The sequence below is a fragment of the Homo sapiens genome, chromosome 11 (genome assembly GCF_000001405.40).
Source record: "Homo sapiens chromosome 11, GRCh38.p14 Primary Assembly".
In the NCBI taxonomy this organism is placed as follows: Eukaryota; Metazoa; Chordata; class Mammalia; order Primates; family Hominidae; genus Homo; species Homo sapiens.
This window is the reverse complement of record NC_000011.10, coordinates 112,679,354-112,751,442: the sequence shown is the minus strand read 5'-3', so window position 1 is coordinate 112,751,442 and position 72,089 is coordinate 112,679,354. Positions and strand designations below refer to the sequence as shown.

General features: G+C 43.3%; 1 long non-coding RNA gene across 3 annotated transcripts, besides 2 other annotated features; it reads left to right on the top strand.

The window, feature by feature from the left end:
* The first annotated feature begins 13,901 nt into the window (after positions 1-13,901).
* LOC105369496 (uncharacterized) lies at positions 13,902-52,671 on the top strand. Of its 3 annotated transcripts, XR_948016.1 has the most exons (4): positions 30,281-30,411; positions 32,246-32,338; positions 40,989-41,091; positions 52,275-52,671. It is a non-coding gene; the product is annotated as an uncharacterized LOC105369496 (long non-coding RNA). The 3 variants fall into 3 exon arrangements; XR_948018.3 differs by lacking the exons at positions 30,281-30,411; positions 32,246-32,338 and adding an exon at positions 13,902-14,001; XR_948017.1 differs by lacking the exon at positions 32,246-32,338.
* Positions 16,930-17,130: a silencer, noted in NCBI's record as "peak1472 fragment used in MPRA reporter construct". NCBI's record gives its function as "represses an SCP1 promoter by STARR-seq MPRAs in K562 erythroleukemia cells {active_cell/tissue: K562}" and the evidence as "EXISTENCE:reporter gene assay evidence [ECO:0000049][PMID:32103011]".
* Positions 46,139-46,308: an enhancer, noted in NCBI's record as "experimental_18813 CRE fragment used in MPRA reporter constructs". NCBI's record gives its function as "activates a minimal promoter by MPRAs in K562 erythroleukemia cells, with activity observed for both the introgressed and non-introgressed 11:112575943 variant alleles {active_cell/tissue: K562}" and the evidence as "EXISTENCE:reporter gene assay evidence [ECO:0000049][PMID:34662402]".
* Positions 52,672-72,089: the final 19,418 nt, after the last annotated feature.

Genomic DNA, 72,089 nt, shown 5'->3' with positions numbered 1-72,089 from the left:
GTGGTGAGCTCAGAGGGGCAGCAGTAGCCAGGGCCAGGGGGTCGTGAGTGGGAGGAGTTGGCCTCTGTTCTTCCAGAATTGGGAGGGCTCTGCTAAAACAGCTGCTTCTCAGTAGAGGAGCCTCAGGCCAAGTGAGTCTGCTCAGAGCCCGCTCAGAGCCCGCTCAGTGCCCGCTCAGTGTTCAGATGGGTCAGGAGCCTAGCACAATGGGCTTTGAGCTTTGTGGGTCTCTTTCCGGTTATCCCTTGCTGCAGAAGAAATTATCCTAAAACATAGTGACTTAAAACAACAGTTTTATTTAGCTCACAATTGTATGGTTTAGGAATTTGGGAAGAAATTGGCTGGGCCATTCATCTCTGAATCTCACAGTGTCATGTGGGGCAGGATCCACTTACAAGATGGTTCCTCACACCTGCTTCCGGTGCCTCCTGGGTCCTCTGCTCCTCTCTGTCTCTGCACTTCTACAGGGACCTCTCCAGCGGCTTCAGCTTCTCACAGCATGGCCCTCAAGGCTGGTGCCCATGAGGAAATGTTCAAAAGCAAGCAGACGAAGAGGCACGTGGGGAAGCTGCGACTTCTGTGACCGAGCCTCCAAATCCCCAAAGTCACACAGCTGCATTCTGGACTTACCAAGCATGTTGGTAAGTCCAGCCATGTCTAAGGGGAGAGGAGGCGTCAATCTCATCTCTGGATGTGCACACAGGGAAGGAAGCATTGATGGATGCCACCTTGGAGGCACAGTACCACAGTCTCCCAGTTACTCAGGTAGGACTCAGGCTCTGAATCCCACTCACCAGTTCTCACTCATGATAACCAACACACCTCCACACTTGCAAAGATGCATGCCTACGCTCCCAAGTACACATCTTTCCGATAGGTCAATCGCATTGGCAGTGGGTGCATACTTTATAGGTTTAATGGGTGTCTACAGACTCAAATTATCTTCAGATATAGAAAAATATATTTTGGAATATACTTGAGTACTTTTGTATTAGCTCAATGGACCATGACTAATGCATTATCCTGGTTCTATGGCTCACATTCTGAAAACCAAGACTAGCCTATTCAGTTACGTGGCTTCAGTTCCTCAAAGGCAATGCCCCACCTTGAGTTCAGGAATCTTCAGGTCTCTGGCAAGTCCCAAGGCAATAGTTTCTGCTGCAAGTGACAGGATGGGAATGAGGAGGAAGTTTTGAGTCCTGAAGCAGAGGATTGCAGAGAGAACATCCAACCAGTTAATGACTCCGGTGGCAGCTTGCTTCCACCTCCACCTCCCTTTTCTAGTTGTCCTTTTCTTGTTCATGGAGAAATATCATAAAACAAACCAAAATGTGAACAAATCAGACACTAAGTTAACTAGCTGAAGGCTTTCATCAGGTCTACCCATGAGGGATAGCCCTCCTGCCAACGTAACTTTTCAATCTTTTTATGCTGAAAGAGTGCCTTTGTTTTGACCTTGACTTAGTTATTAAGCAACCTTATGTTAAGGTTGGCTTTGCAAGGCGTTATGCCCAATTACCCTTAATTCATTCATTTTCCCCCTTTTTCCTTAACTGCTGTGGTGGGGAAAGGCAAATCCAGCGCAGTGAAATATTTGTTTGAGTTATTATTTCTTTGATGTTTGATTCCACTGGTAAATCATAAGCTGCATGAAGGCAGAAGCTGTGTCTGTCTTGTTCATTGTTACAAAGCAGTGTGTATCAAGTGCAGAATCTGGCACATATAGACACCCGTCAAATTGTTCTCCAATGCATGGATGAATGAATTTATTCAACAATGTACATTAAGCAAGTACCATATGCCAGACACTGTGATGGGTTCCAGGGTTATAACAATGAATAAGTTGTGGTCTCTGTCCTCCTGGAGCTCAGACCACATCTGTGTGAGTCTACTTATATTTCTTAAGTATTTCTTCCTTAGCCCCTGGATCACTGCTCTGCTCATAAACTATCCAACCATATGGGGGCCATCCTTGCTGCACAACAGCCCAGATGGTGGCTTCACCAGGCAGGATTATTTAGGGGTGATCTTCTCCCAACCACCTCCCTTCCCAGCTCTCACTTAATTACCCAACATGCCTCATAAATAAGGGAAGGGGGTGGGATTGCCTTCGCCTCGTGAGCATCAATGTTTTCTAAATGATATTGTTCCTGCAGCTTCCGAGAGCCTCATAAACACGCCTGGCCCTGGATTTATTATGCGGTGATAATCCCTCCTAGCCAGCTGGAAAGATTCATAGCTCTGACCCCTTCCCTTGCTCCCTCCTCTCCCTGGCCTCATGCAGGGGAACTGGGGGCCAAGGGTGAAAGGTCACAGAGCCTAGGGGGCTGTGACATGGGCCAGGAGGCAGGCTGGCAGACGTCCAACCAACTTTGAGAAATGCTGCCTTTCCCCGAGACATCTGCTCCCAAAGTGTTTCTAGCCAGCCTGCCCCCTGCAACCACCCGAGGAGTTCCCTGGCAGAAAGCAGGTCTCAGCAGCAGTGAGGGGGCCATGCACAGCCCTGCCACTCTCCTCTGCCTGTTTGTCCCTGCACAGCCCACACTCGCCCATGCTGGGACTGCTCCAAAGATTGCTGCAGGCAGCAGCCGACAGCTCCAGAATGCAAGCCACCCTCTGCCCACCTGCCTGGTTACTCCTGGTTTGCAGCTTTTCTGGATTCAAGACCCTCCCACACTCACTTTGCCTGTGTAATTCAGATTCTCTCCCCCCAGCCCCTGAATTGACAGCCAGGGTTTGAAGCAGCTCCCCAACTTTGCCTCAGAAGCTCAGCTCATCATGATTTCTGTTCTCTGTGATTTAGCTTCTGACATTGAAACTGTGGACAAGAGATCCTGGAGGACAGACCCTGAAGCGCTCCCTTACCTGATGGCCTCCCGACAGAAGAGGAACCCTGGGCTTTAGAGACTGATTATTGTAACACTGAGACCAAATGGTGGTCAGTCTTCGAGGGCACACCCTATGCAGACTCATTTCTGTGTGGGCAAATGAGTGTCATCTAAATATATCTCAGCCATACTGCTTCAGCCCTAAGGCTTGGTTTCATACAGTGACACATTAAAAAGAAAAACAAATCTAACTCCAAACGCTTTGAAAAAGCAGCGTAATTTTTCCCCTAAAGGTTCTTGAAGAGATGGCAAAGGGGAACATATATCACATCACACAGAGAAAAGCATTCTAAAAGCCCTGTTTACTAGTCTGTTTCCACAAATTCCTACCACATCCAGCGGCAGAGGTGCAGTATACAGCTATGCAGGTTGTGCACTGCACAACCCAGGGGACGCCATTCACATCTGTAGCATAACAGATATATATTTATTGTAGGAATCTTCTGGCAGATGCTACTCAAGTGTCTTGAAGAAGGAATGGCTTCTTTTGATTTGCATAATGGTGTATGTGGGTAGTGGCAGAAGTATGTGACGCTTCTCTCATCCCAGTTTTCCAACTCTTTTCCCAAAAATCTCCAGACTGTTCTGGCTCTCCTAATTTATTTCCTCCATTTCTCTCACTCAACGCATTCTCTCAACTCCCCTCCCCTCTCCAACACACACACACACATACACCTCCCACACCCACACACCTCCATCTTTTCTTTGGAGGGGAGTTCATGCTCTCTGCAGGCTATGAGTTTAACCTCAGATCCTTCCATGTCTCTGTCTATCCTGTGTTGTCACCATTAGCCTGGAGCAGGTCTGCAGTAGCAAAGGGTCCTCCTTACAAAGTGACATTGTTATCTTTGTCTCACCCAGAGAGACTCTAGGAGCTGACACTGTTAAGAAGAAAATTTAAGAATCTAGAGGAGACGTAAGAAGCAACCTCACTACTGCAACAGAAGACCATTTGGTCCTGTCCTCTGCCATTGCTCCAACCCAGTCCTTGCAGCAAGGCATGTCTGGGCGTTCGGCAAGGGCTCTACCGATGTGTTCCCAGGGGCTCCCTCACATCTCTCTCTCTCAGAATCTTGCTTTATCTCTGTGAAGCAATTTTTTTTTTTTTTATTTTTTGAGATGGAGTCTCGCTCTGTCGCCCAGGCTGGAGTCCAGTGGCGCCATCTGGGCTCACTGCAAGCTCCGCCTCCCGGGTTCACGCCATTCTCCTGCCTCAGCCTCCCGAGTAGCTGGGACTACAGGCGCCCGCCACCATGCCCGGCTAATTTTTTGTATTTTTAGTAGAGATGGGGTTTCACCATGTTAGCCAGGATGGTCTCGATCTCGTGACCTCGTGATCTGCCCGCCTTGGCCTCCCAAAGTGCTGGGATTACAGGCGTGAGCCACTGTATTTTTCTTTGTTTTCTTTCTAAGTCGCTCCCTGAGGAGCTTAAGCCACAGTCTCTGGTTCAGATCCCCCATGGGGAAGGGACATGGCACTTGCTGTCCCCAACTCTTCTCTGAACAAGATTTCTACATCAGCCATCCTCTCTCCAAACAATATCTCCACAGTGTAGCCTGGGAGGGAAAGGAAAGACCCTAATAAAACTCTAACCTGGGGCTACTCAAAGTGAGCCCCCATGCTCACCTGCCCCTTACCTTTTCAGGGCTCCCTTTTTATTAGCACAGTTATGCTCCATCTCCCTCCTTCCCTTCCTCTCTGTCTTTCTGTTTCCACTCCCGATCTCAGCTGGAGCAGTTCCTGAAGTTCTTGCTGAGGGTAAGAGGAAGAAGCTCCATTGCGCCTTCCACCATTTAGCCAGCACTGCCGGAAGCACTCGATTCCCTCCTCACTCCCACTCCCTTCCGCTCTGCAGGTGTTGCCTGTACCAGGGGCTTGCTTTCCCGGCCCAGGCCTTTGGCCCTCTAGTCCAGCTTCTTGTTCAGCATAGTTGATTTCTCCTCATTTGAATCTGCAGCACCACCCTCTTAATTAAGTGCATTAACCCTTTCAGGACAGCAGTGTCCACAGACAGAGTTTCTTGCATCGGAGCCTCCCAGAATGATACCACCACTCGCGCGCTCCTTGTCTTCCAGGTCTCTTGGGGGCTGCTGATTGACCAAGGTCCCTGCCCTCTCTCCCGGTCATGGGCAAGTGAACCCCAATCTAGAACAACCAGAGCCCACGTCTACGTGGTGAAAAAGGGCTCTTCTCTTCTACTATTTTTTCTGCTTTCGCTTTCTGTTTTCCTCCATTCTCCTAGCTCCCCTGTCTTCTGCCTAAATAACACATCACAATCTAACCGAATCAATCACCCTCGCTCAACAGCCTCCCCAGGGGGCCTTTTTGGAGAACGTGGTACAATCTTCCTATCATTTTATCATCTGCTGAAGCCCAACAGCGGTGAGCAGTGGTTTCTGTTAGCACAGCATTATGAACAATCTCTTTAGGGAGGGGTGGAGGGGAAGGGAGACACTACAGCAAACACAAGCCCCGCCCTCAGGTTCTGCCTTCATGGGGGCAAGCCTGGCTTTCTAATCCCCCCTCTGCTGCCACACTGTTGCATAGATTCTGCAAGCCTTTCCCCAGAGAACTCCAGAACCAGAATTGAAAGCCTCATCCTCTGGGGCTGTCAAGTATTTCTACTCAACTGTCATCTCGTTTAGAGATGGAATTATAAAGTACCTATATTGGTGATAGAGGCTGGGGCAGGGCAAAAGGTTGGAGATACAGTCAGTGAAGCACCTGGAGGTGACATAATGCATGTGGGGATCTGCATTTTGAGTGGTGCATGTTGAGATGACCACATCCCTGAAACAGAACACAGCATCATGCAGTGCTTGGAGAATCGGCCAAGTGGTGGTCATGTTATTCCGTGGGCTGTCAGGATCCTCTGGCTGCTGTAGGTCGCCTAACATCCTGGTAGCTGCCAAGACTCTCTGCCCAGCCCTTAGATGGGATGCCCTGTCCCCAGGCCCGTGCCACTGCCCATTTCAAGTTTATCACCTCTATTCTCCCTGCCTCTTATCTCTTCTGCTTCCAGCCGTCCCAGAACCCTGCCACCATACAATCCTTCCTGAAGCCCAGTTCTAAACTTGTCACTCATATTTAGAAGCCTTCAAGAGCTCCCCGCTGCCCATCAGTAAATTCCTTATCATGACTTAGCCCAGCATTCAAGGCCCCCATGCCTCAGTTTCCTCTTTCATTCTAGCCTTATTTCCATTTTATGCTTCTAGAAACCATCTAAACTGAAGCACTGATTAGTTCACACTGTGTTATATTCAAAACTATTATGTCCAAACCCTCCCCACTGTTCCAGGCCCAGTTAGGAGGACACCTCCAGAGGGAGGTTTCTCTGATGGCTTTCTCCTCTGCACTCCCATTGCATTTTGGTTTTGCCTCTTGGATCACTTTCTATCTTGAATTACAGTTATTTATGTGCATATCTACCATGCCTACTTTGTACCTAAAGGGTCAGGACCCACATCTGGCTCCTCAAGCTGAGCTCAGAGACTTGGACACTCAGTAAATATAATAGAATCTGTTCCTAGCCAAGGACTCCCTTCTGTCATGGGTTAGTGGATATCAGTGGTCATCTTTGCTACTGTCCTCAGGAAAAAATGAAATGAAGCAGGAAAAAAGACAAACACAGGCTTGCAAAGGAGCCTCTGAGAGAAAGAAGAAAACACAGGGCTGGGTGTTTATTTCTGGCTTGCCATGTTGTTTATTATCAGCTTTTCTCAGGTACAGCACACCCTTCACATCCTCACCGACAATTACCGAGGAAGCATTCAACTAATTTCCTCAACTCCAACTGCCTTTAGTAGAATCTAATTTTAACATTGCTCTCAGTTGCTCTTTAAGGATGCAGATAAGTAGAAATGACAGACACCTATGTACCCGTATGCCTGCCTCTCCATCTGTCCGTCTGTCTCTCTTTCACTGGGTGGGCCAAGGGATGTGCAGAATTTAGGAGCAGCCACCCTGCCTCCACTGTCCAAACACTGGCCAGACAGAGCCTAGGTGGCTTATCTGGACGAAACAGAGAAAGCAACCCAAAAATGACATAAATTTGGAAAACCATCAAGCATTTATAAGTGGCTCCAGAGAGCCAAGAGCTTGGGTGTCCGCCCTGCATCAAACATTAAATAGTTTATACTGATTGTCATGGAGCAAGTGGGTGCAACGTGTTAGAATGACAGACACAATGGAAGAGAAAATTCAGAACCAGGAAACTGGCTCCAGCCCCTAGCAGAGAAATAGCCAAACCTCTCATGCAAGAAGCCTGAGGGTAGATGAACACTAAGGAGTCCGCTGAGCAGTTCAATTCCTGGCACCATGACAGGACCCCTGGCCCCTAGGAGTAAAGCCAGCAGGCCTCTCTGCCACCTGCCCCAGGCTTTATAATATCCCTGCCAAGAATTTGTTTGCTGTCTAACCTCAATCCTCCTTGCTCTTGCTTTAGCCCACCTGTGCTTGTTCTACCTCAATGTTGCTCTTCCTATAAAAATAAAATCTATTTGAACAGTTACACATCAACATATTCTACTATCTTTGAATAACATATACATTTTAAAAATAAAATGCACACACTAAGATTCACATTTTTGAACAAAATTATATCACTGTATATATATTGTGCCTCCAAATGTACTAAGTATTTCTTCCACCTACATTGTTTCATTTACTCTTCACATCAATTCCATAATTCAAATACCTTAGCATTCTCTTTTTTCTGTATTGAAAGGAAAGAACTTTTGTGAGGTTAAGTAACTCCTCAGTGCTGCACTGCTTGTAAGCTAGGCTGGGGCTAGACCTTAGGGCCCCAAAGCCTTTATTTCCACTACTGTGGGCTGTCACTCACTAAGTGTCTTCTAAAGGTGGTTTTGAAATGGGCAGTGTTGGCCTCTCATTATTTAATGCCTCCTCCAATCTTTGGAAACATTCATGCATTCAATGAACAAATACCGACTGAGCACTAGTATGTCCCAGGCACCAGATGGACATTAAATATTGTGGTACACTGATTAGTCAAATATAGTTCTAATAAAAGCTCCCTTCCTCCCACTAGTTGCTCTAGGGCTTACCTAGCCTCCCTCTGCATACATCAAACTCTACCCTTATTCCTTGCTCCCCTCCAACCCCCCAAATCAAAATCAAAGCCATTTGTTCCTCTGAAACTGCAGTAATCCACCAATACACACTGAAGGGTTATTGACTGACAGCTGAGTGTCTTGGTTTTCCTGTAAGAGTTTCTGCAATTTTTTTAAAAGAACATCAAGTCTCCAAGCTAGGGTACATCTAGAGATACATGAAGACTTTCCAAAGAGATAGAGGGCATGGCTGCCCATTGAAGGGAATCAATTTCCACATCTGACACACTTTTTCCTAGAACTGACCTGCCATGCAGCAGGTTTCCATTGAGCTGTTCCTAACTTCCCACTACCCCTTTCATAATCATCTTACTCCCATTTTAAAAAAGAAAAGCATTCCCCTCACCTGTTCCAAATCTTTCTATCACACATAATTTGCACAAAGATAAAAAAACCTTGTGAACATCAAGAAAAGAGATGATGCAAAATATCAATATACCAGGCAGGATTTAGTGCAGGGAAGAGAAACCTTTCAAGGTATTTTAAGCACAAAATGATTTTTTGCAAGGAACTAGGTACTCACAAAATTACTAGAAAGGCTGCAAGTGCAGGTTCTAGCTGCGGCCCTGGGAATGATTTCTAGAGCAGTAGAGGTCTCATCATCCACAGGGTGCTCCTCTGATCCACCCTTGGAGCCATGCTCATCACTGCTGACCAGCCCCTGCACACCAGGAAACTGGAGATTAGACCTAAAACCATGGTCCAGGAATTAGAGAGTGACATCAAAAAGTTGCCAATGTTGTGACTGTTCCTTGTCACACAGAAAGCTGGAGGATAAACACTGGAACGTGTTGCAGGAAAATTCCAACCTTCCTGACCAGGGGAAGCCAGTAGAGGGCTCGGGAAGGACGTTTCTGTCTCACTTACCCTTCCTAAATCTCTCACAGGTGTGTCAAGTAGCAGAGATTAATTGTAACCCCAATGCTACATGCAAGGGAGCACCGAACATATAGTTAGCTTTCCATGCTCTCCAAATAGGAGCATGAAATGCAGATTGCAGAACCACTCCAAGTACCTGCCCTAGTCAGTGTCCATGAAGCCACCTTAATTTCAAGTCACTGTAAATCTGCACATGTTCCCAACTTTCCTTGTCTCACCACATTTCTGTTAATGATAAGAAATGGCATGTTGGCATATTCTAAGTTCATGGGTTGAGGGGAATAATGAGCTTTAATTTAAAACCCCACCTTTCCCTTTCTCAACTCCTGTGTGCAAGCAGAGAGCATCAAGAGCACCAGGAAGAAATGCTGAAGGAAGCATATTTCATCCAGGTAGCGAATTCATGACAAGGTTCCATGTAAGTTAGAATTGGAAGGTTGGAGATGTGTAAAAAGCTAGCTGGGAAGCATCAGTCTCCTATGAAGCACACACTCTTCATTTTCACCCTTTGCAATAACGAGCAAGAACTTGGTGGGTGACGCTTATTCACCCATGGCTCCCCCTGTCTCCCCCTGTCTCAGTTACGTATTTTGCAAGATTTCAAGGAAGAAAAGGTGAAAAGTCACACACTTACTTCCAGATGTTCAACATTACACCCCCAAGTCCTAGGAACACAGATGTGAGATGTATCCATGTTCATTTTTCACTTGGGCGCAAACTCCTCCCTACCTTGGGCCACATCTCTGCTCATGTATTCATTCCTACCATAAGCTTATGAGATTTAGATTAATTTAATGAAAATATCTTGTGGATTCTATTGTAAATAATGCACTTAACAACAATAAGTATTCTATGATAAGACTCCCATTTACTAGCGATTCAATATGGCTTCTCAGCTTTTGTTATGAATGTGGTAGCAATAATTAATATTCATCCATGGACACACAAATTAATTATAAAAAGAAGCCTCATGTCTCTCATTAAGAGACATTTTCCAGAATATTTTACTTTACAGTCAATATATTCACCAAAATTTTTATATATTATGTTGTTTTGATCAATTATGTAATACTAATTAGTATAACAGTATTTCAAGTAGAAAACTACTTTACCATTTAGAGCCTATGGTCACAGACATTGTTTTTTAAAATTAGTTTTCTTATATATTAATATATGATAGGATAATCAATGAAAGACTTTAAAGCATAAGAATATATAGTAGTGGGGCTGGGCACAGTGGCTCACACCTGTAATCCCAGTACTTTGGGAGGCCAAGGCGGGTGGGTCACTTGATGTTAGGAGTTCAAGACCAGCCTGGCCAACATGGTGAAACCACATCTCTACTAAAAGTAGAAAAATTAGCCAGGCATGGTGGTGGTACGCACCTGTAGTCCCAGCTACTAGGGAGGCTGAGGCAAGAGAATCATTTGAACCCAGGAGGCAGAGATTGCACTGAGCTGATATCATGCCACTGCACTCCAGCTTGGGCAACAGAGTGAGACTCTGTCTCACCAAAAAAAAAAAAAAAAAAAAAAAGGAATATATAGTAGTATACTAAAATTCTGTAGGAAAGTCAAATGGAATTCAAGGAGGAAAAAAGAATAGTAAAATCCCCAACTGTTAAAGAAGAGCTTGTTTTTTGTTGCTGTTGCTTTTATATAGATGATGGTAGGTATCAAAGTGCTATGGTTTTGAATTTCCTTCCGACACGTCTAAAACAGTGCTGTAGAAATTTTATTATGAAGTGGTAACATTTATAATAACCTGGGAAAAACACCTTATAAAATTATTTAAACTCCTAATGACAAAATTTATGCATCAACTTAAAATACGAAGGGGTTTTTCTAATTTCTTACAGGAGTTCATGAGCCAAAATTCTTGAGGGTTCCTGTTCTAAAACCAGCAATGGCCAAACTCAAGGAAAGTGCCTGTAATGAAGAAAATGTGAGCAGCACTGGAGGGCAAAGGGGGAAATGCTTTTGACTAGAGGTGATACAAGGTGGTGACCTTTGTTGAGCAGACTTTTTCCTTGCAATATCTCACTTCCATTCTCCTTCACAAACACCAACTAAGGGAGGTGTTCCTTGTTAAGAGTGTAGGCTCTGGGGTCAAACTGCTCCTCCACCTACCAACCAAGGGACCCGGGGCACATGCTTCAAACTGTGTGACGCTGGATCCCCTCACCAGCCATATGGGGAGGCCTGGTCCCCATCTCCCAGGGATGCTGTGAGGACAAACTGTGATCACTCATGCAAAGTCCTTAGAGTGGCCCCAGCATCTAGAAGGAATCAGCAAACATTTGCTATTTGTGTCATCAGCCCTGTTTGCCAAGAAGGAAACTGAGGCCCAGAAAAGGTAAGCACTTTGAGATCTGACCCAGCGATTCCCCCATGCTGTGCGGCCTCCCTCCATCTCCAGAGCAGGCAGCATTGGCCTTCGAGATGGCTGCCTGTTCTTGCAGCCCAGTGTGCGGCTCTCTTCTCACGCCATCCTGCCGCCCTGGGCATGTCTCCTGCCTGCTCCTCTACACTGAAGGAGGTGGCACAGAAGCCTCTGCAGGGCAGCTGTCCTGGGAGTGGGGGCAGGGGAGCGCCAAGTGTGCAGGAAAGTGGGGACAAGGGCAGGGGCACGATGCTTAGCAGACCCATTCATCTGTCACTTCTGGTCCTTTCCTCAAGCTTCACAGAATGCCTGCCTCTGATTTGAAAAGCATTTCGCCTTTATGGGAAACTAAAAGTGTTTATTCTTAAAATGTCAAGAGCAGAGTGAAAATGAAGGAAACAGTAAAGGAACTGAGGTGTGAGCTTGCCACCTTCTCTTACAATTTACCCCCAGCCTCATCCTCCGCTCCTCATAGTCAATTCAGGGAAAGAAGAAGCCCACAGGCTCTGCAACCCATGGCTGCTCCACCTTCTGCCCACAGTCTGCCCTACAGGAGAGGCCTGTCAGCCAAGAGCAAGAGAGGGACTCAGTTGTCCCCAAGGTGTCTGTGCTTTTTGCATAGGCCCCAAAACATCTCAACCAGCAAGACCTCCAACTCCCTGACACTTGTGCACTGATATCCTTCCACACAGCATCCTGGTTATTTTCTTCCTGTGTGTTAACCCAAGCAGTTAACAATTTGATTTGTCTGTTTGTGTATTGTCTGTATCCCCTCTCTTGATATTAGAATGCAAACTTCAAAGAGTCAGCAACCTTGTCTGTCTTGTCTATGGTTAAGTCACCATAGTCTAGCACAGCCCCTAGCACATAGTAGCCGCTTGATAAATGTTTAAGTGCATTAAGGGATGACTGCATGACTGAAAAGTCTTTGTCTCCTTAATATACCCGAACTGGTAGGGCCTCTGTCTCCTAACACAACTGGACTGACATGGCCTTTTTCCCTCCCTACACCTGAACTGACATGTTCATTCATTCATTCTTCAAATACTTTGTGAACACTGAGTGTGTGCTGGATACTGTAATAGACATCAGGTAGACGTGGAGCTCACAATTCAGGAGAGGACAGGCTTTAAACAAATAAGCAGACACATGCTATGTTCATCTGTCTGATGGCTTGTGCAGGAAAAGTGAAGAGCACTAGGAGAGAGGAAAGAGAGCGGGTGCTGGTGTTTACTTTAGAATGGGGGGCCAGCCAAGACTGAAAGCTGAACCTGGCAAAAAGATGGAAGATGATTTCCAGGCACATGTGCGCACCCACACACACACACACACACACACACACACACACACACACACTCGTATGTAAATTCACACATAATTGCACACATTTGCACACAAGTGCTCAGAGATGGGAAAGACATCAGTGTCGTGGGAGCAACCTGAGAGCAGGAGGAGTGACATTTCCAGAGGATGGAGGGGTGAGGGGCTGAGGCCTGCAGATCTTGATAGGCTTTGTTAAGTCCTTCTGCCTTTTTCCTTAGGCTTGTGAAAAGCCTTGGAGGGTTTTGAGTAGGGGAGTCACATGATCCCATTCATATTTTACAAGATCTCTGATGCCTGTAAGGAAAACAGGTTGACTATGAGCAAGAGTGGAGGCGCAGGCACTGATCAGGACACTCTTGGTGTAGTGCAGGTGAGAGCCGGAGTCATGGTAGCTTTGGCATAATTTCTGACCCTCTGAGAGGCACACCCCATTGACAAGGTATCATTCATTCATTCATTCACACATTTGTTCACTAAGAAATCATTAGTAAAAACTTTATCGTGTAACAGGTGCTGAGGATACAACAGCGAACAAGACAGACATAGTCTTTACCTTTATGGAGTTTACAATCTAGTAAGGAAACAGACCACTAAACCCAAACTTCCAGCCTTCCAGCCACCTGAGATGTGGTTCTGTAGAAAGGGAGGAAGAATCTGTAGGACACTAGGAGAGATACCTGGCCCTGACATGGGAGGTGAGGGACAGCAGGGTCAAGGAGAGATCTAGGTAAGCATTACCAACTCCCTGATACACATGAACTGACTCCAGGTTTGCCTCCTGAAACAACCAGGTGGTCTTGGGTTTCATTCATCTAATCGTCCACTGACCAACTGCACTAGGTTGGCACAGGCAACTCAGTGGCCCAAGCTGAAGGCATCACCTGTGACCTCCAACTATCCCCATGTGCAATTCTGCCCCTACACTGTATCCTGTGACTCAAAAATGACACTTTCATCTACAAAGTTGTCTGAGCCATTAATCTGGGCATCCCTCTCTTGCCCCTTGCATCCAATCACCCACCAAGTCCTACTAATTCCGCTGCCCAAGGGCTGGCTCCCTCCCCGCAGTCTCTTAAGTTCCATTGGTATTCCCCTTGTCCATTGTCTGTTGCCTAGGTTGCTCCAACAATCCCGCATTGTTCTACCACCTCCAAGCTGCCCACCAACCATGCTCTGATGCATTTGTAGTCTTTCAAATGTGCACTTCTGCCTGGCGGCCTCCTCCTGGCTTCAGCCTTGAACCTCACCTTGATTGCCACTTCCTTTGGGGAAACTCCTCTGATGCTTTCCCTGGTGTAGGTAGCTCCCCCGCCTGATGCCATCACACCGTGGAACAGCCACATTTCACTGTTAGGTCCTGGCCTCCCACATCAGACTCTGAGCTCTACAAGGGCAGGTACTGTGTCTTTCTTGCTTACCCCTTTATACACATCTCCTTCCCCACAGAACAAAAATGCCTAACAAGGGTCATTTTGCAAGGGAGATGTGATCCCTTGGCAGGGAAATCTGGGCAGGATTTCTGATGATAAATAAATAAATGAGGAGCCCACAGCTGGTGCACAGGTGGCCCCTGGCCTGATCTAGCCTGGCACTTTCTTCCCCTCTCCTTTGCTTTCCCTCCTTGCAGAGCTGGCTGCTGTGACCACAAATGGAGAGGAAACATGATTTATATTTCTTTCTTTAGTTTGGAGAGTGCTGTGACAGACATAGATAAAGTATCTCTCTCCTCACCCCACCCCCCCCCCAATTTTTTCTTTGGGTTTGTGAGTCTTTGAAGACAACCATCTGAAATGGGTTGACAGGCAGGTGTTTGGGAGAGGGAGAGAGCTGGGAATAAGGTGTTTTGACTGAGAGAAGAGCCACTAATGCATCCATAGCTGTTACCAGTGTGATGACAATTGCAGTTATGGAGGCACTTTGATTGGGGAGGAGGAAGAGGAGAGAGAGGAGAGAAGCCATCTTCTTATCTGTCAGAGGCAATAGCAGAGTCTGGGAAAGCTAGACCCTCTCACTGCCTCTAAAAATCTTTCTGGACAAAAATAAAATAAAATAAAATAAAGTAAAAACTAAGCCAGGTCTGTCTGGACCTGGGGAACAGTAAAGTGGCTTAGATATGACCTGAGGCACACCCCATTCTTTATTTGCTTCTCCTGGAATTGATACCTGTAGAGCCTCCAATAGACATTTTTAGCTACTCAGCAGGATGGGTCTCCTATGTGCCCATGTCTCAGGTGCTAGAGGGTCCTAGAAGTTACTATTTCGACCCTTAAAGCACAGTGAATGCATATGGATCCCTGGACTCTGCCCCGATTTACCCAAGCCTTCCTCTTCATGTGTGATCTTGATAGATGAAGAGAGTAGAGAAAGGGAGAGAAATCCTAAAACTGAGAAAGTGCTGGGAATGGAAGGGAACTGCTGGACCCAGCTGCTCTGCAGGGAGAGAGACACGTTCCAGAGAACAGCACAGTCATAGTACAGAAAACACAGAAGCACATTTGTCTGGGACATCAAGTGTGTGTGTGTGTGTGTGTGTGTGTGTGTGTGTGTGTGTGTGTGAGAGAGAGAGAGAGAGAGAGAGAGAGAACAAGGATTTAGTGGAAGTTCAGCACTGAGTCCTATTGAAAATGAAGCCAGAGCTGACAGATGTCAGCCGACTCCAGCTACGCCTACTGCAGACATCAGGGCAGCCCAAGCTCAAGATGCCCTCCTGCTCCTGCCTGCCTTGAGGGTTCATGCTACCCTCAGAGCCAAGCAGGCAAGGAGGCCTCAGGCAAGCTCAACCAGACAATCTGTACTGTCAGATTCTGGGCAAAGGAGGCATCACTGTGTTCCCTTCCTTCCTAAAAGGCAGAGTTCTGCTATCCATATTCCTGCCTGCAGCCCAACACACACACACACACAAACACACATGCACACACACACAGCACCAACACTACCACCACAATGACCAGCAGCAGCGGCAGCTTTTGCCAGGCAGCTATACCAGGCTGCCTCATCCTATTTACTAACCAAAAGGAAGAAACTAAAATCCAGTCCTAGACTTGGCTGTGCCTCAGCCCCATAAAGCCTTGCAACATCCAGAGTTCTCACGTAGCCCAGAAAATAAGAGTAATGAACAGCTTACATGTATTCAGTGCTAACCACAGATAGGCATTGTGCTAAGTGCTTTGTGAGACTTACCTTGCATACCCCTCACAACTCTCTGAGGCAGTTTCAGTTATTAGTTCCGTTTTGTCAATGAAGAAACCAAGCCTAGAAATTAAACAGGTAAACAAACCAAGCAACCCAGAGTCATCCAGAGCTACCAAGGACCATGGCCTCAAAGAAGGCTTCTCTGACTTCCCAGAGCTGACTTAGATGCCTCTCCTTTGGGCTCAAGTAAGGATCTTAGCACTTACCACATAGCATTATAATTAAGGGCTTATACACCATGACCAAATTTTTCACTAGTGGAATGTCAATGAAAGCCATTTGTGCAATTTCCAGGCCTGTGCACCTGTGATTCCACTTCCACCATGTAGATGAGGGCAAAGCCCCATGACAGTGGTTCTTAAACTTGGCTGCTATTGGAGTCAATGTGTAGCCAAGTTTGGGAACTGCTGCTTTAGAAGATGCCACAGAAACACGATGGAAGGAACCTGTGACCCTGGATGACTGTATGAAGCAGATCATCCTGCCAACTGGGAACATCCACCTTGAACAGTTACGTAAGAGAGACATCACCTCTATCTTACCTACCCTCACAAATGCCATGGAGATGCCTGAGGAGTAGAAGGAAAATCTGATTATCACCTGGAGGCCTGGACTGTCAACCGTTGGTCAGGAAAGGCAAAGGCACCAGCAATTGCTTGCTTGTAAACACACATGCACACACATGCACAGCTCACACACTTTTGCTGCACAGTTCTCCCTGTCCCAGTCACCATTAAAGCAGCAATCAGCTAAAGCCACAGTTTTCCTGGCTTCCCACCAGGCTCTGATTAAGAGAGAACTTCTCCACCCACCTTCCTCACTCCAAGGAAGGCTGAGCGCCAGCTTCCTCCTTTACATTCTCTTCCTGTTCCTATAAAGCAATTAAAGTTTCCTGTAGACTTCACCTTTCCTATCTTCTCTCGTAGAACTTGGCTCATATTTTTGTCTTGTTCTGAACCCACAAGTTTCTCCTTCTAGTTCAGAAGATGAAAAAAATCCCATGATTCAGCTGACCACCTGTAGGGAGGGGGCTCCTACCTAAGTCCCTGGTGTAAAATTCAAGTAGAATCCTGCACCACTGCTGCTTGGAAGTTGGAGGCCAAGCAAGCTTAGTAGCCTTGGAGTTTAGAAATGGGGCTCCTTGCAAGCAGAGACCTCAGGATGAGGAGTGCCTTCTAAGGAGAGGAAACCGTGGCCATTCCCCAGAGAGGCAAAGTGGCAGACCCTGAGTCCAGGACCATGGACAGGGAAGAGCAGGCCCGAGAAGCATGTGGACGAGAAGGAAGATAACTCCCTGAGTAGATGGCCCAGACTGGGTGGTTAGCACTGAGTGAAAGCACCTCAGGCATGGTACCTATCAAAGAAGAGATGATACCTCTTAGGGATCTGGGATCAAAAAAAAGAATGTCAACAAAAACAACATGTGGGACAATACAAGCAACACAGGGAAATGTCCTAGCCATAATGTGACTTTTATCCCATAGGACAAAGCATGCTACAGTTCCATGAGGGAGGTGCTGCCACCCAAGCTGTAGTACTGAGCTCCTTCCTGCTCTCTATGTGACCCTAACCAGTCAACTGGGCTTCTCTGAACTTCAGTTTCTTTATCCACAAAATTAGTATGATGGTAATAGCTTTCCTAGTGACTTTACTATGGTGTTAATAAAATCAAGATGATGTATATGAGGGTAAATAGTAAAACATAATTTGTGATAAATATTTCACATCTCTGGTTTTCTACTGGCTTCAGATGAAATTTCGTTGCTGAGTAGTGAGACTTCAGTATAGAAGCTACTCATCAAATATTTGCTGGAGCACTGTTGATTTTGTTGTTTAAAAAAAGCAGTTAAGTAAACGCAGTCCCTTCTAGTCAGAGGCAAGTGGAAAGAAAAAGAGGAGAAAGGAGGCAGGTTTAGAGATTCAGACCTTGTGTAGATCTGCAGTTCTGTTCGGCTGCCTCCACATTGATCCTCCTGCTTCCTTTCCCTTGCAGTGAGTCTAGAGAGGGTCTGCAGGAGAAAGAGCAGAACAGGGAAGCAAGTGAGTGAACCCTGGGAAGGGCTCTTACCCAGGCTCCCGTCCTCACTGTTCCAGACAGATTGTTTATAACAGTGGTTGTCCATGTCACAGAAAACCTGTCCTCCCCACAGCCCACAGCAGCCATGCTCTAGATCATGTAAGTTCCCCTCAACTGACTACAGCTGAGTGATAGGCATCTGACCCAAGAATCTAATCTATAGTCTGGCAAGTGGGCAAGGAGTTGGCCTGGCATGATAATTTTCCCCCAGGGTTAATGACTTAGAAGAATATGGGAAGAATAGGGCAGTTAGCAGTTATATTAGTCCATTTTCACACTGCTGATAAAGACTTAACTGAGACTGGGTAATTTATAAAGAAAAAGAGGTTTAATTGACTCACAGTTCCACATGGCTGGGGAGGGCTCACAATCATAGCAGAAGGCAAAAGGCATGTCTTACATGGTGGCAGGCAAGAGAGAATGAAAGCCAAGCAAAAAGGATTTTTCCTTATAAAATCACCAGATCTCATGAGACTTATTCACTACCACAAGAAGAGTATGGGGAAACAACCCCCATGTTTCAATTATCTCCCACGAGGTCCCTCTCATGATGCATCGGAGTGGTGAGAGCCACAATTCAAGATGAGATTTGGGACACAGCCAAAGCATATCAGCAGTGAACAGAGGAACTAAAAGTCATGAAGTAAAGAGAGGCTGGGGAGGGGAGCATGAGGGGCCATGGGTGGGCCAAAGTTCTGAGCAAGAAGAAACCATGAGATAGAGAGAAGTCAGAGCAGAGAGCAAAGAAGAGAAGTGGGCAGACATGGAGAGAGGAAAACACAAGGAGAGGAGCCCAGACCCATCAGGACTGTGCCCCTAATGCCACTAATGCCCTAATGCCACTGCCATGTGTTCTGCTCTCAGCCTCCCCAATCCTGGTTCACCCTAGAGCCAATTCCTCCCAGAGCTTGTTTGTTCAGCTTCTCCAGAGTGCCCTGGAAGCTGGGCTTTGTGGCTGGCCTTCTCATTTTCTTATTCCTATGTGCATCCTTACCAAAAATCCTGCATTACTTGAGGAACGCTGTTTGGGTTTCTGCTTCTTGCAATCCAAAAATCTAAGCAAATAGGCTGCCGCTGGGGATTTGGCAGCTTGAATCTCAGAGCCTAGGGTCGTTGGCACATCCCTAGGTTGTCTGTCTAGCAAAGCTGGGGCAGCTGAGCTCGGCCCTACAGTCTGGAAGGGCTGGCCTTGAATGGCTGAAGCTCCTGTTCCTGAGCCCAGTTCAGGGTCCTCGCCATCAGAATAACAATGAGTTCACACAAGCCAGCAGGTGTGCAAGCCCAGCCCTTGCCCATCCGTTCTAGTTAACTAGGGAGGCCCATGCATGTGCCATTGTCCTGCCTTGGCATCAAGACTATGATCTGCTAAACATGCTGAGAGAGGATGGGTAACTAGAGATGGATGCCAGACCCTATATCTTTATGCAATCTCTTGCCTAAAATTCACAAAGCCTGATGCAAAGGTACAGAGGCTTCCTGCCCAGCTTCCTTCTCTTTACACCTGGGCGCCATCCTATACCACTGATGGCCACATGCACAGAGGGGCAGATTCTCTGGCCATAAGTTCAAGCTTCATCTACACTTGTCCCATCCCCTCAATAGCCACTCTTTGGCCAGCCTTCAGGCCTTGGGGCATGCAGACCAGTGATGAACCTGGAAGTGCACCTGGGAAGAGGCCCCTGTGATTCTGGAAAGGGTAGTTCAAGTCTGTTTAGTCTGTGTCCCAAGTACATTGAATGTGGGACAGAAGGGGACATGGGTATAGTATAAATACTGCCTTTATTCTCTATACACAGCACCAACAAGAGCAGCAGCTTTGCCTCTGGCTTTGTTCCGGGCTGTAGATAAGAATGCCTGTCATTCACAAAGGGCTTACTATGTACCTGCTACTAAGTATGCTTTGTATATTAACTTATTAGATTGTTAAATGACACTGACTTATCATTATTCTTAATTTACGATGAGGAAATTCAGGCACAGAGAGATTAAGCAACTTGCCCAGGAGTACATATAAAGTCAGTGGTAGCCACAGGATTCCAACCCAGGCAATCTGGCCCCAGGGTCTGGGCTCTAACCATTTTGCAACACTGCCTCGACAGCTGAAGTGGAATCAGGGCTTTCTGCTCACTTCAGACTCCAGTCTGGGCCCAGTGGAGGCACAGAAACCACTCTCCTCTCATTTCCCTTTCTGTCGATAGCTGTGAACACAGCATCTCCATCTCAACCTTGTCCACCGAAGAGCCTCTCCAGGCTTCCCAGGGGCATGTGAAAGGCAGCCTGGGAGCGGTGTCTGGAAGACATTTTCAACTCAGATAGAGTGGAAAACAGGTCAATGCTAATACAGTCACTCTCCGTATCTGCAGGTTCCACATCTGCAGATTCAGCCGATCACAGATCAAAAATATTTTTAAACTAATAAAAAATAACAATACCAAAATAACGAATAATAGGAAAATTTAAAAACAGAGTATTACAATTATTTACATACTATTTAAATTGTATTAGCTATCATAAGTAATCCAGAGATGATTTAAAGTACAGTCATGTGCTGTACAGTGATGTTTCAGTCAATTATGAACCTCATCCTTAACAGTGGTTCCATAAGAGGATGATGATGATGATGATGATGATGATGATGATTTGAGACAAGGTTTCACTTTGTCACCCAGGCTGGGGTGCAGTGGTGCAACTACAGCTCACTGGAGTCTCAACCTCCAAGGTTCAGGTGGTGATCCTCCCGCCTCAGCTGGGACTACAGGTGTGTGTCACCATGCCCGGCTAATTTTTGTGTTTTTTGCAGAGACGGCATTTTGCCATGCTGACCAGGCTGGTCTTGAACTCCTAGGCACAAGGGTTCTGCCCACCTTGGCCTCCCAACGTGCTGGGATTATGGGTATGAGCCACCGTGCCTGGCCAAAATTATATTACCATATTTTTATGTACATTTTCTATGTTTAGATGCAGAAATATTTACCATTGTATTACAGTTGCTTACAGTATTCAGTACAGTAACATGCTGTACAGGTTTGTAGCCTAGGAGCAATAGGCTATACCATACAGCCTAGGTGTGTAGTAGGCTATGTGTCATCTAGGTTTGTGTAAGTACACTCTAGAACAGTGGTCCCCAACCTTTCTGGCACCAGGGACCAGTTTTGTGGAAAATAATTTTTCCACTAATGGGGTGGGGGGGGTGGCTTCAGGATGATTCAAGTGCATTACATTTATTGTGCACTTTATTTCTATTATTATTATAATATTAATATATAATGAAATAATTATACAACTCACCATAAAGTAGAATCTGTGGGAGCCCTGAGCTTGTTTTCCTGCAACTAAACAGTCCCATCTAGGGGTAATGGGAGACAGTGATAGATCATCAGGCATTAGATTCTCATAAGGAGGGTGCAACCTAGATCCCTGGCATGTGTAGTTCACAATAGGGTTCGTGCTCCTATGAGAATTTGACGTCACTGTTGATCTGACAGGAGGCAGAGCTCAGGCAGTAATACAAATGATGAAGAGTGGCTGTAAATACAGATGAAGCTTCCCTAGCTCATCTGCTGCTCACTTCCTGCTGTGAGGCCTGGTTCCTAACGTGCCACACACTGGTACTGGTCTGTGGCCCAGGGGGTGGGGGATCCTTGCTCTATAATGTTTGCACAATGACAAAATCACCTAACAACATAGTTCTCAAAATATATCCCCATTGTTAAGAGATACAGGAGGATATGCATAGGTTATATGCAAGTACTATGCCATTTTATATAAGGGCCTTGATCACCTGCAGATTTTGGTGTCCATGAAGGGTCCTAGAACCAATCCCCCATGGATACCAAGGGACAACTGTATCTGCCCTTCGTTAAGCATCTCTATCGGCCAACGTGGGCTTTACGTACATTATCTCATTTAATCCTCACATCACTAAGAGGTAGCTAGTATAATCCCATTTATTATTATTATTTTTTGGCAGAGGGGAGGTCTCACTTTGTTGCCCAAGCTGGTCTTGAACTTCTGTCAAGTGATTCTTTCACCTTAGCCTCCTGGGATTACAGGAGTGAGCCAGGTGGGAGCCACCATTCCTGGGCAATCTCCATTTTAAGATGTGTAACTAAAGCTTTGAAATTTTTCTGACATTACTCAGTAGTTGGCTTAAGTAGGAGTTGAACCCGTTTCTGTTTGGCTGTAGTGAATGGGATCTGCTAAGGCACCCTGCAGGGACCCAGTCCACATGAATGTCCCTCCTCTCCTCCCTGCCTCCCTTTCCCCTCCTTTCTTCTCCTCTCCCCAACTTCACTTTCTCCCTTCTCCCTTTCTCCTTTTCTGCATCTCCAGAAAGATGATCCCCTGAGTAGGTCCCTTCCATCTCTGACAGCATCCAATGGCTCATAGCAAGCACATTCCCTGGGTCAGCACTTGGGAAGATGCCTCAGGGTAAAAGGAAAGAGGCCTACAGGGAGAGAGAGCGCAGGAGACAGAGAATCCAGCCATCACTGCAGGGGTTTCTGACTGACATAGTGCCTGCCAACACCCAGAAATATGGAGATTAGCTTCGGCTCTCCATAGCTATAACCATCCAACACCTGTTTAAGAAAAAAAATCTACAAATAAATATTTGCAAAGCAACTTAGGTGCAGCCCCTACACACTGGCGCACACATACTCAGTCACTCCGGCTCACTCACATGATCTGGGCTTTAGTGACTCTCTCACACTCTGTCCCCTAAATGTTGACCTGGTGGGAAACTGGAGAGTTGCTGCAGGGCTGGCCCAGGGTAGGAAACCCAGAGGATGAGAGAGACCCTATAGGTGGTGTTCCTAGGACCCTATGAAGGCTTCTCTAGGACTGCTGGCTCATAGGTTCCCAGTAGGGTACAGGGCATTTCTTAACTACATATTAGTGAGCAGTGAGCCACCTTGAATGTCTGAGCTGAGAAGGGCTTTAGAGACTGTCTCCGGTCATCTCTCATTTCATGAAACTTTCAAACAATCTAAAGCCACAGAAAGTTACAAAATCCCTGTGGTGGTTTGGCTGACTGCTAAAGTCAAGATGGGCTAAATGTTAAGACAAACACCCTCAAATTCTAAGTGACTTGACACAAAGCTGTCTTGCACTCACCTAGCAGTCCATTAGGGGGTACCAGTGGTGGAGTGAGAGGGCTCTCCTCCATGCAGTCATGCAGGCACCCAGGCTCTAACCATCTTTGGTGCTGCCATCTCCAATAAGGTCATCACAAGACATAAAGACAAGGTGGAGGTTTTCACGGGTGGACATTACTCCTGCATACATCCCATTGGTCAGGATTCATCATAGAGCAAGGGAGGTCCAAGAAGAAGAGGAGGAACTCAACATTAGTGAGCAGTAGCAATCTCTGTTACTTTCTGGAAGCAGGCATGACTTTCTTTCCTTTTACTTTGAACCCTCCACTCTTAATCTCTCAGGCAGGTGTTAATGATAAAAACAAAAATAAATAATAAAAAGAGGTCCCAATTTTGAGGGCTTATTATTTGCCAGACTGTGCAGATTTTATTTCGTTTAATGCTCACAAGAAGCCAAAGCCAAGGTTCTGGCATTATTTCTGTGTTCAGAGAGGGTAGAACTAAGGCTAAAAGAGGTTTAGCAACTCCTCTCAGGTCACACAGCTCTTCTGGGTGGGTAGTCCTGCTGGGATTGGAGCCCAGCTCTGTCTGACTCTAAGGGGGTACAGGAAGAGCTAAGGACAGCCAGGTTGGGATTCAGCCATAGCTGGGTCACTTCAACCTCTAGCAGACAACAGAGAAGCTGAGCCACTCTTCCCCACAGCCATATCCTTACCCCCACCTCCAAAGAAGGGGTTGGGAGGCAGAGAGCCTCTGAATCACCAGGCAACTTGACAGCACATCCCCTGCTCAGTAAAATTGCTTTTAAAAAGCACTTACTTTTTATGATCTAATTTAGGATGACATTGAGTGTTCTCCAGCAGATGCCTCTGCCCCGTTCCCACCAGCTCCCCACTTCTTTCTACCCCTTTCCCTCAAAGCTGTGGCTGCCCCTGTGAGCAGCAAAACTCATGCCCTGAGTGCAACTTCTTCCCCATTTTGGGGAGGAAGTTGATTCCACACGGTGGGATGGGTTGTCCCCAGACTGCCTCCCACTCTGTGTTCCTCTTAGTCCCAGAGCCCCAGAGCCTACCACTGCCTATGCTGTGGGCAATATTGTGCTCACAGAGATCGTGGGCACTGGGGTCAGACAGGCAGGGTTCAAGGCTGGCTCCACCACTTACATGTTAGTTATAGGACCTTGATCAATAATTAGCCTCCCTCACTTTCATCTGTAAAATGCAAATGGTAATATCTGCCTCCCAGTGCTGTGGTGAGGATTAAGTGAAATAATTCAGCTAAAGTTCTGATCCTAATGCCTGGCACACAGGAAGAACTAAAAATGCTTTTGGATGTTATTAGTTCTGGGATAAAATATATCAATGAGCAGATATTCTGAGTAAACCCTTCCTCCATTAACTGAGTAAGAGGGGCCCTCTCTGCCCACATGCTCACCCCATTCAAGACCTCTGAACCAATCTCTATGCACCAGACTAGTTCTGCACCTTGCTGATGCTGAATTGATGCGAGGGAGGCTGAGGAAGGACTTATCCAGAGAGGGTGAGTTGATCTATATAATGAATGAAGAAGGGGAGAGGAGATCAGTCCAGGTCTTCTGAGGAGCAGACACCAAGGAGAAATCAAATGTGCATGGATTTTAAGAAAATGCCTGTGAGAAAGGAAATAAGAAGTGAGCTGGGAAAGCTAGGAGAGCTGTCAGACCACAAGGCTGGGCAGGTGGGGATACAGAAGTCTAAGGAAGGTTTGGCAAAGACATTGAGAGTCACTGAGCCAAAGCCAGTGGACAGAGGGGTACCCTATCTTTCGACTTCAGCCTCCAGCTGCACTCAGTCATTGGTGGGAAGAACTCCTGGGAAGCATGGGTTCCAGGCAAAGGCAGCCATGGATTCCAAAGCTCAGCAGCTAGAGCCCCAATCAATCACTGAGGTATAATCAGAAAAAGGAGGTCTCTGAGGCACCGAAGGAAGGAGACAGACTGAGCTGTGGGCAGAGGCTGGGCATGCATTAGTAGAAGGAGCTGCAGAAGGAGAGAGTGCAGAGCAGGATGGTTGGGAATATAAAAATTGTTGGAAATTACAAATTATCATTTCTTTAGTGTTTCTTGGGAGATAGAAGTTATAGATTGGGAATTCCCTTTTTATGATTTTTGGCTACCTAGACTGTGCCCCTTCCAATATGATTGCATCTGAGACTAGTTCCAGTATTCAACAAATCATTTTATAAAATATGGTCCCTATGAGGCGGAGCTTGCAGTGAGCCGAGATCCCACCACTGCACTCCAGCCTGGGCGACAGAGCGAGACTCCGTCTCAAAAAAAAAAAAAAAAAAAAAAAAAAAATATGGTCCCTATGATGCAGCAAACATAGTTCTAAAGGCTTTATTCTCACAACAAACCTATGATGTGGGTATGATCTTTGTCATGCTGATTTTACAGATGAGGAAATGGAGGCACAGAGAGGTTAAGTGACCTGCCTGAAGCCAGAGCCAGAAAGTAGTAGAGCTGGGATTGGAACCCCAGAGTCCATGCTACCGCCCACCCTTGGCCACCACTCTGTCTCTGTGTCCCCATTCCCTTCTTCCCACATCTCCCCTCTGCATTACAGCCTTGCCTCAGCACACCAGTCCCGAGGTGTGCAGCCACTCCCACTTCTGATTGCCAGCTCCCCTGCAAGCTCCCTGAGGACAGGGAGGACCCTGCCCTCCTGAGCTCCCTGAAGCACTTGGCGCTGGCCAGCCCAGTACAGTTACCACATATCTGCTCATCTGGGTTTGGATCATCTTCTAAAGCCTTTGCACTTCATCACCCCCAAATTCTGCTCTGTTGTTTAAGGACTGTCTCTCTCAAAGCTGACTCTCAAGTAGGGCTGACCTCCATTCTGGGTGTGGAGTAAGGACAACTCTTTTGGAGGTAACGTCACAACCCTCAGTAGCCACCTACACCAGTACCCCACAAGCTTCTGAAGGTCTAATCCCTCCCCCCATGTTGCTCCCTGTTCATTCGTTTCTTTAGCCTCTTGGTAAAGTCCACAGCCATCTGCTTAAATGTAGAACTGGAGGCTTAATTCAGCCCTACAGCTTTGACTGGCTTGAGATATAATGCTTATTTTATAGGTACTTAGAAAGGGAGATGTTCGCTGGTTCGTTGGGGGGATGGTTCATGACCATAATACCAGCACTTTGGGAGGCCGAGGCCAGAGGATCACTTGAGCCCTAGAGTTCAAGACTAGCCTGGGTGACAAAGCAAGACCCCCATCTCTACAAAAAATTTTTAAAAATTAGCCGGGCATAGTGGTTCACACCTGCAGTCTCAGCTACTTGGGAGCCTGAGGCCAGAGGATGGCTTAAGCCCAGGAATTTGAGGCTGCAGTGAGCTATAATTGTGCCACTGCGCCCCAGCCTGGGTGACAGAATGAGACTCTGTCTCAAAAAAAAAAAAAAAGACAGAGAGAGAAGACAGAAAGGAAAGAAGGAAGGAAGGGAGGGAGGGAGGGAAGAAGGGAAATGGAAATGTTCATTGGGACAGAGACGTGGAATAGTCTACAGGATTAGAGAAAAGCAGGGCCTATTTGTGTTCCTTTTCTGCCAGTGCATGTAAATTCACCACTTTAAGAACCGAAGCCAATCAGATCACTTCATTATTGGTCTTTATGGAAATGTGGGTCCTCAACACTTTCCTGACTCTGGAGGACCCTGACTGGGGCTTCTTCTAGGAGCCAATGGATGTGCAGGGAAGGAGAGCCCCAGGCAGAGAGTGCACCATGGCACGAACCCCACCCTTGCCCCACAAGCCTGGCTAACCCCACAGCTGGGCAATCCCAGGGAGGGGGAGTCATGAGAAAGAGGAGGTGGGGGCGGAGCAGGGAGGCAGAAGCACCAACACCAGGCACTTCACGCCTTTCCTGGCTGTATGCCCACTATGCCAGGCCTACCCCACAGAAGGCCTTGTGCTAACTCGAGGAAAGCTGCCATTCCCTGGGCAGCTACCCCGGGCTGCAGGCAGGCTGAGCTCTGCCCCATAGGGACCGGTGGGCTCTGAGGACACAGGTCAGACCTGCGTGCCTGGCTGCCTCCCTTGGCTCTGGAGCCAACAGCTGGACTGTGGTCGATAAAGAATCGATTTTCTTTTGTCTTGTGAGGCTTGTCTGTTGTGACAGAAAATAGGAAACCTAATAAAGACTGTGCTGCAGACTCTCAGCGCCCTGAGCCTGCTCGAGCCCCAGTGTTAGAAGGAGAAAGAAAGGGGTGGGGGGTGAGAAACAAGTGCACTTCCTGAACAACTCCAGGGGGCACTGTTCATTTGGTGTTTGCTTTGTGCTGGGGGCTGGGGTGCTCATAGAGATAACTAAGAGACAGAGATAAGAATGCGGTGGAGAGAAAGAGAAAGCTTCCCTAGCACATCCTCAGCAACTGTGCGTACAGGCAGTGGGCTCTGAGGTCGCCTTTCACTCGAGACCAGCCTCAAAGGCGGATGTCCAGTGCAGTCACACAGATCCCATGCCTGCAGCTTCATGCTCTGCTATCACTGTCTTAAAATGAAATTCTTGACAATTTTATCCTTGAATGTCTGTTTTGTATGTGAAGTCTGATGGGCTGTTTGTCCAAGCGAGCACTGGGGCTTGGAATTTCAGTTCCTAGGAAATCTCACCCTTTGCCACCTGCCTTTCTCCCCTGGGGGTGGAAGTTTTTTTCACCATCCACCCTCCAACCCCTGCCCATCCTCCCTCCCCTTACCCTTCCTGGTATTCACCAGCCCCTGCCACTGGGAGCAGGGCTTCAGATGCAGGCTCAGGGAGGGTTGCACTTGGCAATTTGGCTCTGCAGCATCTTGGGGTCATGCATGAAGGTAACTATTCCGGCCCCAGGCTGGCACCTCCAATACATGCACTCAGTGAGTCCTGGCACAGAGGTTGCAGCCCCTTTGGGGTCACCTATCCACCATGAGTTGGGTAGGGGAGATGCCTGCCTCAATTTCCCTGCCCCTGGCTCTGGGGCAGATCATTTGCCCACACACCAAGTCACAGCCAGGCGGGGTCTGGGCACCTGTGAGGGTCTGTGCTTGTCAGGACTGTCCCCATGCCTCAGAAAAAGCAACATTAAATAGCAGATGAGAAAACACCATGACAGGTTGAGAGACCACAAAAGCAAGGCAAACATTTTATATTTTAGAATTTATAACAGTACTTTTTACCTGCTTTTGAATAAGAAGCCCTGTATTTTTATCTGGCATCAGGCCTCAGAAATTATGGTAGCCAGACAGAACGGCACCTCTTACCAGTACTCATCTCCGGGTCTTGTGGCTGAGAAGGGCCAGGTTCCACAGGAACCTCCAGTGCTGCAGTGAAATGTGGGGGCTCAGGGTTCCAACACAGCTTCAGTCCCCTGCCTCTCTCTGCCTTGCCTGCCTGGGCTCTGAGGGCACCTGGCCACCTTCCATCTTCCACCAGCCTCTCCTGACTTCCAGCCCCTGCTCCCGTCTCTGTTCTCTGCATGCTCCCTGGCTGACTTTCTGCATCGACCTCCTAAGTGGGGGTGGCCTTCAATGCCCTGTGCCTTAGCCACTCTTCTCTCTCTTCCCCTGACAGTGTCTACTCCTCTGTTCTCACCCACACCATTGTCAGAAGTTGACCAAAGGCCACCCCCTAGCCACCTTCACTCAGCAGCTCCTGTTTACAATCTTAATCAGCAGAATGTGTATTTCTCAGATGTGTATTCAAGACCCTCCGCTCTTCCCAGGGAATGCTGTCCTCTCTGACTCAGTGTGCTGAAAATGGAAGTTGCCCATCTTTCTCCTTACGGCAGCTCTTCCTTCTGACTTTTCTATTTCTGGCTGTGACATCCTCATTCTTACTATCATCCAGATCTGAAACTTCCTAGCCATCTTTTACTCTTCCCTTTCCTTCACCTCCCACTTCCAAGAAAGCTCAAAACCTTGTCATTCCTTCCTTGAAAAATGTGTCTTGCGTTTGTTTATCCTGTAGGTTCCTACTGCCTGCAGTCTAGTTCAGACATTTATCAGCTCATGCCTTGACAAGAGCTTCCAGCTGACCCCTCAGCCTTAAGTCTCTCTGCCCATTATGCATGTACATGGCTCTAAGAATAAGTTTATTAAGATGGCTGTGCTGTGCTGACGGTATCATTCTGTCACTCAAGCATTTTCAGTAGCTCCCTGAGAGCCTAGTTATCCTCTCTCCAATATCTGATCATGTCAGTTAATGACCACATCCCTCCCCTGCTAAGACATTCAGGGCTTTTTATTGCTCAAAATGACCCCTAATGTGGCCCACACACACACAAATGCACACACACTTACTTTGTCTAGGTAATTCCTACTCATCCTTCTTAGCTCAACTTCCTTGTCGTAAAGGTTTATAGTGCTTCCTACTTCTCTTATGAGGAAGCCTTACCACTATTGTTGCTAAACCATGTCATAAATGATTAAATGTCACTCTTCCCTTCTAGAATATAGCCTTCAAAAGGGCAAGGACTAGGTCAGTTCTGCTTGGACAGACCCCTCCCCTTGCCTAATGTACAGTAGACATTTAGAAAATATTTGTTGGACAGGTGAATGAACTACCATTTATTGAATGCCAGATTCTCTGCCTGGCACCTCATCTCATTTAATTCTCAGAGTATCTTTTTCAGTGCTGTTTCCACTCCATAGAAACTTAAAACGTCAAAGGTTGTGTTATAAACAAGGAGCCACTCTGCCTCCTGGCTAAGCAGCTCTTTCCACCCATGCGCCCCAACTCTCTGACTTCACGCGGACGTTGCTGCCAGCTAAAATGTCCCTTCTGCCTTCATCTGCTGAAGTCCTAGCTAACTTTCAGAGTCCAACCTTAAAAAAGGTTCCTGCCACCTTCTTATTTGGTCTTAAATACCTATAATGGATAAGTTCAAGGGCTCTGGGAATAGACAGACTCGGATTTGAATTCTAAGATATGAAACCCACTTCCAAGCTATGTGACTATGTGACTTGGAGTAAGTTACTGATGCTCAGTTTCCTTATCTGTAATATACTGATTATAAGTACTGGCCCCATGAGGTTTAAATGAGATAGGTATTTGGAGCGCTTAGCACAGAGCCTTGTGTATGGAGGAGCTAAAGCAATATTAGCTCTCCTCCTTCTCTTCCTTTTCTTTCTCCTCCTTCTTGCCCTCTCCTCTTTCTTCCCCTTCAAATCTGCCCTGTTACTTATTCATTTTCCATTATCCCATTCTTACCTACCAACCCTGCCCACACCATCCTGGAACTCACAATATTTTCTCTATGACATCATGTCGGCAATCATTTCAAATGAATTCTATTGGCAACAACATCTGCCAGTGAGGAGTCAGTAGGTAGAAAATTCCACGTGGACCATCTACACATGTTCTCCTGGATGTTTGCCCCATGACAGCCCAGAGGAGACATCATTTTTCAATCATCTCTGCACCTCAACTCTGTGAGTTATTTTGCATGAGAACTTTACAAAAGGTCCTCAGGGACCCAGATCCTGAGATCCCAGCCTCCCTGGTAGGGGAATATCCAGTGAAAGCTGAGCATAAAGGCCCCCATGATTCAATCACCTTCAACCAACTTGGTGACAAGTTGACTTCACTGGACCATTTCGTGTAATCCAATACGTAGGGATTACAATTCAAGATGAGATTTGGGTGGGGACACAGAGCCAAACCATATCATTCCGCCCCTGGCCCTTCCCAAATCTCATGTCCTTTTCACATTTCAGAACCAATCATTCCTTCTTAACAGTCCCCCAACGTCTTAACTAATTCCAGTATTAACTCAAAAGTCCAAGTTCAAAGTCTCATCTGAGACAATGCAAGTCCCTTCCGCTATGAGCCTGTAAAATCAAAATACAAGTCAGTTACTTCCAAAATACAATGGGGGTACAGGCATTGGGTTAATGTTCTGGTTACAAATGGGAGAAATTGGCCAAAACAAAAGGAGCCACCGGCCCCATGCAAATATGAAACCTGGCCCGGCAATCATTAAATTGAGGCTTGTTTACCAAGCTCAGTAGAGTCCTGGTGATGTCACACTTTCATTCAGTGGAATGGGGATTTTCCCAGGGGAAGCAAGAGGAAAGGCACATGACCATTTTTGAGCACCTACTCTGTGCTTGAAAACTTACATCCACTGCAGTTCTTACGAGCCTACCCCAAAGGTGGACCACATCATCTCCATTGTAGCTCCGTCGAAGCGTTCAGGAAAGGCTTTCTAGAGGTAGTCATTTCCTTCTTGGCTTCTCACACTTCTAAACAAGTTAAAAAAAAAAATCACCACTAGATAGTTCCAAAAGAATGGCGAACGGCATCCATTATGAGCCAGTCACCCAAGGCAGACCCTGACGGAGGATCCCTGGAGGAAAAGAGAGGCTACTTCTTCTATTTGGGTAAAGGCATCATGGCCATTAAGAGGTGGATTGTAACATTCAGTTTTCTCCAACCCCGTAAGTCCTGCCCAACTCTTTGCTCAGGCCTACAAAACCAAACAGGCCCGGCACTGAATAAAGCATTCCACACAATGTGGCAAGTAATGCAGCTAGTCCAGCAGGGAAGCTGATTGCATTTTTGGCTTTTCAAGAGATTATAATAAACAGCTGTTAGGACAAAAATATTTTTTTTTAAGTGGCAAAGAATCTCTTGGGTTTCTAGAACCTGCTGTGCTTTTTCTGCATATCTCCAAAGCACTTAGGACATATAAGGGGTGTTATTTAAGGGAGTAAATAACAACATTTATGAACTTTTCCTGGAGAGTGCAATTAGCTTTGCATAATCCCCTGAAACTGCGTTCCTGGGGAGCGGACCACTGGGAGAGCCTGAGGAAAGGTTCTGCTGGAGAAAAGGGCCAGTGGCAGACAGAGCTGAGTTTCCAAGCATCTGCTCAGAAACATTTCCAGAAGCACCACTGGCCAAAATGGGTTCCCTTCAGGCCTGCTGCTGGACTGAAAGTTGCCCCCCTCACCTTCCAAAGGGAATATTTTAGGGCTTCCTTAGTCATTAACACTATAGAGAGAATTAATCAACTACTTTTCTCTCATGGTAGCAAGCTCTTAGAAGGCCTGGAGCAAGAGGAGCTTGGATTCGGGGAAGGTCTGGAGGAGGAAGTAGCAGAGTGACGAAGAAAGCCCAGTTGGATGGGCACAATGAGGAAAAGGAAGGGGAGGAGTTTGAGGAACAAGGCTACTTAAATCTTATTTTCTGTACTTTACAATTTGAACCAGCCCTCTAGAACCAGCCCTACTCACCCAGTGGTTGTCTTTTTTTCCATCCTAGCTCTGTCCTTTCCTTCAGCATCAGTGATTTCCTGCCAACTCTGACCCATCATTCTTTTCCCCAGTCTCAAAAAACCTCCTGCCCACCTCCCCAGTGAGTATCCTTCTTGTTTAAGGATTTTAATTATTTAACGATTGAACATAATGCCTTGGATGTGGGCATGTTTGGGCATCTTGAAAGACCCTCAGGACTACCAGGGGTCAGTTTATATGGAACCAAGAGCCCCTTGGGAAAAATTTCACCCTAAAGAAAGGAGAGTCAAGAGGAGATGACATTTCTGAAATCAGAAGGGTGGAGTGATTCTGGAAGTAGATCTGTATCTGCCCTCAGGATTCCATGCCTGAGCTCTGGGGCATGAAGCCTATTATAAAAGAGAAAGTCAAAATGATGATGATGATGACGCATGTGACACAGCCTCACTAATATCTGCCCTGGTATTTAAGGCAGGTTGCCAGTACTGGTAGCAAGTTTCTGTGGTATGGGAAAGGGGGCTGCTGCAACCCAGGACCAGTAGCAGCTGTGGTGGTGGCTTCCAGCCTGAACAGACATGGATGGCTTCCAGCAGCAGCTCTGGATGAAGCTATGAGGGAAGCAGCTGACTCCACAGAAAGATTGAGATCTGGAGGCCCTGCTTGTGGAACCCCTGTGAGACATGTGAGATGTCCCCTGTGGAATCCTAGAAGTATTTAGGAGGTACTAAAGGGGAATTCCACTAATTCCCAAAGAATTAGAGGGTGAAGAGGCAGAAAAATCCTGGTAACCCTATTTTACCCCAACTTAGTGTGGCTTGTCAAGTTGGGTGTCTGACTTTAGAAGGGAGAGTGGGCCCTGTGAAATCTTGTCATTTCTACCATAACTCTGTCTTAATACAAAGGTGATTTTTCCAAGAAAGCCATTGTGAAGTTCTAGGCAAAGGCCAGACAGAAAGGAGAGTGGCCATGTTGTAGTCACTCAATCAATATAAATGAAATTAATTAATTCATTGTAGTTTCAATGATCTCCATTCCTAAAATTATAGCTAGCGGTTTCTACATATCATAAAGAAGATGCTCATTGTTAGTGCTCAGTTGTAACTTTAGCCTCAGGCTCAATTGTCTAATTAAACACCATCAACTTCAACATGAAACTTTGCACTGTGACTAGAAAACAAAAAGAATATTTAGCTTTAGAGAGAAAGAGAGATCTCTCTCTCTGCCTGCCCTTTGAGATTCTCACAGCTCAAATTATCTGTGATGGTGTTAACATAGCCTTGCTTTCTCTGGGTGGTTCCTCTTCCCTTGGGGGGGGGCATTTCTTGCCCACTCTGACTCGAATGTGTTACCTCAAGTTTGTCTCCTTGTGAGCCAAGCATGAAAGAGTTAACTGTTCTGATGTTGACAGCTGCTAGTCCTCAAGTATCTCTTAACCCTCCTGCCTATTTCCTATTGAAACCTCATCTTCATATATGTCTCTGGTGGCTGTCTCTCCTGTCTTCTGTGGCTCCAGAACACTTGATTTCCCTGTAGTCAGTGGCAATGCTACTGGATGGCTTGGGGGTCTTCAGCCCCATCTCCATCAGCCTCCCCAGACCCACCTCAAATTTTAAAAATAAACTACTGTTGGACAAAGACAATTGATATTTTATCATAGAGCTATAAATAGCATATTTAATAAATGCTGGCTCTTTATTAATCTGCTACGCACCCTGTAAAACAAAGCAAAACAGGGTTTCATGACATAGTATTTCTATCTCCCTTGGGAAGTTTACTATGAGGACCCAAGAGTCCAATCATACAAATGAGTAAGGTGTTATGCCAGAGAAGTATAGTTGTTAGGTAGGATAGGAATTTGCCTAGGAGCTGGAAATCTGGTTAGAAATGGATCGAGGGTCTTGTTTTGAAGGAGCATTTGCATAGAACCCCATTCCCACCAGCCAGACTAAATATCTCATAATTCATGGGGCATTGGTTTAAATATTCAGAAGAGTCTTGCTTCATTAGTGGGGAATAACTGTCTTTAAATTAAATGCTGCTTTGGTCCCATCTAATGAATCTTAAAAGACCAGAAAGCATTAATCTATGCTCAAATAGCTTAACTGAATCCCAGAAAGAAACATCAAGAATATTTATAGAGATACAAAAATATCCAGCACTCAACAAGGTAAAATTCATAATGTCTGGCTTTCAATCAAAAATTATCAGGCATGCAAAGAAGCAGAAAGTCTAGGCCATAATGAGGAGGTAAATCAATCAATTGAAACTGAGCCAAGACTAACATAGTTGTTAGAATTATGAGACAAGGATGTTAAAACAGTATTTTGAACTGTATTCCACATGTTCAAAATGATAGAATAAGAAAAAAAGCTATAAAAATCTTGAATATGTCGAGCGGGAACATGAAAGACCCCAATTTTTTAAAGACCAAAATAAAACCTGTATAGATGAACACTACAAGCCATTGGATTTAAAAAATTACACTTGGAGGACTAACAACAAATTAGACATTGCAAAATGAAGTTTAGTGTACTTGAAGACTAGCAATAAAAACTATCCAAAATGGAACACAAAGAGAAAAAAAAGACTCAAGTAAGATGAAAAGGACATCAGGGAACTGTGGGACAACTCTAAGCAGCCTAATGCACATACAATTGGAGTCACCAAAAGAGAGGTGTAAGCAGAAAATGTATTTGAAAAAATAATGGCCAAAATTTTTCCAAACTTGGTGAAAATTTGAAACCACAGATTCAAGAAGCTCAATGAGCTCCAAGCACAGAAAATATGCAGGCAACTACACCAAGGAATACCATAATCAAATTGTTCAAAACTACTGATTTAAAAAATCTTAAAAGCAGCCAGAGAAAAAAGACACCTATGTACAGAGGAACAAAAATAAGCATGACATCAGATTTCTTGTTGAAAAATGCAAATGAAAAGACATTTAAGGCAATGAGGGGAAATATATCTTTCCAACATAGAGGCAAAGCGAAAATATTTTCAGACATTCAAAAGCTGAAAGAGTTCAGCAGCAGATATGCACTATAAGAAATATTAAAGACCATCTTTCAGAAAGAAGGAATATGATACCAGATGAAAATCTGTACCTACATAGAAAAATAAAGAACAACAGAAATAGTAATTTCATGGATAAACATATAAGATTTTTGCTATTATTTAAATCTCTTTAAATGTAACTGACTGTTAAACAACAATAATAATATAATGCAGAGATTATAACATATACAGAGGTAAAATATATGACAAAATTCAGAAGGAAAGTAATGGAAGGATGCTATTGGAAGGTTATTATACTATATGTAAAATGGTATCCTATAAGCGAAGGTAGATTGAGAAAAATTAAAGATGTGTGCTATAAAACCTAAATCAACCACTAAGCAAAACAAATAGTTATAGCTAAAACATCAATAAAAGAGATAAGATGGAATAATAAAAATAATTAAATCAAAAGAAGCCTTTGAAAGAAGAAAAATGGAAAAAATAAATGAGACACATAGACACATAGAAAGTAGGAACAAGATGGTAATTTAAACCTCACCACATCAATAAGCACATTAAACAAGGTCTATTTACTCCAAAAAAAGGCAGAGATAGTCAAACTGGATGAAAAATAATACTAGCATGCATCTTCACCTAACTGACATTTATAGAACACCCAGCCAAAAACAGTAGAATACACATTATTTTTAAGTGGACATGGAACATATACAAAGACAAATTATATTCTGGATCATAAGACAAGTTTCAATAAATTTACAAAGATTCAAGTCAACATCATTAGTCATTGGAGAAATGCAGATTAAAACTATAATGAATTATAAATCTATTTAAGTGACTGAAATTAAAAAGCCTAGTCATGCCACATATACCAAGTATTTGGGAGGATGTGGAGGAACTGGAATTCTCCTACATCACTGCTAGGAATGTACAATTATACAACCACTTTGGAAAACTGGAAATTCCTTAAAATGTTAACCATGTGTCTACCATATGATCCAGTCATTTTTCTGCTAGATGTTTATCCAAGAAAAATGAAAGCATTTGTCCATACAAAGATTTGTATATGAATAATCATAGAAGCTTTATTTCCAATGGCAAAATAACCAACCCAAATGTCTATTAATGTACGAACGCAAGTTGTTGTAGTCCATGAAAAAATACTCAGCAATAAAAAGGAATGAACAATCAATTCACACAACATGAGTCACAAAATCATTATGCTGTTTGAAAGACGCCAGACAAAAAGGAGCACATACTGTATGATTCCATTTATATAAAAGTCTAGAAAATGCAAATAAGTCTACAGTGACTGCAAGCAAATCAGTGGTTATCTAGAGAGGAGGAAGGCGGGAGTAAGAAGGTGGGAGAAAGGCACTACAAAAGCACACAAGGAAGACTCTGGGCTTCTGGGGTTGATGGATATGTTCATATTTTGCTTTTTTTTTTTTTTTTTTTTTTTTTTTTTGGAGATGGAGTCTTGTTCTGTCACCCAGGATTACAGGTGCGCACCACCATGCCCGGCTAATTTTTATATTTTTAGGAGAGACGGGGTTTCTCCATGTTGGCCAGGCTGATCTTGAACTCCTGGCCTCAAGTGATCTGCCCACCTCGGACTCCCAAAGTGCTGGGATTACAGCTGTGAGCCACTGCACCCAGCCCATATTTTGCTTTTGGTTTCATTGTGCCTATGCACACTTTCACACACACATACATATTGCAGTAACCAAAATAAGATGTTTGCAGATGCAACTAAGGTTGCTAATCAGCTAACATTGAGATAGAAGACTATCATGGATTTTCCAAGTGAGCCAAATCACTTAAGTTCTTAAAAGCAGAAAACCTTTCCTAGCTGTGGTCAGAAAGAGATGGCAGCATGAGAAGAATTTGATGCTCTGTTGCTAGTTCTGAAATGGAGATGCTATATGCAAGGAGCAGGGAGAGTCCTCAAAAGCTAGAAAAAACGAGGAAAATATCTCCCTTAGAGACTACAGGAAGGAATGCAGCCCTGCCTGCAGCACCTGGATTTTAGTCCAGTGAGACCCTTACTGGACTTCTGCCTCAGAGAACCATAAGATAAACAATTTAGGCCACGAAATTTGTGGCAATAATAGAAAACTAATACACAATTCCTACCCCAGCATTTAATATCATCATACTCTAACATTTTCCTAATCTGATAGGTGAAATGGTTTCTTCTTTAATTCGAATTTCCTTGATCACTATTGAGTTAAACCTCGATTTTTATATTTTATCTTCTGTAAATTGTATATTCCAGCCATTCAATTATTCTTTAAGTTGGGTTATTGTTTTATTGATTAATAAAAATTTATTTATGTATGTTGGATGCCATTCCTCTATTATATGTATTATAAATATTTTCTTCTAGTCTGCTTATATCTTTTAACTTTGTAATGTCTTTTGGCATAAACTTTCCATTTTATAGTCATATTTTTCTGTTCTTTTAAAAAACATTGGATGTGTGTGTGTTAAGAAAATCCCTCTTCATGCAAATGTCCTAAAAATAATTTATGATATTTTCTTGAATCAATGGATTTAAATTGCACACTTTAAGCTATGTGTATATCTTTTATCAGGTATAATAAATTTTCTCAACCCCATTTATTAAATAGTTCATTTATTTCTTACTGACAAATCTATTACATATCTATCACACATTGTTACCATATATGCATGAGTTTGTTTTTGGTTTTCTGTTGAATTCCATTTATTTATTTGCCTTCTTTTGTACCAATGCCACACAGTTTTATATCTTTTTGTTCTATTCTTGGAGCTCTACTTTTCCATAAAAATTTCAGAATCAGTTTTTCAAATTAACATAGAAGCTTCCTGAGGTCTGAGACTGTAACTGTGCCAGATCAATCTGGTTCAACTTTTCTGTAGCAAAATTGTGAGTTGTTTTTAAGTTGCCATGGACCCCTGGGTTTAAGGTCACATAACCTGAGCATGCTCAGATGAACCAAGTGTGCAACCACCAGTGGAACCTAACTGCTGGGACTGAGGAGCTGGAACTGAGTTAAGAAGCTGACATTGCATGGCAGGACACAGAATCCAATGAGATTGAGCCCAGGCATCATCCCATGGCAGGATCCAGTCAAATCATGCCTCCTAGCATCACCTAATTGCAGGATCCAATAAGATTACGCTTCATTACCCTACATTTATAAAACCAACCCCAGCCCTGAGCTCAGGCAGACAGATTTGAGCATTTCCTCCTGTCTCTTTGCCAGTCTACTTGCAATGAAGCTTTTCTTTTCTCAAAGGCATGTGCCATGGTATCGACCTCTAAGTGCATGGAGCAGTGAGCCCATTGATTGCTTGGTAACAAGATTTTAATCTTTTTTTTATTAACTGAAGAATTATTTGTGTGTTTGGTGTGTTGCAGGAGCTCAATAAATATTTGTTGAATGAAAGAATGAATATTTGTGATATCAAACTATTCCCTTCATTGTAAGTGGTGGTATTAGTTTCTTAGGGCTGCCCTAACCAAGTGTCACAAACTGAGAGGCTTAAAGAGCAGTAACGTATTGTCTCACAGTTCAGGAGGCTAAACGTTTGAAATCAAGGTGTTGGCAGAGCTGTGCTCTCTCTAAGGGAGAATCCTCCTTTGCCTGTTTCAGCCTCTGATAGCTCCAGGCATTCTTCAACTTGTGAAAGCATGACTCTAATCTCTCAATTTCTCCCTCCATCTTCACATGGCCATCTTCCTCTCTCTGTGTCTGTGACCTCACATGCCATCTTCCTCCTTGTGTCTCTCTCTCTTCTAATAGGGGCATCAGTCATATTGGATTAAGGGTCCAGTCTACTCCATTGTGATGTCATATTAACTAAATACATCTGCAATGATCCTATTTCCAAATAAAGCCCCATCCCAAGGTACTGGAGTTAGGACTTGGACATATTTTTTAGAGAGATACAGCTTAACCCCTGTCAGTGGTATATCTCTTTTTTTCCTCATGCTTTATTTTTTGTCCTTCAATAACAATTATGAGTCTTTCTCCATAGATCTTATCCATCTTTTGTTGTATTTCCAGGCAACTTTATAGCTGTTTTTGCTGTTGAGATAATTTTGCCTATTGCCTTTTTCAAATTGATCATTACTAATGTATGGGCATTGTATTGATTTCTGTATGTTGATCCAGCAAACTTCTTGCTCTTTTCATAGTTTTAAATGGGTTCTCTGATGTGTGGAAACATGAATGTTAAGCTCCATATTCTTTAATTTAGACATGGCCTGAAATAATGTGGAATATAGAAAGTACAGGCTTCAGATGACAACTTAAATAGAATGTTTGAAAAGTAGAAGATTGATTTATATGTTTTCAAAAGACAAATACTCAGCTAGTTATTACATACTCTTAGATAATAAGAGATTGATATTTATTTATAAATTGATTGTCTTAAAAATTAAGTTAATTCTATATTTAATCTAAATCTTGCTAGAATAAAGTTGAGCTTCTCCCTAAATCTGTTTGCTAAAAAGACCAAAAGCTTTCCTACACTATTCATATATTTGTTTTGTTTGTTCTAAGGACTGTTGACTTGTAACTTTGAAGCTAGCATATCTTTATTATGGAAAACTAAATTTGTAAAGATGTTTATTATAAACAACTTTGGTGATGAGTGATTCACTATGACATTCCTTCTCTGTCTCCATCTCATCCTGTAAAAGAAATGTGCAGTTCTCTTAAAATTAAGAACATGGTTAAAGGCATATTTTATTCTTTTAAAATATATACACAAGGAAGTTTAACATACTCCAGCAGATTAATTTTCAAAAACATGCAGTCTTGATATGTCATAAGAGCAGAGTCTTATGGATTTTCTATATAAAAGATCACATTATCTGTAAATGATGACATTTTCTCTCATCATCTCCAAACCATATATCTAGTTTCATTTTCTTGTCTTATTGCATTAAGACCATCAGCATATCACTGAATAGTGGACATTTGTTTTAAGTTTTTATTAGATACCCTTCATTGCATCAAAAGTTTGCAAACAGAAGTCCCATTTTATTTCTAGTTTGCTAAGTTTTTATAAAATAATGATTTCTTTTGAACGTTTAGTATTTTTGTGCTTATTAAAATGATTATGATTTTGCTCCTTTTTTAATGCAAATTTTATTGATAGATTTTCTAACAACAACTTTGAATTTCAGGGATAAGCTGTATTTGATTAGTTTATATTATTTAAAACTGCTGAATCTAAGTAGTTAACATTTTATTTAGAATGCTTCCATGCATGCTTTATATGCATGCTTTCAATAAGACTGATCTATAATTTTCTTTTTCTATACAGTGTTTATCTGTTTAGATACCAAGATTATACTAGTCTCCTAAAACAAGTTGAACTGTCTCTCCTTTTATTCTCTGGAAATCTGTTTTTAACTACTAGAAACTACCCCTCCAATTTCACCATGGGATCTCATTTGAATTTTGCAACAAAATATGATTATATTCACCTATATCCTGATTTCTCTCTAGGTTTTATAAGCCTTCTGCCATGTATTCATTCACTCACTGTCAAGCAGACAAAATGGATAAGTCCTTTATTCAAGGAGCTCAAATATTAGTTGATATAAACTGTTCTTCTGTTATCCTCCAAGACTACAGTCTTTTTCTCTGCCAAAAAAAAAGATTTATCTCTACCTTTCTAAACTTAATTGCCTTATATGTGTTAATATCGTCTTTATCCCTAAGCAATTCCTACCCCTTTCTGTCTTCTCCTAGAATATTTTATACATAATCCTATTGCATGCAGCCTTGATTCAGGAATATTCTAGAGGTGGCACCTGCAATCAAAGCCTCCTCCTGCTCACTGTCAGTAGTTCAGGTATGTATTTATACTTTGGGGAATTTAGTGGGAAAGGCTTCTGGGAAATAACTCATGTTGTGTCCACTACTGGAGTGTAGACTATTGGAAAACAACAAACACCAAATTTCCTTGGTTTATTTCATGACTCTATATGTAATTCCCAATACTATCATTTTTAGTGTACATATTTGTTTCTCAGTGATACACATAGACTGCAAGGGCAGGAACCCAACCGAAGGTGAACAAACTATGCCATACAAACTGGTACTCTAGTGTTGTTATTTTGTTTCGTTTTTGTTATCTTGGAGACTTTACAACAGCCTACTCAAGTGTTCTAGCCCAATTTCACAGGGGCTATGAATAATTAGAGGGGGTCCTATCTTCATTAAAGGGGGAATGCCACCACCCAGTCAGCCCAGTGTGGTGGTGGCAGCCAGGGCAGTGAAAAAGGTGACTCTGTGGTGACCTGAGTCAGAGACATGAGGCACAGTGATTGCTTTTCACATGCAGGTTCAACACTACATCCAAGGGCTACTTTGAATATCTGGGTTTGACTTTCATTAGGAAAAAGAGATGGCCGGGCATGGTTGCTCATGTCTGTAAACCCAGCATTTTGGGAGGCTGAGGCGGATGAGTCGCTTGAGCCCAGGAGTTTGTGACCAGCCTGCCCAACATGGAGAAACCCCATCTCTCCTAAAAATACAAAAATTAGCCAGGCGTGGTGGTGCATACCTATTGTCCCAGCTATTCGGGAGGCTGAGGCAGGATAATTGCTTGAACCTGGCGGGGTGGGGTGGTAGGAGTAGCGGGGCAATGGGGGCAGAGGTTGCAGTGAGCTGAGATCATGCCACTGCACTTCAGCCTGGGTGGCAGAGGGAGACTCAAAAAAAAAGAAGAAGAAGAAGAAGAAGAAGAAGAAGAAGAAGAAGAAGAAGAAGAAGAAGAAGAAGAAGGAGAAGAAGAAGGAGAAGAAAAGAAAAGAAAGGAAAAAGAAAAAGAGATCATTGCTTTTCTTATATATGCTTTAGTCAATTTGGATAGGAAAGAAAGTAATACGTCACAGCAAGTCTTCAGATGTTTTTAGAGACTGCTCAGAACAAAGCTCTCTTCAAAGTCAGTGCAATTGACCTGAAGCCCAGAAAGAAGAATCCTTAGGAGCCAGAGATACATATCCCATCCTCCTTCAGAGTGCTGGGGTCAGGCAGGGCCCACGAAGGCTGAAGAGGACACCCTCTGAGCAAAACCCACTGCCAAGTGGAAATTTACACCAAGCAAGGACTAGGAAGCTGGATCTGCGAGGAGCCGAGATGCCACACACTGGCATTGCACCAGCCTTTCTCTTCCTGGGTCAATGGTCTGGATGGCTGAGAAATGATAAGTAGAATTAGATGTCCTGTGAATTGTGCCATGAAGTCTGCCTTTAGAGTTTGAATCAGATATCTGAACCCTGTAAAGTTCTTTCTTGCCTGTGTATAAGTTTTGGGTGTTGTTTTGTTTTCTCATATGTTAGTAAGTGTTTTCCACATATATGCATGTATATGTATATATCCTTTAGATACAAGTGGTAGAAAAATCACAAGTCTGAGTTACTTAACTAATAAAATATTTATTATCTTATGCAAGAGGAAGTCTTGAGGTAGGGCATTCAATTGTTTAGGGACCTAAGTTCTTCCATTCTGATACTCTTCCATCTTCAGTACGTCAGTTTTGTTCTCAGACCAGCTTTTTTCATGGTCACAAGATAGTTCCACAGTTCCAGGTATCACACCAGACATGTCAACATGCAAAGGAAGAAGAGATCTCTTCCTGTATACCTCTTCCTCTGTATCTCTAGAAGCCTCCTGGTGGACTTCCTTTCAGGTCTCATTGGCCAGAATTATGTTCCATGCTCATACCTAAACCAATCACTAATATGGAAAATAAGACCACCATGATTGACTTAGAACAACCACCCTTGAAGCATGTGACTGAATGGAAGAGAGCAGAAACAGAAATAAACTCAGGATTCCTTGGGTTGGAATAATATCAACATTCCTTGGAAGGAAAGGGATGAAGTGGAAAATAAATACAAGGCAATCAATAGTAGTTACCACACCTGATTTCTTCTGAATAAGGAAGTTTCCCAACCCCAGTTCAGACTAAAAAGGAATTAATATGTTCTCTGGTGGTATTTGGAATAGACTTAAAGCAGCCAAAAGAGAGCAAAGTGGGTGTTCCAGGAGAGGCAAAGAAAGAGATCAATACAGAGGACCCATGGATATTGGCTCTTTTCCTCTGGAGCCATTTCTTCAGTGTCGGATGCTGCTGCCTTCATCTCCCTTGCAAGGTCTAACTTAATACAGCCAGAAGCAAGCTTTAAAACTGCTGTTATGGGGGCTTTGGCTCTTTGCAAATAACAGGATTAGCAGGAACCTCAGGAAACTGCTCCAACGGGGAGCCATTAGCCAGAATCACTGTTGCTGGGCACCCGGACTGAGTCTACCAGCATGGCCCCCTCCAGGCGCGAGTGGGCCGGATACTGTTGTACATATTTGGGCTTGCTGAAGTCCTTAGGCCATGTTGACCTCAGGAGCAGGGAAATGGCTGCCATCCCACTTTCCCTACTCAGTAGAGACATTTTGCATACATAGCAAACCTGGAGGCCAAGTGGGAGAGCAGATGAGTAGGAAATAGAAGCAAACAATGAATTCAAAAGGTCACTTTTTACTGATTAAGATTGCTTTAGCCTACTTATACTAAAAATGTAGCATCAGCCTCAATGGACAGCTTGGTACTCCAGCCTAGGTGACAAAGTAAGACCCTGTCTGAAAACAAACAAACAAAACAAAACAAAAACAGTACAAGTTCTGAGGCCATATCTCAGACCTATTGAGTCAGAACCTCTGATATGGAGGCTTATGAATCTGTATTTTAAAGAACTCTCTGGGCATTTTCTCAAGTTTAAAAGGCATTGCTCCGGATCCTTGTCATCCCTGTGGCTTTTCCTAAAACACTGGTAAATCTAAGGGGCTGTGGGTAGGGAGTAGGGGTGGGGAAGGGAGTGTGGAAGGTCACTGGTAAGGGAAAGGCCCCAGATATCATCCTCTGGGAAAAAAAAACAAAAAAGATCAGCTAGCCTGAAAGGAAAACATCAGTCACTTAACTGAGTGGGTATTTGTTGTACCAGAGATTTCATCAATCTGCAGTAAAACCCAGGTGTCTCAGCCATGTGATGGGCATTACAGGGTAAGACTTTTAGGAAGGAAAATTCCTAAAACTGCATGTGTCTGCTTGGCTGTTCAATATTGGTGTCCTGGAATTGCGCAATGTGGCACCCCTGCTGATGTACCCCTGAGGTCAAAGCATTTTAGATCTAGAAAGGACCATATGTCTCAATCCCTTCAATATATAAACCAAAGGAGGTGAACTAATTTGACCAAGATCACATGGTTAATTTAGCATCAGAACCAAGAGTTCTGAAAACTCAGATTTCTACCCTGGCAAATGAGTCCTCAGAGAATAATTCAAGAGAAGCAAAGGGCTAAGTGTTAAAAAATATTAGTTTTATTTCAACAACAATAACAATCACAAATATCTGAGAAGATGGGAATAGTTAGGTAATTTACAAGCTAATATACTATACAGTGATTAAAGTTACATTTATAAATATAAATATATATTTTTATATTATTATACAAATATTACATGTATAATGAAATTTATAAAGATATATATATACACACATGCATGCACACACAAATATATTGCCTATGTGTGTTTAAACAGGTTAGAAAATTGTGAATTGTGTTATAAGAGGCTTTCCCAAACCTGTTAGATCCTGTTCAGTTACTTCTGACCCCACCACAACCCCAGAAGGTGCTCCTCACTCCATAGCACCCATCTATGCAGTCTCCTGAGTCCAAGAAGAAGCCATAAGTCATTCTCAACCCTGGGCTGAGAATCATCTGGGAAACTTAAAAAATAACACTACCCAAATCCAACAGACCAATTTAATCAGGCTCTGTAGAGGAGATACCCAGACATCTATATGAAAAACACAACAAAACAAATCAAATCAAAACAAACCTTCTGCTATAGTTTGGATAGTTGACCCTCCAAACTTCATGTTGAAATTTGATCCCCAATGTTGGAGATGGGGCTTAGTGAGAGGTATGTGGGTCATGAACGGCTTGATGTCACACTTGAGTTATTGAGTGAGTTCTTACTTTGTTAGTTCCTGTGGGCACTGGTTGTTAAAAAGGGCATGACAGCCTTCTCCTCTCTCTTATGCTTCCTTTCTTGCCATGTGATGTCTGCACATACCAGTTCCCCTTAAACTTTCATCATAAGTGGAAGAAGTCTGAGGCCCTCAGCAGAAGCAGATGTTGAAATCATGCTTCTTGTACAGCCTGTAGAACTGTGAACCAAATAAACATATATTCTTTATAAATTACCCAGCCTCACATATTCCTTTGTAGCAACGCAAATGGACTAAGACAACTTCCCAGATAATTCTGTTGTGAGGTGAATACTGAGATTCATTGAGCTTGTCAAGTTAACCTTCTGACTTTGAGTGAACCTCATGCATACCTTGTTGGTAGCTTCAGGGACCAGTGCAACAGGAGGCTAACAAAGCTGGTTAGAGTATTGTCACTCTTGGCCTAGAACTCAAAGAACTTATATATTTTCTTGAGTTCATCCACTATATGACTGCAGTAGATTAAAGATGGTCACAAATTCTTTGCTACTTCTTCCACTGAGAGGTAGAAACTATTTACCTCCCCTTGAATTTGTGCTGACCTTAAGGCCTTTCTTGACTGGCAAAAAAGAATATGCCAGAAGGGACATTCTGGGACTTCTCAGGTTAAGTCATAAGAACTTTTGCAACTTCGATCCATGCCTCTTGGCACATTTGCTCTGGAGGAAGCCATCTATCTGCAGAAGTTCAAGTACCTTGAGACCACCATGCTATGCAGAAGCCCAATTTAGCCACTTGCACAAGCCATGTGGAGAAAGAGATCCTGGCTAGCCCAGCTGTTCCAGCCACCATAGATCAGGCACTCGTCATGCCAGTGAAGAAGTTGTGTTGGACATTCCAGTGCCAACAGATGCTCCAGCTTTCCAACTGGAGACAGATCTGGCTCCAGATGGTTGTAATTCTTTATTCTTCATCTCTCCATAGCTGGTGACACACATATCATCATTCTGAAATTCACCTTTTCTTGGCCCACCTCTCATGTCTAATCAATAAGTAGATGGTAGAAATTTGTGATGCAAAGAAACATAGGTAGCTGAGATATCTGTGGGGTTTAGTACAACAGATTTTTCAGGAGTATGGACTTCAGATAGTTATTTCCTAAGGTAAATGCTAGTCCCTGTGTCCTCTTGCCTAGCCTGGCAGAACATAACATGTAGCCCACCACATTAAAATGCCAGTATTGTCAGGGTGAGTACAGTGCACATTGCTGTATATCTGGTTTTGATGCCCTAATAGAGTAAACATAAATTAGGAATGTGATAATGCCAGAGGAGTTCTTTAACAGAGGACTTTATTAAGACTATGAAAGGAATTGTTGAAATTCTAAACCCAAATTACTTATAATAAATACATACATACTACAAAGCTGTAAGCTTCCAATTCCTCTTCAGAACTGTCATGTGTATGGTGAAAGGTAAAGGTCTAGTTTCATTCTTCTGAATATGGCTAGCCAATTATCCCAGCATCATTTATTGAGTAGGGATTCCTTTTCCAATTCCTTGTTTTTGTCAGTCTTGTCAAAGATCAGATGGTTGTAAATGTGTGGATTTCTGAATTTTGTATTCTGTTCCATTGGATGATGTCTCTGTTTTTGTACCAGTACCATGCTGTTTTGGTTACTGTAGCCTTATAATATAGTTTGAGGCCAGGTAATGTGATGCCTCTGGCTTTCTTCTTCTGTTCTTAGGATTTCTTTGGCTATTTAGGCTCTTTTTTGGTTCCATATGAATTTTAGAAAATTTTTATCTAATTCTGTGAAGAATGTCATTGGTTGTTTGATAGAAATAGCATTGAATCCGTAAATTGCTTTGGACAGTATGGCCATTTTAACAATATTCCTTCTTCCAATCCCTGAGCATGGGATGTTTTTCCATTTATTTGTGTCATCTCTGATTTCCTTCAGCAGTGTTTTGTAGTTCTCCTTGTAGAAACCTTTCACCTCTTTAGTTAGCTATAGTCCTAATTATTTCATTTTCTTTGAATTGGTGGCTATTGTAAATGGAATTGTACTCTTGATTTGACTCTCAATCTGGACATTATTGCTGTATAAAAATGCTACTGATTTTTATACATTGATTTTTGTATCATGAAACCATGCTAAAATTGTTTATCAGTTCTAGTTGCTTTTTGGTTGAGTCTTCAGGGTTTTCTAAGTATTGAATCCTATTGTCAGTGAAGAGAGATAGTTTGATTTCTTTTCTTACTTTAGTACTTTTTATTTCTTTCTCTTGCCTGACTGCTGTGGTTAGGACTTCCAGTACTATGCTGCATATTCTTGCCTTGTTTCCATTCTTGCCTTGTTTCCATTCTCAAAGGGAATGATTCCAGCTTTTGCCTGTTCACTGTGATGTTGGCTGTGAGTTTCTCATAGTGGCTCTTATTATTTTGAGATATGTTCCTCTAATGCCTAGTCTGTTGATGGTTTTTATCATTAATAGATGTTGGATGTTATTGAAAGCTTTTTCTGAATTTATTGAGATGATCATGTCATTTTGCATTTAATTCTGTTTATGTGGTGAATTACATTTATTGATTTGCATATGTTGAACCAACCTTGCATCCCAGGTGTATTAGTCCATATTCACACTGCTATAAAGAACTGCCCAAGACTGGATAATTTATAATGAAAAGAAGTTTAATTGACTCACAGTTCTACATGGCCAGGGAGGCCTCAGAAAACTTACAATCATGGTGGAAGGGGAACAGGCACCTTCTTCACAAGATGGCAGGAGGGCAAAGAGCTGGGGAAACCACCACTTATAAAACCATCAGCTCTTGTGAGAACTCACTCACTATAGGGAAACCTGCCCCATGATCCAACCTGCCTCCCTCAACACATGGGGATTACAGGCCCTTCCCTCCACAAGTGGGGATTACAATTCGAGATGAGATTTGGGTGGGGACACAGAGCCAAACCTTATCACCCCTCTAGTACGAGTGTGTGTGAAGGAGGAACTGTCAAACACTTATAAAACCATCAGATCTCTTGAGAACTCACTCAATATCATGAGAACACCATGGGGGAAACCATCCCCATGATCCAATCACCTCCTATCAGGTCCCTCCTTCTACACATGGGGATTATGGGGATTATAATTTGAGATGAGATTTGGGTGGGGACACAGAGACACACCATATTGCCAGGAATAAAGTTACTTGCTGATGGTGGATCAACTTTTTGATGTGCTGCTGGATTTGGTTTGCTAGTATTTTGTTTAGGATTTTTGCATCTGTGTCCATCAGGGATATTGGCCTGAAGTTTTCTTCCTTTGTTGATTTTGATATTAGGGTGGTGCTGGCTTCATAGAATGAGTTAGGAAGGAATTTCTCCTCCTCAGTTTTTGGAATAGTTTTAGTAGAATTGGTATCTGTTCTTCTTTGTATATCTGGTAGAATTTTGCTGTGACTCCATTTGGTCCAGAAGATTTTTTTGGTTAGTAGTTTTTTTTTTAAATTATTATTACTGATTCAATTTCAGAGCTCAATATTGGTCTGTTCAGGGTTTCAGTCTCTTCCTAATTCAATCTTGGGAGATTGTGTTTTCAAGAATGTATATCTATTTTCTCTAGATTTTCTAATTTGTGTGCATAGAGTTGCTCATAGTATTCTCTGAGGATCTTTTGTATTTCTGTAGGATCAGTTGTAATGTCATTTTTGTCATTTCTGATTGTATTTATTTGGATACTCTCATTTTTTTCTTTGTTAATCTAGCTAATAGTCTATCAATCTTGTTTTTTTTTTAGGAACCAACTTCTGGCTTTATTGATCTTTTATATGGATTTTTGCATCTCAATTTCATTAAGGTCTCCCCTAATTTTAGTTATTTGTTCTATACTGCTAACTTGGGGTTGGTTTGTTCTTTTCCCTTTAAATGTAAGACCTCAAACTATAAAAATCCTAGAAGAAAACCTACGAAACACCCTTCTCAACATCAGCATTGACAAAGAATTTTTGGCTAAGTCCCCAAAAAACGTTGCAACGACAATAAAAAATGGCAAGTGGGACCTAATTAAACTAAAGAGCTTCTATCTTTAGTTTTAAAGAAACCATCAAAAGAGTAAACCGGCAATCTACAGAATGGGAGAAAATATTTGCAAACTATGCATCTGACAAACGTCTAATATGTAGAATCCATAAGGAACTTAAACAAATCAAAAAACAGAAGACATAACCCCATTAAAAAATGAACAAAGGACATGAATAGACACTTCTCAAAAGAAGACATACAAGCAGCCAACAAACATGAAAAAAATGCTCAGCATCACTAATCATCACAGAAATCCCAATCAAAGCCACAATGAGATACCATCTCACACTAGTCAGAATGATTATTATTAAAAAGTCAAAAAATAACTGATGCTGGTGAGACTTCAGAGAAAAGGGAATGCTTATACACTGTCGGAAGGAATGTAAATTAGTTCAGCCACTGTGAATAGCAGTTTGGAGAATTTGCAAAGAATTTAAAACAGAGCTACTATTTGACCCAGCAATCCCTGAGTATATACCCAAAGGACAGTAGATCATTACACCAAAAGGACACATGTACTTACATGTTCATTGCTGTGGTGTTCACAATAACAAAGACATGGAATCAACGCAGGTGCCCATCAACAGTGGATTGGATAAAGAAAGTGATAGATATACACCATGGTGTACTATGTAGCCATAAAAAAGAATGAAATAATGTCATTTGCAGCTACATGGATGGAGCTGGAGGCCAAAATCCAAAGTGAATTAATGCAGGAACAGAAAACCAAATACTGCATGTTCTCACTTATAAGTGGGAGCTAAACGTTCAAGCACACGTGGACATAAACACAGGAACAATGGGCACTGTGGACTGATAGAGAGGGGAGATAGGGAGTGGGGAGTGAGCTGGAAAACCACCTATTAGGTACTATGCTCACTACTTGGGTGCAATATACCCATGTAATAATCCTGCACATATACCCTCTATATCTAAAATAAAAGCTGAAAAAAAAACTTCATGTTAGTAATGGAACAGAGTCTGTCTGGCCTCGTCTAAATGCCCCTTCTTCCATGTTATGCAGGTCCTTTTTTATACATCCCATATTGCTCAGCAGCAATGTCTGGCTCTGTAGGGTTCTTTGTTTCTTATTCAAGTTCTAGTCTTTGCTTAAACCATTTTCGAACTGGAGTCTTTAAGAACCAGCTGATTTACCTGGAACACTTGGTTTCTCTATAAAATCATCTATAAAATGTGGGGTGCTTGTTTTATTTGTTAATCCTAAGAATGGCTTTTTCTCTCTGCCCCAAGCACTGTTTATGCAACTATATTCCCCTTGGTCTTGATAAGTGTTTCTAGAGGGAGGAAATATCTAAACTCCTTTGATAAGAAGTATAACTTCCTTATTAAGTTTCAACCTAGAGATGGCTTTCCATTATACATTCTGCGTAATACCATAACATATTGGTAGTAGGAGCTTACTGGCATAATAGTACATCATTTCATGCTCCCTATCACATGGATCACATGTATGCCAAGTACAACCATTTATATGAAAGCCTGGAGGAGTCAACACAAAAACAATATTATTGTGGAGGAATTACTGGTAAAATTCTCTTTTTCCCAAGTTTGCTTAGAGATATTTCTGCTTTTAAAATTTAAATAACTTTAAAAACTAAATCTGTGCTATTTCCAACAAATTATACTACCTCTAATATCCCTTCTTTGGATTCATTGAAAAAGTTTCTCAAAGAGGGGTTTATGCCTTTCTACCCATTGAACTCCAGGAACCCAATTTTTAGAGAACATGTTCTTAATTTTTTTGACCTTCTGGTTTTAATGAAAATATATCCAAGCAAGGAAGAGTAGGAATACAACTCGGAGTTCCCTGTGGAGCTTTTGGGTTGGGCCAGGTTGTGATTTTCCTTGAAAACAACAAAAAGACTTCAGCTCAGGGAAGGAAGAATTTCATTGACACCAAAACTAGTACTGTCACTTTTCTGGGGAGACGGTAAAGCTCTAGGGGATAGCCCAAGCAGGTGCTAGGTTTTAGAGCCAAGAAATTCCCATGAGAATTGCTGAATTTCACATTATTCCTAGAAATAACTCAGAGCTTTATATTATTTACATGGGCTGTACAAAACATGGGCTTCCTGTAGGTAACTCCCTCCACCTGCTTTGGTTCTGCAAGCCTCATTGGGCCAGATTTCCAAAGTAGAATGTCCACTATTGCACCATTGCTGATCATGAATATGGCTGAGAAAATTGCTAGGTTGAGTTGGTTGCCCAGCTCACAAGGATCTCACTCTTGGTGAGAGCTTGTATACACAGAAGTGGCCCAGAGGCTGTATTGGTTCTATATGAACATGATTTTGAGCCTAATAGTAGACACAGAAGTGAGCACCTGACCAAACTAGGCTAATCAGAGTCTTTCTGTGGAGTTTTGAAAACTGCAAGTAAGGGAAGAAGATTACTTCTTCACTGATGGCAGGGTCTAGGACATGAAGCTTGATAACTTTTAGTGACTTTATTTTCCTCAATGCCAAGGAAACCCCTTTCTCACAAATGAGGGAAAAGAAATGGAGGCTAAAGATTTTTTTTAAACTCCTTAGGTCATTTAATTCCTTAATTCCAATGATTTCTGAGGTCTCTTTCCATCTATAGTTATATTTTTCAGTATGCATCCAATACATTCCCATTTGTGCCTAAGATCGTTTGAGATACATTTCTAACACACTGTGATCAAAAGCATCCTAATACAAAGACCCTGCATGGTAGTAAACCATACCAATCAGTCATACAGGAATTCCCCAAGTCCTCTGGTCCCCCTACCTTCTGATGGGGGCAGATTTGATCAAAAGCTACTGGCAAGTGTCATCAGTCACCCTGCTGAGGAAGGATGAGAAGAGGGCCCCCAGACTCAACCTGGGTTGGTGTTTAAATGCATGCATGTTTCTTTGCTATTTTGACATCTCTGAAAAAGCAATTCCTTTCCAGCTTTCTGTTCTGAGAGCCCAGACTTCCAGGTACTAGTCCTGAAGAAAATGAATTCTTCGAAGCTCGCCTGCAGATTTCTTTTCTTGAGCACTACCCCTTCATCCCTGCTTCCACATGTGAGATCCCCAGGGCTGGGATAAAGGTGAAGTGAGCAAGTCATCTAGGACACAACATTGAAGGGGACACCACTCTCACAGTTTTGCAAATACCTTCAGCTCCTCACTTGCCTCACCCTGGTCCTGGCCTGGATGATCATAGGTACCTCACCTGGGTTCATGGTGCAAAGTGTGAACATTCAGTATGGTGAACTGAAGAAAAACAAAAATCGAATGAGAAATCAAAAAAGCAGAATTTTCATTTTGACTTTATTACTAACTCAACATGATATCAAGAAAAACCTGTAGCCTGTCTGAGCCTCTGTTTCTTATTGGTAAATTAATAATAATCTCTTTCTATCTCAGTTACTTCCAAAGAATGTGACAGGAATAACATAAAATCTCATACGGAGAGGTTAAGAGACTTGTCCGAAGTTGTAAAATTCAGCCATTGGAACTTTAGACATAATCTCTTCAGCCAGCGCTAGGTTTGCCAGTGACTCACTACTTATTTAATTAATTAAACAAATAGGCATTAAGTGCCTACTGTGATCAAAACTGTGGGAGGCAGCAAGTGTGGGGTGGGTGCAGAGAAAAATTCAACAAACAATATGTTCTAGAGGAAACGAAAGTTGGGTGAAACTGCCATCTAGATCTTCCTGCCCCTACGCCCAGTGATTCCTGTGACCCTATTGCTTTCCTTGCCTGGCTCTGAGTCTTGCCAGATGTCTGAACTTTGACTTACTTTTTATGCTAGGTCCATCTTTATCCAAAGGCCAATCATCAGGAGGCTGAGAGTGGCTACAGGGCTTACCCTCATTAGAATTGTCTTGGGGGGAAAAGGAATTTAGCCCCAAGAACAATCACCCATATCCTCAATGTACCTGCCCCTTAGTCCCAGACCACTAAGACAGAATTAGCTGATGAGCAGGTCTAGAAGACAGAACTCCCAGGGAATATATTTTATTGCTGTTTTTGGTCTTTCTCGACCTTCAATGACACAATCCTATATTTTGAAGTCCAGGATAATTGGAAATAAAATGAAATCTCCTCTGTTCAGAGTTCATAGCACCTCTGAGCAGTGGCTGCCGATGGAATTGCACTGTATATTTAATACTCTGCATTAACAGGAAAGGTATAAAGTCCCCTGCAAATCTCTGCTCTTTTGCTGCCCTATCTGGGGCAAGACATGCCAGCAATTTAACAAGCACAGGGGTGTAAATCATGCAGTGAAATCTCTCACCATGGGAGGACAAAGAATCCCTAAGAGAATGAATAAAAGCCACCCAGCACTAGGCATTTTGGGAGTCAGCGTTCGTGTCTAAATGTTAAACATTTACATTTTACAGCAAAGTGACATTTGTAAAGGAGTCCTATTGCTCATTTGCAGCCGTTCCTCGCTGCTGGCCAGGGGCTTGGGGCTGGGGCCGGGTGATGAATCAAAGACGCCCTTTGTGTCATGTCACTAAGCAACTCCCTCCTCTTCTGTCGCTCGCAGAGTCTGGGCTGGGCACACAGCCTGTGTCATCCACATGGTGGATTTACAGGTCTTGATTAATGCCAGCAAAAGTTTCTTGAGGAAAAGGCAGCTGGGTTTGGGCTCTGGCCATGTCTCAACTTTGTGCTAGGAGTAAAACATGGAGCAAGTGGAGACTAGCACAAGTGGACAAGGCCAGCCCCAGCCCTTTGTTACTGGCTCCCAAACTGTCTAGAATGAAGCTTCAGTCTAAAGAAGGCAAATCTATAGCACACATGCTGACATGACTCTCTCTGCCACCCAGAACAGACATCTCACTAATAGATCATAGCATACTCTTCCCTACTGAGCCAGATAGCTCTTAGAATTGTGCCTCAGGCACATTCTAGGCACTCATTGCCAACTGGCCAGTTGGTACATAAGATGAACCTGTCACCTCTGTTTTTGGTCTATGTGTCAAAGTCTGTTTCCTGACTCTAGTTTCAGAGGATTGGAGGTTTCAGGAATTCTCCATACACAGCTATCTCTGATAATAGCTAACAGTGGTAGTAACAGTTAACACATGTGCTTCTCATGGGCCAATCACTTTACACGGATTAAAATATTTAATCCTCACAAAAATATGATATCTATATCACCTAAAAGTAATAATATCTGTCATTTATTGAATACCTACTGTGTATTGGGTAGTACATTTGATTCTTTAATCTCCACATGGTCGTGTTTCATAGTGAACTGAAAGCTCAAAGAGATTAAGCAAATTACCCACAGCTCCACAGCCAATCAAAAGGAAGAGCTGAGATCTGAACCCCAAAAGGTCTAATTCCAAAGCCATCATTCTTAAAAAGATATTAGACCTTGACCAAGGTCTAGTAAGCGGTTTGCACATCAGCAAACCGTTTTGACACTCTCATTTAATTTTCTTCTTTACTGCCCAAGGGGGAAGGGGGAAATTTTTTTTTTCTGCCAGAAACTGGCCCTAGACTTTCTCTAACTTCCTGCAGCTTTCCTGCTAACATTCCTTTACCCTCCCTGTCCTTAGGACTCCTTCCAAATAGGTGAGCCAGTAAGCTTTTCCACAGGAAGAGAGGGGAAGAGAGGATTAATGCTACAGACTGGATAGCATTGAATTGAAGGAATCCATTTTCTTATTCTGCTAGCAAGCAGGACTCCCTGCATCTCCACAGCTGACATGAAGACTGGAGAAGGTGCCGACTTCCCAAGCTTGGTGCCAGGGAAGAGCTGCCATGGCTGCTCATTTCAACAGGGAAAAATGAGCCACGATAGCCTTTTCTCTGTCCCTTCATGCTGAAAACTTGAGCTGGACTGAGATTCTCTTTGTTCCTCTCAGCTCTGAGAGGCCGAGGCGGGCGGATCACGGGGTCAGATCAAGACCATCCTAGCTAACACAGTGAAACCCCATCTCTACTAAAAATACAAAAAAATGGCCAGGTGTGGTAGCATGCACCTGTAATCCCAGTTACGTGGGAGGCTGAGGCAGGAGAATCGCCTGGACCCGGGAGGCAGTGGTTGCAGTGAGCCAAGATCAGGCGACAGTACTCCAGCCTGGGTGACAGAGCGAGACTCCATCTCAAAAAAAAAAAAAAAGGTCTCAGCTCCCAGTCTTTACACCTGATGTTTGCTCTACCAAGAGCTCTTATCTGCTAGCTGTGATCTGTTCCTCCTCCACTGGCTCCATGGCCTCCTCACTCTGCCATCTCTGTCTAGCCAGCTCCCACTCACCATTCATGTGTCCCACTTCCTTGGCAAAGCTGAACTAGGTGCCTCCTCTATGTTTTCCTTAGCACCCAGCACTTCCTCTATCCCAGCAACACTCCACTCTAGTGTACTTGCCTGGTCTGCTTTCTGCATTGGGCCATGAGCTTAGTTAGGACAGGCATGTGTCTCACTTGTGTCCCCAACACCAAGTACTGTCTCTGGGTCTGAACTCAAAAAACAACTGATGAATAAATGGATGATTTAATTGAATGGATGGGCGAAGGCACTGTCAGGAAGCTAACTGCATTGGCATGTACAGGGAGATTTTCCCCACCTCACTTCTATTGTGCCCAGTGAACTGTGATGGGCAGACGTCCCCCAATCTGGTAGAAATGTGAGAGCAACAAGCACAAACCACAGGGAGTTCAGTGGTCATATCTAAGGGTGATGAAAAAGCAGGCCCAGAAAGATTGCTCTATTCACATGCCATCCATCTAATGACTTAGGGTACAAATGAAAGTAAATACAAGTGATTACATCTTAGTTTCATTGCTTAGTGTGGCTAAAATCCATATCTGATGTTAAAAGAAAAGTTCAAAATTTGGCCTTGGCATACAAATGTGTATTGATTTCTCAAAAATAGATATGTATTCACCTATACAGGAGTATTGGCACTAAATAAGAATCATTTCCAGAATCTAAGAACCAGATTATTAAATCTCACTCCCTTGCCATAAATTGAATGAGATTTGTCAGTTCACATTAGGTGAAGGAATAAAGGGACTTGGTTGATTCACATAACTGGGAAGAACAGGGCGGAGTGGACCCAGAGACTCAAATGATGTCATCAGCATTCCTGCCCTCTTGAGGTTCAGCTTTGCGCTACACTATGACTTCCTCCTCTTTCCCCAAGGTCTGTATGCTCGTAGACAGCTCCAGGCTTTCATCATGCCAGTGTGGGAACCCTGGAAGAAAGAGAGAGGCCTTATGTGTTTACAATTCCAGGGAAGGATACCAATTGGTGCTGCTTGGCTTTCATGCCCCTACCCTTGACTCAAGCCCTGTGGTCAGAGTAATGGATACTATTCCCAGCCTAGTGATCAGAGGAGACCAAGGTACTGAGACTCATCAAAACTACCTGGAAAAAAGGGGGATATGGGGGAGGGAAGAGAGAGAGAGGGAGCAAGTCAGTTTGCTAATAGAGGAAGGGGATAAAGGATAAGGAGAATAAAAAGAAACCCCAAACCAAAAAAACAGATGTCCTCTGTAGCACTCCATGAGGGGTTAGCTTACAAATGTGCACAGACAAAAGTGTCCCCCAAATGTCCCCAAGATTGAAATGTGATCAGAGGAAGATAAACAGAAATATGTAAAGCTGTTGATGTGGTAGAGCCCAGGAAATGCCGAGTCAGAGAATCTGACTGTTCCAGGGTGTGGCTGCTGTGATCTGAGGCTGCAAGCTGGTTGGCAACATACCTTGTCCTGTTGCTAAAGCCCCCTCCTGTATGGTGCAGCAGTAACCATTTCCCAGGTTCATCCCAGTCAACATGGTTGGTGTGGCCCTGATCACCCAGAGTGAATTCACAGACTGGAGTTTGAGTTTGCAGAGCTGAAGCCCAGATCAAGGGCTGGGCCTGTATTGAGCCCTGAGGAGCAAGAGCTCTGTGAGACTGGCCAGGTGTTTGAAATTGCCCTCTCTGGCAGCTGAATGGCAGTGACTTCCCTGGCTCTTCCTTGCTATTCTTACAACTTCATCCCTTGGGAGCTAGCAAGGCGCACCCCCACCCCTGTGCCACTGCAACTGTGGGTGCCTGTGCTGGTTATTTACCTACTGCCTCCCAGCTATGAGCTCACCCTTCCAGGTGCTGCTCTGCAATGCTGGGGCCTGAATAATTCACTCTCAGTTTCCCTTGCCAGCTGGCCTCCTGCTATATCCTGCCCATGGGAGGCACTAGGGTGTGAGCAGAAGGCGGTAGGAGGAGAGAAGGTGTTTCCTCTTGTCTGCACTTCTGGTCAACTTTTCTCCAGCAGAAGAAGACAGCTGTAGCCTCAGTGGCCAGCCTCATTGGGTCCCCCTAGGTATAGTGTCTCAGATACCAGCCCCAGCCGGCTACGGATAGGCTCCTTTGGTGACTAAGCATCAACCGTCTTCCACCTCTCAGAGGTCCAAGGTCCAGCCATGAGCCACTCCTGCCCCGCATGCCCAAGAACCAGTCACAGGGGTGGGGGGCAGGGGGCTCTCCTCCATGTTCCTCATCTCTGACGATCATCCCACCTCTTCCTACTACACACATGCCTAGGAGTGGTAACTGCTTCCTGAGGATAGTGATGTCTAGATTGCCTCGGTGTCCTTCTTTTGCTCTTTAACCCTTTAAATATTTGCAAACAACTCCTACATTAAATCTCTTATATTTAAAACACCTAGAGTGATTTTTCTCTTTTCTTGCCTGGACCCTAATTGATACAATCCCCTGCCATGAACCCACCTACTCCCCAATTCAGTATTTCCCATCTTGTCCCAGAGACATATTTTTAAATCCTTCAGGTTTCACCCTTACATTTTACTATGGAAATTTCCTGCTTTGTCATACAGCTCTGTCACTCAAGGCCTTGGATCCTCAGGTTGTAAGTTCAGAGACTCTCAGGCCATCAGGTGAATAAATAAATGAAAGAATAAATGGACAGTTGAACTGAATGGATGGGTGAAGGCACTGTCAGGAAGCTAACTGCATTGGCATGTACAGGGAGATTCTCCCCACCTCACTTCTGTTGTGCCCAGTGAACTGTGATTGGCAGATGTCCCCCAAGCTGGCAGAAATGTGAGAGCAACCAGCACAAACCACAGGGAGCTCAGTGGTCATATCTAAGGGTGGTGAGAAAGCAGGCCCAGAAAGATTGCTCTATTCACGTGCCATCCATCTAACAACTTTGGGTGTAAACAAAAGCAAACACAAGCGATTACATCTTCATTTCATTGCTTAATGTGGCCAAAATCTGGTCCCAGGCTATATAATAAGGAATTGCCTTTGGACAAGCAAGTTGAAGCCAAAAATGCATGCATGGATTCAGGTTATAAAGGTATACTAGATATTCTCCTGTTATCTAGCTGTTTCCCCATTCCCTTTTTTCCCCCAACCTCATACTAGCCTGTGGAAGTCTCTTGGGAGAGCCAAATATGGGAACCAAGCCAGCAATCTTTCATTGTGTCCAGTATCCCTTCCTTGACTGGTAAAGGCAATTCTAGCAGAGACTACAGAGCCAAAATCACTAGGAATGACTTGGAACCTATCTTGATATTTGGAATAATTGTAGGGACATATTAGGGACACTCTCAAAATTATATTTTGTACATAAGCATGCAATCAAATTTATACATAATGCAAAAGAACACACACATACACATGTACAAACTCATGGGCTCACACATGCACACATATGCTCTCTGAATTGGAATATCTGAGGAGAGGCAAGAGAAGACTGAAGGTGATGCCTAGTATCCTAAGAAGGAAGCTGGGCTGAGACTGCTGAAGACTTCTTTGTGCTTCTTGGTCTTCAGCAGTCTGAGCCCAGCTTCTTTCTTAGGATAGTAGGCACCACCTTTATTCCTTCATTCTGATGCTTGGAGCCTCTCAACTTTCAGAAGCTCTCAGGACATTGTCTTGAGTGTGTTTCAGTCTTTCTTCCATTCACTCATACAGAGTGCCTACTATGGATTGAGCACTGTACCAGCTCTTGTGAATACAATGGTTGAATGCAATATAGTTCTTGACTGTCAGAGGCTTATAGGATAGAGTGAGAGCAAACAGCTAAACAGACAATCATAGCAGTATGATTCATACTATAATAACGACACAGGGACCAATGGAAGTTCTAAGGAGGTAGTGCTTAAATCTGTTGGAGAAGTCAGGGAAGCCTCTCTGGAAGATACTTTTTTTAAAAAATGAACTTCATTGAGGTATAATTTACATACAACAAAATGCATACACTTTAAGTATACTCATTGATAAGTTTTGATAAATATATATGGCTGTATAATCATTACCTTGGTCAAGATATAGGTCATTTCCGTAATCCCAAAAAGTTTCTTTGTAACTCTACCCAGAAAATTCCTACCACCTCTGGCCCTACAAAACCGCTGATCTGCTTTCCGCCATTGTAGATTAGAATTGTCTTTTCTATACCTTATATCTTTTAGAAATCAAGGAAGGGTAAGTTCCAAGCTTTGATCAACAACCTTAAACTAAAAATTGCATGCACAAGGTAATTAGAATATACATAAATGGCATAAATTAAGGAGATGTTGAAGCCTGAAACTAGAGTAATTGTAATTTCACAATTCACTTCTCTCCCCAAGCTCCTTAATTAGCAAACATCTTAGGAAAGGCTTTAACTTTCTATAGATCATGGAATGTGAGGATAAATTAATTTTACCTACATTTTAAGGGATATAGAGATTTCTCTTTATAGTTGGGTAATAAATTCAAAATAGGATTTAGTTTAAGACAAAAGAGTGGGACCCCAAGAGCAAATGATTAATATTACACAAGGGAAAGTGGAGAGCTGCTTGGAAGAGGTGAAGTCTGAACTAGGATAAACTGGCAGAGAGGAGAAAAAGGAATTCCAGGTAGAGACAAGATGCAAATAAGGAAGTAAACAAGTAAGTTAATGAAATAATTAATCTTTAAATGTCATTGTGGGGCTGAGGAAACTATCAGCAGTTTGGTGCTACTGGAGTGTCAAGTGCAAGGAAGAAAGTGGGGGATGAAGCTAGAGAAATTCACGCAGGCATTTAATGAAGTATCTCAAACAGGTGAGAGCTTTGGGAATTCCCCAGGGTTGAAGCAAAGACTCAGCCATGGGGAGTCATGTCCACCTCTCTGGTGTCATTTCTTCCTTTCTGTCCAGCAAGAAAGGTCTAGGCCTGCTTTGGAGAGGAGCCAGCAGCCCCCAGGATCCCCCAGGATCCCTTCCAACTGCATAGCCTCACCTTGGCTCCTCAGTGGTGTTGTCTGAGCTGAACACAGCAGCCAGGGGTGCTCCCGGCTTCGGCTGATGGCTATTTTCCTTGGAGAGTCAGCTTGCCAGCTGACTTGAAATAATTGAAGAAAAATCACTTTTCCTGGGTTTTATCATATGTCCATATCACCAGACTAATTTTAAAACCTTTTTCTTAAAAAAAAAAAAAAAAAAAAAAGGGGGGGGACCTTTTTTTTCCTGGACAAAAATATTAAAAATCCCAATATACTAAAAACATAAGATTGCAGCAGCTTCGTTGAAGCAAATCAGAAGGCCGAGGGCTCCTTCTACCCTCTCGTCTTCCCCGCTACCCCCAGCAGTTTAACCTCCCCTTTCTCCCCTACTTTTTTTTTTTTTTTTTTTTTTTTTTTTTTTTTTTTGAGACGGAGTCTCGCTCTTTCGCTCAGGCCAGACTGCAGTGGCACTATCTCGGCTCACTGCAACTCCGCCTCCCGGGTTCACGCCATTATCCTGCCTCAGCCTCCTGAGTAGCTGGGACTAGTCACCTGCTACCGCACCCAGCTAATTTTTTGTATTTTTAGTAGAGACGGGGTCTCACCGTATTAGCCAGGGTGGTCTCGATCTCTTGACCTCGTGATCCGCCCGCCTTGGCCTCCCAAAGTGCTGGGATTATAGGCATGAGCCACCGCACCCGGCCTTCTCCCCTACTTTCACAAGAGCCCCTGGGACACCTACTGAGAGCCCCAGGACTCTTAGGAGCGCAGCCTGGAAACCATCAAGCAGAGGTAACCTCCTAGGACAAAGGCTCTGCGTGTTCCCTTGGTCCCTAGGGGATGCTCCAGCAAGCGTGCCTGTTACTAAGGTCATGTTTTGGTTTATCTGGCTTCTCAAGCCTCATGTTAGGTCTGTTCTTTATCCCCAGACCTAGCTCCCCCACTCCCCATGGGAAGTAACCTTTCCTTTGTCCTTGTCTGCTCCTCTCTCCCTCCACACTGCGGTTCCCTCCTTCCCTATAGAAATTGCCCCATTTTCAGCTTCCTATAAAGGAAGCTTCAACTCAAGCTTATTTCTCATCCCCCAGCTGTCGTCTATGATCCAGCCAGGCCAGCTTTCTGGGTTTCACTGTGATATCTTGCCCTTTAAACTCATAGGCTCAGACCCTCCCCTGGAGAGCTTATGTGGTTGGTGTGTTTGTCTCCCAAGGTTCAGGGTAATTAAGGTAGCATTGGGGATAAGGGAGGTGAACATAGTATAGGTGGGTGGGGAGACTGCCCAGGTGAGCCTGGAAACTGGGGACATACTACCTCCATTCTGAAGGTGGGGAACAGTTTGAAGACAGCCCAGCCTCATGCTCTAGTGAAAAACAATTCTGCTCCTTCAAAGTTCTGACTTTCCAAACCAGAGGCCCCAAGGATCACGTATGAAAGTGAGAGGTAAGTGGGCCATGTAGTTATGTGTAACAATTTATCTTTCTCATCTTTTCTTGAACGAAACTCAAATTGAAATTCTATTCCTCCTCCCTGAAGTTCATTATTTCTGGATTTATTTTTTTCTCTCTTTACACACAATCACACCACATATTGGAATAGCAGATATAAGGGCGCAAATCTTACTCCACAAATTCAAGTGTGTGAGACATTCACACTGCTTTATTCTCTTTAATTAAAATAAATCTAATTTCACCACCATTCCTGTCCCCCAAACACTGGCTGGCAGGAAATTCAGTCTTTGTCATTGCTGCTGTTCTCTCTTCTGACCTCCAGGATCTCTGAATCTTAAGCACCTATTGCAGTCTTTGCTTCTGTCCCTTAGGGAACATTTCCACCACTAAATCTAGGACGCCTGCCATGCTAGGACCCCCTACATCTCTTCTTAAGGCTCCAGGATTGGCCCCCATTATCCCCCTTTATTCTTATGAGCTCCTTCTGGCTAAATCATAAAAATAGCAACCATTGTTAAAAGTTCACAACAGACAGATAATATGCTGTCCACCACCTGCGTGATCTCATCTACTCATCACAATAGCTCCTGAGTTGGGAAGAGTGTCATCTGCTTCATAGTATAGGCAAAGAAATGGAGGCCTGAAGAGAAGTCTCTTGCTTGAGGTCAGGCTGAGTAGGAACTTACAGAGCCCATGTTCCTGGGGTCTTGTCTGAGTCCCCCACTGCCTCCCTTCTATCCTTGGATTTAAGGCCCCTTTGACCTCTCCTTCTCAATGTCCATCAGTAACTGTACATTTCTTTTGCTGTGGGACAACCCAGGATGACTCCCCAGGACCTGGAGCATTTTGCTATGGTGCCTTCTCTACTTCACTCTCCTCTTTTTCCGTCTGCTTCCCAACCTACTCTTTCTTCTGAATTCCTTCCCAGACCCTCTTCCCACTCACTCTCAGCATGTGCTCTCTGACTATAATGCCAAGCCCTGCTTATTCTCCAAGACATTTCTCCACCACCATTCAAGGTGCACACTATCTGCTTTGGGAAGCATTTCCAAATCTGCCTGGTAGAACAGACAGCTTGCCTGACAGGGCAAGCTCTTCTGTAAATGAACACCAAAGCCCTAAGTTGTAGAGTTTGGAGAAACGTGTTATATCAAGGATTCTAACCTTCTTGTTTTACAAAAAAAGAAACTAGCAGAGGAGGGAAGGGAAGTGCCTAAAGTCAGCAAGCCAGGAAGGGCCAAGCAGGATGGAACCCACATCTATACTCACACTACATCTGACTCATATTCCATCTCTTCATGCTGGTAGGGAGGGTGGCCCATCTCTGCTTCCTCTTCCAGTTCCAAGGAAGTGGCCTTGGAACTTGCCACTTCTCTTCCCCTAGGAACTAGATGACAAGTTAGGCAGCCCACACCTGTTCCCTTAGTTTAGCTGAGAAAAACAACAACAACAACAAAAGGGGCTTTTAACAAATTTGCAGAAGTTCTAAAATTGGAATTGGTACACAATATCCAACTTAATAACATTTCAACTAATCACAGAGACAAAATCATCACAATTTCTAGAGGAAGCTGCTATAGGATTGACACACACATAATTTATTTGACAAGCACAGACTTTTTTAAAAAAGAAAACCACTATTAAATGTTACCAAAATCGCTTTTGATTTGGAATATGACAAGCACACTCAACATTTTTGAGATGCTAGCCACCTAGGACCCAAACACTACCAGCTGTACTGTCTCCCCGGACCCTCAAGCCTACTGCTTCCCCTCCCGCCCCTCCTGCCCTGTCCACTGAAACAAGTAAAAGGGCAAACTACATTCCCCCTATGGAAGCTCAGCACCTGATATAATTATAGTAGTTAACATTTATCATACCCCTACAAAATGCTGTACATGTCTTATCTTAATTAATCCTCACAGCAACACTATGAGGTGAGTACTATTATTATTTTATAAATGAGGAAACAAGGCCCAGAAAGAATACACAACCTGCCAAGGTCACTGCTGCGCAGCGGAGTCCATCGGACTCCAGGGTCTTTGGTCTCACTTCTCATGGTTGGATGAGGGGAGATTAAATGAGAGATGCATATAAAAAGAACGGCACATGCTGGTGCTTAATACCTGTTACTACCCTTTCTGCTTCTGAATAAATATGTCTTCCACCCTTTCCCACTACACTGTCTGTATTTTCTCGATTAGGGAGATATTCCTTTGAGCTTTTAAGGAAGGGGGCTTTAATGATGCCAGGGATGTATGCTTTGAACATCATTGCTAACTTTTCAAACATTTTGAAACAATTGCCAGAACTTAACTTCTCTCTTTTGTCCATTGTCTGGTTTCCTCTGGTCTCTATGAATGCAAACACAGGCTATTTTATGAATATTTGCCTTGGATTCAGGGACCATGAATACAAGTATTTATAAAAATGGGGTTCCCTGTACAGGGGGAGATGGAGAGGACCTTGGTTAGTCATCCCCTATAGGAACCCAGAATTCCTGGGTCTTGCCAGGAAAAGCCTTTGAATAAAGAATAGGGTTGTGCCAGGTTGGACCATCAATAAAGTCCATCCAAGCACTGTTTCCCTAGACCCACAAGCATCAAACACCTAATGCTGAAGCACGAACTATGTAATGAGCTGCCTCTGACACTCCTTGTCATAGTATTGACCTGAAGTAAATGACTTCACCTTTCCAAATCTCAGCTTCCTTATCTCTAAAAGTGGGATCATAGTGATACCTACATAACAGGATTGTTGTGAAATGATATTGAATGATTCATTTTAGTACTTAGTGCAGTCCCTGGTGTACTATGCTCAGACATTCAGCTGTGATTGTTACTAGCAGTAGCATAAACTGTTGTAGTTTTAATAGTGGTTGTAGTAAAGACACATTCTCAGCATGTGCTGTCCCAAGCACAAAAACAAGAATGGGACAATTCTAATTGATCTGGAACTACGCTTTCAATTTGAATAGTACACATTTTACTCACAATTTTACCCCAACTTATTCCAAATACAATAATACCTTTGCAGTTAGAATTTAACATTAGAACTAGAAAATGGAAAATCATGTTGAAGAAAAAGAGTGGAGACATTAGAAACAACTAGGGCTGAATCTCACCTTCAGTTCTGACCTTCCTAGTAACCAGTACAAAAGGGAAGTCAGATGGGCCATGACATACTCATTATCTGATGTTTTGTACATATTGGTTTTGTGTGAATCCAGATTAGCAAAGCTATTTCTCTTAGAATTTGCCATAGCAATTGCTACTAACAAAAAACAGTTTCATCAGCTACCTTAGTAGGGAAACATGTCTATTTTCTCCACTGATCTGTAAATTCTGTGACAGGAGGAGCTGTGTTATCCTCATATTTGTATATCCTAAGCATACTCCCTGTCCTCAGTAGGTACTTAAACATTTTTTCAACGATGTCTTAGTCCACTTTGTGCTGCTATAACAGAATACCATAGACGGTAATTTATAATAAACAGAAGTTTATTTCTCACAGTTCTGGAGGCTGGGAAGTCCAGGATCAAGGTGCCAGCACCTGGCAAGGGCCTTCTTGCAATGTCATCTCATGGTGGAATGCAGAAAGTAGGACGAGAGAGAGAGGGAGTAAAAAGGGGCCAACCCTCCCTTCCCTTAATAACAAATCCATTCATGTGATAACAGCATTAATCCATTCATGAGGGCACAATTCACATAGCCATTAGGCATCTCTTACAGGTCTCACCAATGGCAATTAAATTTCTAACACATACTTTTTGGGGAACACATTTGAACTGGAGTAAATGATGTGATAAATTGTATATAAGTTCCTTAGCCCTCAGACTGGTAATTTGATAGTGGTTGCTCAAAGTCACATTCAAAATTTGAGTCCATGTCCCCTTGACCCTCAAAATTTTGTTTTTTTCTAATACTCTACTGTTCTAGTTATCTATTTCTATATTATAAATTATAGCAAAACTTAGTTGCTTACAAACAATCATTATCTTTCATAACTCTATGGGTCACATGGGCTCAGCTGCGTCGTTCTTCTTCAGGGTCTTTGACAAAGTTAAAGTCATGTGGGGCTAGAGTCATCTGAAGACTACTTTGATCACATGTCTGGAATCTGGGCAGGAATGGCTAGAATACCTGTGGCTGGTCATGCATCACTTCCTCACATCATGGTGGTGTCAGGATAAGCAGAGTGCTTACGTGTTGCCTGGCTTATTCTAGAGTGAGCATTCAAAGAAACCATGGCAGAAGCTGCAAGGCTTCTTCTGACCTAGTTTAAAAAGTCACATAGAAACATATCTACCATATTATATTAGTCAAAGCAATTACAGGCCCACATGTATTCAAGAGATAGAGGGATAGACTCCATCTCTTAATCGGAGAGGACTTACCTAACTGTTTCTGGGGTGCAAGTTACAGTAATCTATGCAGTAAACTATTTTCAAGACAAAGCTACAGTAATCAGGATAGTCTGGTATTGATGTTAGAATACACAAGGAAATCAATACAATGAAAAAAAGAGTCCAGAAATAGATCTATACATTTACACTTAATTGATCTTTGACAAAGGTCAGACAAGTGTAGTCTTTTCAACATATGATACTGGAACTGATTATCCTTATAGAAAGATATATAAAATTTATCCATAACACAAAATTTAAGTTGTATAATGTACATAAATTAATTTGAGAGGAGTCATAGACTTAAATATAAAAGCTAAAACTATAAAGCTTCTAAAAGTAAACATAAGGCAATATTTTTGCAACTTTGTTGTAGATTTCTTAGACAAGAAAAAAGAGAAAGACCCTAAAAGAAAAAAATTGATAAATCGGCCTTCCTCCTTTTGCTAATCAAAGATACCATTAAGAAAACATAGGAGGTGGCTGGAGCCAAGATGGCCAAATAGGAACAGCTCCGGTCTACAGCTCCCAGCGTGAGCAATGCAGAAGATGGGTGATTTCTGCATTTCCATCTGAGGTACCGGGCTCATCTCACTAGGGAGTGCCAGACAATGGGCGCAGGTCAGTGGGTGCATGCACCGTGTGCGAGCCAAAGCAGGGCGAGGCATTGCCTCACTCGGGAAGCACAAGGGGTCAGGGAGTTCCCTTTCCTAGTCAAAGAAAGGGGTGACAGACGGCACCTGGAAAATCGGGTCACTCCCACCCGAGTACTGCACTTTTCCAAAGGGCTTAAAAAACGGCACACCAGGAGATTATATCCCGCACCTGGCTCGGAGGGTCCTACGCCCACGGAGTCTCGCTGATTGCTAGCACAGCAGTCTGAGATCAAACTGCAAGGCGGCAGCGAGGCTAGGGGAGGGGCGCCCGCCATTGCCTAGGCTTGCTTAGGTAAACAAAGCAGCCGGGAAGCTCGAATTGGGTGGAGCCCACCACAGCTCAAGGAGGCCTGCCTGCCTCTGTAGGCTCCACCTCTGGGGGCAGGGCACAGACAAACAAAAAGACAGCAGTAATCTCTTCAGACTTAAATGTCCCTGTCTGACAGCTTTGAAGAGAGCAGTGGTTCTCCCAGCATGCAGCTGGAGATCTGAGAACAGGCAGACTGCCTCCTCAAGTGGGTCCCTGACCCCTGACCCCTGAGCAGCCTAACTGGGAGGCACCCCCCAGCAGGGGCACACTGACACCTCACACGGCCGGGTACTCCAACAGACCTGCAGCTGAGGGTCCTGTCTGTCAGAAGGAAAACTAACAAACAGGAAGGACATCCACACCAAAAACCCATCTGTACCTCACCATCATCAAAGACCAAAAGTAGATAAAACCACAAAGATGGGGAAAAAACAGAGCAGAAAAACTGGAAACTCTAAAAAGCAGAGCACCCCTCCTCCTCCAAAGGAACACAGTTCCTCACCAGCAACGGAAAAAAGCTGGACGGAGAATGACTGACGAGCTGAGAGAAGAAGGCTTCAGATGATCAAATTACTCTGAGCTATGGGAGGACATTCAAACCAAAGGCAAAGAAGTTGAAAACTTTGAAAAAAATTTAGAAGAATGTATAACTAGAATAACCAATACAGAGAAGTGCTTAAAGGAGCTGATGGAGCTGAAAACCAAGGCTTGAGAACTACGTGAAGAATGCAGAAGCCTCAGGAGCCGATGCAATCAACTGGAAGAATGGGTATCAGCGATGGAAGATGAAATGAATGAAATGAAGGAAGAAGGGAAGTTTAGAGAAAAAAGAATTAAAAGAAACGAGCAAAGCCTCCAAGAAATATGGGACTATGTGAAAAGACCAAATCTACGTCTGACTGGTGTACCTGAAAGTGACGTGGAGAATGGAACCAAGTTGGAAAACACTTTGCAGGATATTATCCAGGAGAACTTCCCCAATCTAGCAAGGCAGGCCAACATTCAGATTCAGGAAATACAGAGAATGCCACAAAGATACTCCTCAAGAAGAGCAACTCCAAGACACATAATTGTCAGATTCACCAAAGTTGAAATGAAGGAAAAAGTGTTAAGGGCAGCCAGAGAGAAAGGTCGGTTACCCTCAAAGGGAAGCCCATCAGACTAACAGCGGATCTCTCAGCAGAAACTCTACAAGCCAGAAGAGAGTGGGGGCCAATATTCAACATTCTTAAAGAAAAGAATTTTCAACCTAGAATTTCATATCCAGCCAAATTAAGCTTCATAAGTGAAGGAGAAATAAAATCCTTTATAGACAAGCAAATGCTGAGAGATTTTGTCACCACCAGGTCTGCCCTAAAAGAGCTCCTGAAGGAAGCACTAAACATGGAAAGGAACAACCGGTACCAGCTACTGCAAAATCATGCCAAAATGTAAAGACCATCGAGACTAGGAAGAAACTGAATCAACTAATGAGCAAAATAACCAGCTAACATCATAATGACAGGATCAAATTCACACATAACAATATTAACTTTAAATGTAAATGGACTAAATGCTCCAATTAAAAGACACAGACTGGCAAATTGGATAGAGTCAAGACCCATCAGTGTGCTGTATTCAGGAACCCATCTCACGTGCAGAGACACACATAGGCTCAAAATAAAAGGGTGGAGGAAGATCTACCAAGCAAATGGAAAACAAAAGGCAGGGGTTGCAATCCTAGTCTCTAATAAAACAGACTTTAAACCAACAAAGATCAAAAGAGACAAAGAAGGCCATTACATAATGGTAAAGGGATCAATTCAACAAGAAGAGCTAACTATCCTAAATATATATGCACCCAATACAGGAGCACCCAGATTCCTAAAGCAAGTCCTGAGTGACTTACAAAGAGACTTAGACTCCCACACATTAATAATGGGAGATTTTAACACCCCACTGTCAACATTAGACAGATCAATGAGACAGAAAGTTAACAAGGATACCCAGGAATTGAACTCAGCTCTGCACCAAGCAGACCTAATAGACATCTACAGAACTCTCCACCCCAAATCAACAGAATATACATTTTTTTCAGCACCACACCACACCTATTCCAAAATTGACCACATACTTGGAAGTAAAGCTCTCCTCAGCAAATGTAAAAGAACAGAAATTATAACAAACTATCTCTCAGACCACAGTGCAATCAAACTAGAACTCAGGATTAAGAATCTCACTCAAAACCACTCAACTACATGGAAACTGACAACCTGCTCCTGAATGACTACTGGGTACATAACGAAATGAAGGCAGAAATAAAGATGTTCTTTGAAACCAACGAGAACAAAGACACAACATACCAGAATCTCTGGGATGCATTCAAAGCAGTGTGTAGAGGGAAATTTATAGCACTAAATGCCCGTAAAAGAAATCAGGAAAGATCCAAAATTGACACCCTAACATCACAATTAAAGGAACTAGAAAAGCAAGAGCAAACACATTCAAAAGCTTGCAGAAGGCAAGAAATAACTAAGATCAGAGCAGAACTGAAGGAAATAGAGACACAAAAAACCCTACAAAAAATTAATGAATCCAGGAGCTGGTTTTTTGAAAGGATCAACAAAATTGATAGACCACTAGCAAGACTAATAAAGAAAAAAAGAGAGAAGAATCAAATAGATGCAATAAAAAATGATAAAGGGGATATCACCACTGATCACACAGAAATAAAAACTACCAACAGAGAATACTACAAACACCTCTACGCAAATAAACTAGAAAATCTAGAAGAAATGGACAAATTCCTCGACACATATACTCTCCCAAAACTAAACCAGGAAGAAGTTGAATCTCTGAATAGACCAATAACAGGATCTGAAATTGTGGCAATAATCAATAGCTTACCAACAAAAAAGAGTACAGGACCAGATGGATTCACAGCCAAATTCTACCAGAGGTACAAGGAGGAACTGGTACCATTCCTTCTGAAACTATTCCAATCAATAGAAAAAGAGGGAATCCTCCCTAACTCATTTTATGAGACCAGCATCATCCTGATACCAAAGCCGGGCAGAGACACAACCAAAAAAGAGAATTTTAGACCAATATCCTTGATGAACATTGATGCAAAAATCCTCAATAAAATACTGGCAAACCGAGTCCAGCAGCACATCAAAAAGCTTATCCACCATGATCAAGTGGGCTTCATCCCTGGGATGCAAGGCTGGTTCAATATACGCAAATCAATAAATGTAATCCAGCATATAAACAGAACCAAAGACAAAAACCACATGATTATCTCAAAAGATGCAGAAAAGGCCTTTGACAAAGTTCAACAATGCTTCATGCTAAAAACTCTCAATAAATTAGGTATTGATGGGACGTATTTCAAAATAATAAGAGCTATTTATGACAAACCCACAGCCAATATCATACTGAATGGACAAAAACTGGAAGCATTCCCTTTGAAAACTGGCACAAGACAGGGATGCCCTCTCTCACCACTCCTATTCAACATAGTGTTGGAAGTTCTGGCCAGGGCAATTAGGCAGGAGAAGGAAATAAAGGGCATTCAATTAGGAAAAGAGGAAGTCAAATTGTCCCTGTTTGCAGATGACATGATTGTATATCTAGAAAACCCCATTGTCTCAGCCCAAAATCTCCTTAAGCTGATAAGCAACTTCAGCAAAGTCTCAGGATACAAAATCAATGTACAAAAATCACAAGCATTCTTATACACCAATAACAGACAAACAGAGAGCCAAATCATGAGTGAAATCCCATTCACAATTGCTCCAAAGAGAATAAAATACCTAGGAATCCAACTTACAAGGGATGTGAAGGACCTCTTCAAGGAGAACTACAAACCACTGCTCAAGGAAATAAAAGAGGATACAAACAAATGGAAGAACATTCCATGCTCATGGGTAGGAAGAATCAATATCGTGAAAATGGCCATACTGCCCAAGGTAATTTATAGATTCAATGCCATCCCCATCAAGCTACCAATGACTTTCTTCACAGAATTGGAAAAAACTACTTTAAAGTTCATATGGAACCAAAAAAGAGCCCGCATCGCCAAGTCAATCCTAAGCCAAAAGAACAAAGCTGGAGGCATCACACTACCTGACTTCAAACTATACTACAAGGCTACAGTAACCAAAACAGCATGGTACTGGCACCAAAACAGAGATATAGATCAATGGAAGAGAACAGAGCCCTCAGAAATAACGCCGTGTATCTACAACTATCTGATCTTTGACAAACCTGAGAAAAACAAGCAATGGGGAAAGGATTCCCTGTTTAATAAATGGTGCTGGGAAAACTGGCTAGCCACATGTAGAAAGCTGAAACTGGATCCCTTCCTTACACCTTATACAAAAATCAATTCAAGATGGATTAAAGACTTAAACGTTAGACCTAAAACCATAAAAACCCTAGAAGAAAACCTAGGCATTACCATTCAGGACATACGCATGGGCAAGGACTTCATGTCTAAAACACCAAAAGCAATGGCAAAAAAACCCAAAGTTGACAAATGGGATCTAATTAAACTAAAGAGCTTCTGCACAGCAAAAGAAACTACCATCAGAGTGAACAGGCAACCTACAAAATGGGAGAAAATTTTCGCAAACTACTCATCTGACAAAGGGCTAATATCCAGAATCACAATGAACTCAAACAAATTTACAAGAAAAAAACAAACAACCCCATCAAAAAGTGGGTGAAGGACATGAACAGACACTTCTCAAAA